The sequence below is a fragment of the Macaca nemestrina genome, chromosome 19 (genome assembly GCF_043159975.1).
Source record: "Macaca nemestrina isolate mMacNem1 chromosome 19, mMacNem.hap1, whole genome shotgun sequence".
In the NCBI taxonomy this organism is placed as follows: domain Eukaryota; kingdom Metazoa; phylum Chordata; class Mammalia; order Primates; family Cercopithecidae; genus Macaca; species Macaca nemestrina.
This window is the reverse complement of record NC_092143.1, coordinates 47889178-47961266: the sequence shown is the minus strand read 5'-3', so window position 1 is coordinate 47961266 and position 72089 is coordinate 47889178. Positions and strand designations below refer to the sequence as shown.

General features: G+C 36.1%; 1 long non-coding RNA gene across 1 annotated transcript; it reads right to left on the bottom strand.

Annotated features, from left to right (window-relative positions):
- Positions 1 to 14389: 14389 nt before the first annotated feature.
- Positions 14390 to 36671, bottom strand: LOC105499436 (uncharacterized). The gene is made up of 4 exons (XR_011617327.1): positions 36439 to 36671; positions 30294 to 30391; positions 20734 to 20765; positions 14390 to 14495 (listed from the first exon to the last, which is right to left on the bottom strand). It is a non-coding gene; the product is annotated as an uncharacterized lncRNA (long non-coding RNA).
- Between the last annotated feature and the right edge of the window lie 35418 nt (positions 36672 to 72089).

Here is a 72089-nt window from a genome sequence, read left to right as displayed (position 1 = left end):
ACATATTTGTCAAAATCAATGAAATTGTATTCTTAAAACTTGGTGACTTTTTCTTGTGTATAAATTATCCTACCATTTTAAGATCATACCTTCTTAGTTACATGAAAACTTCTAAGTTTTACACGGAAGAACTTCAAAGGCTCTGTCATTCCATTTATATCTACCTTCTACATAATAAAACCTAGTCAAACTAGATGGTGAAGCTCTTCCCTAGACATGCATTTAATACCTTCATGAATTTGCACATGATATTCACACATCTTTTGTTTTACAGCTGGACATTAGAAATCTTATAGGCATATTTTAGAAGTAATAAATATTTCTCAGATAGAAAAAGTGACTGTGTAATGTCCCAAATCTAGTTATTTGCAGATCTAAACTGAAATTTTGGTTTCCTGATTCCAAAGCAAATGCTTGCTACCATTGTGGATCTTCCTTCATACCCTTGGAATCAAACACCCCATATTTCTACCTGTCAAACTGAGTTTCATGTAAAATATTATCTAGTAAGCATATGCAACATTTCCCTATTTTTAAACTGACCCACTGATTTTACTCAGATCATTTTTTCATCATTATTTTACCTCACTTTATACTAACATATGTGTCTCTCTAATCTCTCCATTAATCTATGAGTATGAAGGCAGTGACATGTGTTGCTTTATTCCTGGAAATGCATTGAAAAATTGTTTCATTCCTTTCATGAAAGGATGTTGGGGGGAATGAATCAGATTAATTCATCAGAGGAAGTATTTCTACTTAAAAAATAAGGGGACTGGCTCTGTCTGATTACCTGAATCATATGGATCAGGATATATCCTGAAAAGTATTTGAACCCTACCTAATATTTTAATGGTTTTGATGCAAAGAAAAAAAACTTTTCCACCATAAAAATTTAAATATATTTGTCTGATGAGTCACAGATATTTAAAAACCTTATATTCAAAAAATTAAACTAAATGGCAAAGCAGTGGACCCTGGTGAGCTGTATTCCTGTAGCAAAACTGGCTAGGAGAAACGGTTGGCTTGCATCCTTAGTCGTTTTTCCATGTAATGAATATTTCAGTTGTTTTATGCATACAATATTATGTTGGCAAATGCTTCTTTAATGGACTGAAGCTAATGAAAATCGAAGCCATGAATGTGTCAACTCTGATCTTTTAGTTCTTACATTACCTGCATTTCCCCAAATGCTTGAAACAGACTTTTCCAGGGGTCTGTTAAATCAGGTTAAGATAGTCTATTTGTGAAATGGATGAAAGCTGGAAGAATGTCCAAAAGCAGAAGGTTATATCACTTACATCTAGTAATCTGTTCTTCAGTAATCATGTACACTTGGATATACATCTGCTTTTGAAAATGTCAAACTCATTTCGGTCACAACATCATATTTTTTTCCACACATTTTGCATTTACTGAGATAATCTGAAAATTAGGCTTCCAAATCAACACAAGTAGTCTTTATGTAGTTGTGGAGAATGTGATATGATTAAAAAAAAAACTGGAGAGAGAAAATTGTTTGAAATTCCATGAATTACATATTTGTGAACTAAAAGGGATTGTTCAAAAGTATGTAGGAAAAGTAGCAGTGATTGTTGGGAGCTGGCATGGATTTATGAAAGTACAACATATCAGACTCATTTGATTGTTCACTTTGACCATGTTATTAGACTTATTTTTGTCACAAAAAGTATCTCAGAATTTTTCAGTGTGCAGTTTTACAACTTTTATTTAAAAGGAGAGGTTCTATGCACTCTCTGCAGTTGTAGATTAATAACTGAATAACCATGCTTAAAGAGTATTTGTTACTAGATTACTGTCAGCCTCAAGGATAGCCTTTGACAGTGACAGCAATGTTTTTTTCATAATCTGTATGACAATAAAGAAGATATATAATCAGGAAATCAGTGTGTTCTGATGTTGAAAAGGAGAGAGACATGTTAAATGACAAAATAAAAATCTAAAAAGATGATGTCAAGTCTGAGCAACAAACTGAATCTAATGGCATGAGTTTAACAGAGATGAATGAACTTTAAGAGAGCAAGTGAATTTTAAAAATCAGCTCTTCAAGTTAAAGTGAGACAGCGATGTGTAAAAGCATAATCACGTTAATAAACAATAAGTCCAATTTGAATCCACTTTGCCATGTGGCTACAAAAAGGAGGCTAAAATATATTTAGTTTATGTTAGAGTAAGCATGCAGATAACTAGAATAAAAAGTGTGAAAGTGATACTCTTCTCTGTGTAAGGGAAGGGATTTAAATGTAATGTATATTTAATTACATTTAATTATTGGTGCTGTGCTTTATAGGACAAAAAGCTAATTGAGAATGACCAAGATGTTAGAAAGATTGGAAACCATGCTCTCTGAGAAACGATTAAATGAATTAAAGAGGCTAGCCTTAGAAAGATGAGAGTCTGGCAGAAACATGATAGCAGCTTTAAAATAAAGAATTTTTGTGTGAAAACTTGCAGTGGAGAATTTTAAGTTGTAAGAAATAATGTTGGACAGTACAGGCTTGTAAGCGTAAAGTGTGAGGTTATCTTTGTACTTAAATTTAAGAACAGTGCCTAGTAACTAGTCAAGTTTCAATAAATTGCTGTTGAATATTTTTTTTAATGAAGAAGAAAAATAATCAAAGGAAATGAGTCCCCAATTTTGTCATGATCCTAGGAGGAGACTACAAGCTGAGTAAAAGATGTCACAAAGACAAACTGTTGATCTTTAAAAAAAAAATCTACATGGGCATGGGCAAGGACTTCATGTCTAAAACAGCAAAAGCAATGGCAACAAAAGACAAAATTGACAAATGGGGTGTAATTAAACTAAAGAGCTTCTGCACAGCAAAAGAAACTACCATCAGAGTGAACAGGCAACCTACAGAATGGGAGAAAATTTTTGCAATCTACTCACCTGACAAAGGGCTAATACTCAGAACCTACAAAGAGCTCAAACAAATTTACAAGAAAAAACAAACAACCTCATCAAAAAGTGGGCAAAGTATATGAACAGACATTTCTCAAAAGAAGACATTCATACAGCCAACAGACACATGAAAAAATGCTCATCATCACTGGCCATCAGAGAAATGCAAATCAAAACCACAATGAGATACCATCTCACACCAGTTAGAATGGCAATCATTAAAAAATCAGGAAACAACAGGTGCTGGAGAGGATGTGGAGAAATAGGAACACTTTTACAATGTTGGTGGGACTGTAAACTAGTTCAACCATTATGGAAAACAGTATGGCGATTCCTCAAGGATCTAGAACTAGAAATACCATATGACCCAGCCATCCCATTACTGGGTATATACTCAAAAGATTATAAATCATGCTGCTATAAAGACAAATGCACACGTATGTTTATTGTGGCACTATTCACAATAGCAAAGACTTGGAATCAACCCAAATGTCCATCAGTGACAGACTGGATTAAGAAAATGTGGCACATATACACCATGGAATACTATGCAGCCATAAAAAAGGATGAGTTTGTATACTTTGTAGGGATATGGATGCAGCTGGAAACCATCATTCTCAGCAAACTATCACAAGAAAAGAAAACCAAATACTGCATGTTCTCACTCACAGGTGGGAATTGACCAATGAGATCACTTGGACTCGGGAAGGGGAACATCACACACCGGGGCCTATTATGGGGAGGGGGGAGGAGGGAGAGATGGCATTGGGAGTTACACCTGATGTAAATGACAAGTTGATGGGTGCTGACGAGTTGATGGGTACAACACACCAACATGGCACAAGTATTCATATGTAACAAACCTGCATGTTATGCACATGTACCCTTGAACTTAAAGTATAATAAAAAATAAATAAATAAATAAATTTTTTTAAAAAAAAGAAAATGTGGCACATACACACCAGGGAATACTATGCAGCCATAAAAAAGGATGAGTTCGTGTCCTTTGTAGGGACATGGATGAAGGTGGAAACCATCATTCTCAACAAACTATCACAAGAACAGAAAACCAAACACCGCATGTTCTCACTCATAGGTGAGAATTGAACAATGAGATCACTTGGACACAGGAAGGGGCCCATCACACACCGGGGCCTATTGTGGGGAGGGGGCAAAGGGGAGGGGGGAGGGATAGCATTAGGAGACATACCTAATGTAAATGACGAGTTAATGGGTGCAGCACACCAACATGGCACATGTATACATATGTAACAAACCTGAACGATGTGCACATGTACTCTAGAACTTAAAGTATAATTTAAAAAAACAACAATCTACAGTGATCAGTCCAAATGAATTAAACCAATCACAGTAACCCCAATTTTCTTGCCAATGTTTAATTCGTTTAGGAATGGGCAGCCTAAACCAACCTAGAAAGGACATTAAGTAAAAACTAAAGACATTCATTAGTTAACAACATATTGGTTCATTAATTATAACAAGTGTTCCACTCTAATGCAGGATACTAATAGTAGAAGAACATGGTTGAGGAGCATATTGGAAACTGTACTATCTTCACAATTTTTGTGTAAATCTAAAACTGTTCTAAAATAAAAATGTATATAAAAATGAAAAAAAAAGTAGAGGTGAGATATAAACCAAATTAAATGATGAAATTGTAATAAAGCTGGGAATTTTTTAAAGATGAGATTCTATGAATTTTCAAAATTATTTTGACTTCTCAGTTCAGATGCTTTTAGAGTGAGCATTAGGTGGCAAGCAGCATAAGCATCAGAGAATCTGGAATGATTTTCGAGGACAGTCACAATATCCAAAAGAGCCAAGCTTCCCCAAGCTTCCTAAGTATGACCTTTAAGTCTGCTTCTTTGTTTCCATCAACCTGCTTCCAATCAAACCAATGATAACTTCATACAGAAAGCTGGCTGTGAAGATCATCACACAGCCAGGTTGCTGGGGAAGTTCATCTAGCTTGACTTCATTCAGCACATCCTCTTTGGGTGGATGTAAGAGTTTTGGGGCAGAAATTTGTTTTGAATGGGAAGCTGGAACATAACTTTAAAGTTCATTTAAGAGAAAAAGTCTTTATTTTTTTAAAAAATGAGTTATTTATGGGTAGAGTACTGATCAATAGAGATTATGAGGGAGCTTAAACACCCCTCAATCCATTCACTCACTGATGCCCAAACTGATCCTATAATCCCATATTCAAGACTGCCGTTAGCCTGGAATCATTTTGGAAAAGATTTTATAACTTCCACCAAAATTATAAAATAGTTTTGGGGCCTACTGTGGATGGTAGGAAATGGTTACATAATTTAGTGCTACTATGCACATTATCATTTTATGGCAACTTATATTAAATACAGTGTTTTAAACAAATGACTCTACTGATGGACTCTACTGATGGAATTTGAGGCAATGGTTTTGAGCTATAGAGAAATATTTTGGCATTGGAATTTATTTACCAATATATAACAAATTATTCCATTTTCTGTTTACTGAGAATCCTAAGGATCAGACTCACAGGATAGATTGTCTTTTTCAAAAGCATCAAAGTAAAATATCATCTTGTGAGACAACAGAATTTCTGATTTGGGAAATATCCTTAATGCTGAAACAAGACTCTATATTTATATGAAGACATAAAGTTTTCCCAAGCAGGTATTATAGTTATATATCCATCTGTGTATTTTAATTCCTCACCTGAAAAATATGTTATTACTCTGAAATAAAATTTATGACGTTTAACTACTTTAGAAATAAACATTTTTAACATGAATTCCCTTATGTTTCAGGGTACTTAAGTATGGGTGTCTTGACACCGTGTACATTCATTTTATGTGAAATAATTAAATTTTTTTCTGGTGTCTTAGAAGAACAAAGAACTGATTATTTATTTATTTATTTATTTATTTATTTATTTATTTATTTACTGTGGGAAGCAAAATAACCAAATGGCTGTGTATTCTCTAAGTATATCTTTAGTTCGCAAGAAATTCAGACCAAATGGACTACACAAGGCCATTTTTTGACATAATTGTGAAGTTGTAAAATTATTCAACGGTATCCCACATGTATTTCAGTGCTCATCTCCTTTCTATGAGTCAATTTACCCAAGAAATTTAAGAAAAACTAGGTAGCACCCTGGCCCATTTCTATTACTCCCTCAAAACAGATACACATACACACACACACACACACAGACACACACACACACACGCATGCACACACCCTTCAAATCCTATATGTGACCCAACCTCTAGATTTCTCTTGCCTTAAACTTCTAACTATATCCTCCTTAATTATTACTTAGAAGAACGGTAAATTAATAATAGTTAAATAGAGATTACTACATGTGTATCTTCAAAATTTACTATGTAAATCTATTAGGCCAAAGGATTTATAATTTAAGGAGGAAATGAGATGATGATAATTTAAGTTGTAGGGAGAATAAGCTGTGCAGGGTTTCAGAGAATACCTCAGTGTTCTTAAAATCTCATTTGAGCAGTCTCCTGTGTGTCAGAGCTGGAACACACAATGAGACTTGAAAAGGCCATAGGTTTTTCTCTAAGAGAAGCTAAAAGCTGTTTTTTTCTGAATTGCTTTCATTGTCTGGCCACCGAGTTTTAGATCACTCTCACCATGTAGTTGTTTTGTTCCCTTCCATGCTATTAGTGTGGAGTAATGGAGCCCACCTCATTGCTCTTGTTCCCTAGCATTAGTAAAGGGATCTATTCAAGTCCAACCTCACCCATAAGTAGAATAGACAATATTTAGGAGCATCAGGAAAACTGATGTTTCCCCAAATGCCCTTTCTAATCCACTTCAACCATATTTTCAGAAAAAAAATTCTACTGTAGAACCAGAATTTAGACATAACAAGTTAAATTATTTGAAATGTCCATGAAGTAGTAACACGATCCCAATTTCACAATGATGGAAAACTAACAAAATGATTAGTGCAATGCCGTAGGGATAGGTGAGAGATAACAGAAATTGATTAAATATCTCAAGTTTCATTTTATCCAGACTTCCAACGTGCAAATGAGGCCAATACTGGATTTATACTCGTGTAGTCACTGGACATAAGCTGTATCCATTTACACGTTTTGACTAACATGACTGGACAAATGATTTCTTTTCTATTGCAGATGAAGTAAGAAAAATGGCCATTTCATGTAAGAATATTTTTATTCTTGAGAAGAGTAATAATACAGAAGAAAGTAATACATGTTTACAAATCAGTCCTTATGTACTCTGTCATGTATTGTAATAAGTAACATTAGTCAATCATTCATTATTTCTGACTTCATGATTTCCAAAGAATAGAATCACCCCAATGAAATGAATGCATTTTCTTCTCTACAGAATAGCTAAAAACCTAGAAATAGAAATCCTTTGTTCTCTTGTCAGCAGATAATAAAATACCATTTCAGACTGCTTAAAAACAATATTTATGTCTTCAAATGTGCATACTGTGCTTTATGAAGAAAGTCTAGTTGTTGTTTATCACAGCATAAAGCACTATTGCTAGGGAAGTGTATATGGTTCTTAGGAACAAGTACAAAGCTCGGAGGAAAACAACAATGTGCTACCCTTGATTTAGATTTTTTACTACACATAGTGGTGACTCAATTGTACCGGTATTTGCCAGTGAGTAAATGTATAAATGGCTAAATATAAAAACAAATATTAATCAATAAAAATGGAAATAATGACTCAGCTATGAAGCCAAATAATTAGTTACATCTCTCCAAGTAGGCTACAATGTGGCCAGATCATAATCGCATTTTATTACCTGGTTTCTAATAATTAGAAATTAAAGGACCACATGCCCCACATATTTTCTTGTGAAAATCAGTTCTCTCTTTTTATGGAGCTAAACATGATCTCATGGGGAAACTGGACAGGAGAATTACACATTACAAATTTCTCATCCAATACTCTTAGCCCCCGTGAACAAGCCACCCTTGAAGATCCTGTACTCCACATTCTATGATATGCCCTTCACTCTCTGACTCTTCAAGGCTTTAGAGTTTAGAAAGTGTTTTCATTGGGTCATTTTGGTTCTACATAATACCTGCTAACTCCACATCCTTTTAGCAAGAAATGAGGAGATATAGTATGAGAAAAAGTCATATCATTAAAAAAAGGAGAAGTATATCTAGGCCTCAGACAGGACTTGGAATCAAAAACTGAAAAGGCATCAGCAATCCAGGTCACTTCTCTTTGATCATTTGCTGCCTGCATAGAGGCTTTTATTAACTGTGCCCCACAAAAAGAATGTCTCATCATCCCATATGTGAGAAATGTACATATACTACATTGAGAGGTGTGGGAATTAGAATCTGAAGACCAAATATAACAATTCCAAGGAAAGAGATTACAATTGAATATCTTTTTTCTGGGTTCTAATTGTGACACCAGGTTTAGCTGACACGTGAAGCGAATAAGTTTTAACACTTCCCTCTTCTTACATACACAATTATTTATAGTAGTAATAATAAAAAAGAGACACATTATATACAATGGAATCTAAGTAAGTATATCAGTAGGTTTCTCAGGAGAAATCTTGCAGGCCAGAAATGAATGACGTAATATATTTAAATGCTGAAAGAATAAAACTGCCAACCAAGTATAATTTACCTGGAAAATCTGTCTTAGAGAAATGAAGGAAAGATGAAGATTTTTCCAAACAGAGGTTGAGGTAGTTCACCACAATACATCTGGCCTACAAGAAATGCTAAAGATAATTTTTTATTTATTATTATTATACTTTAAGTTGTAGGGTACATATGCACAACGTGCAGGTTTGTTACATATGTATACATGTGCCGTGTTGGTGTGCTGCACCCATTAACTCGTCATTTACATTAGGTATATCTCCTAAAGCTATCCCTACCCCTCCTCCCCACAATAGGACCTGGTGTGTGATGATCCCCTTCCTGTGTCCAAGTGATCTCACTGTTCAGTTCCCACCTATGAGTGAGAACATGCAGTATTTGGTTTTCTGTTCTTGCGATAGTTTGCTGAGAATGATGGTTTCCAGCTGTATCCATGTCCCTACAAAGGACACAAACTCATCCTTTTTTATGGCTGCATAGTATTCCGTGGTACATATGTGACACATTTTCTTAATCCAGTCTGTCACTGATGGACATTTGGGTTGATTCCAAGTCTTTGCTATTGTGAATAGTGCTGCAATAAACATACGTGTGCATGTGTCTTTATGGCAGCATGACTTATAATCCTTTGGGTATATCCCCAGTAATAGGATGGCTTGGTCAAGTGGTGTTTCTAGTTCTAGATCCTTGAGGAATTGCCACACCATTTTTCACAATGGTTGAACTAGTTTACAGTCTCAACAACAGTGTAAAAGTGTTCCTATTTCTCCACATCCTCTCCAGCACCTGTTGTTTCCTGATTTTTTAATGATTGCCATTCTAACTGGTGTGAGATGGTATCTCATTGTGGTTTTGATTTGCATTTCTCTGATGGCGAGTGACAATGAGCATTTTTTCATGTGTCTGTAGGCTGTGTGGATGTCTTCTTTTGAGAAGTGTCTGTTCATATCCTTTGCCCACTTTTTTATGTGGTTGTTTGCAATCCCCATTAAGCTACCAATGACTTTCTTCACAGAATTGGAAAAAACTGCTTTAAAGTTCATATGGAACCAAAAAAGACCCCACATTGCCAAGACAATCCTAAGCCAAAAGAACAAAGCTGGATGTATCACGCTACCTGACTTCAAACCATACTACAAGGCTACAGTAACCAAAACAGCATGGTACTGGTACCAAAACAGAGATATAGACCGATGGAACAGAACAGAGTCCTCAGAAATAATACCACACATCTACAGCCATCTGATCTTTGACAACCCTCACAAAAACAAGAAATGGGGAAAGGATTCCCTATTTAATAAATGGTGCTGGGAAAATTGGCTAGCCATAAGTAGAAAGCTGAAACTGGATCCTTTCCTTACTCCTTATACGAAAATTAATTCAAGATGCATTAGAGACAAAAATGTTAGACCTAAAACCTAAAAAACCCTAGAAGAAAACCTAGGTAATACCATTCAGGACATAGGCATGGGCAAGGACTTCATGTCTAAAACACCAAAAGCAACGGCAACAAAAGCCAAAATTGACAAATGGGATCTAATTAAACTAAAGAGCTTCTGCACAGCAAAAGAAACTACCATCAGAGTGAACAGGCAACCTACAGAATGGGAGAAAATTTTTGCAATCTACTCATCTGACAAAGGGCTAATATCCAGAACCTATAAAGAACTCAATCAAATTTACAAGAAAAAGATAATTCTTTAAGCTAAAATGAAAAGACCCTAACAAAATGAAAACATGTAAAAGTGTAAAAGTCACTGGTAGAGGTAAACATAAAGGCAAATTTAGAATATTTTAATAATGTAATGGGGTGTATAATTTAAAACTCTAATATAAAGGTAAAAAATTTTTAAAAATATGGCTCTAATATTTTATTAATGAATAAAATTACAAAATTATAAATTATGATCTCAAAAACACAAAATATGAAAAGGGAAAAATATGCAGTGTTTTTGTATGTCATCAACTTTAAGTTGTCAGCTTAAAATAGATTATTACAACTTTAATATGTTTTATGTAAACCACATAGTAACCACAAAGTAACAATGCATAGTTGATACACAAACGATAAAGAGAATGGAATCAAAGCATAAACCATCAGGAAGTCATCAAATCACAAAGGAAGACAGCATAAGAGAAAGCAAGAAACAAAGGAGTTACAAACAACCAGAAAACTGTAAACACGATGGTAAGAATAAGTACTTACCTATCAACAATTACTTTAAAAGATAGTGAAATAAATTCAATTAACTGATCAAAACACATAGATGGATGAATTTAAAAATTAAAAGATTCAACTCTATACATTCTACAAAATGTTCACTTTAAATCACATAGACTAACACATAAAAATGGAGAGGTGGGAAAGATTCCATGTGACAGGCTGGGCATGGTGGCTCACGCCTGTAATGCCAGCACTTTGGGAGGCCAAGGCGGGTGGATCACAAGGTCAGGAAATTGAGACCATTCTGGCTAATATGGTGAAACCCTGTCTCTACTAAAAATACAAAAAATTAGCCAGGCATGGTGGTGTGCACCTATAGCCCCAGCTAATCGGGAGGCTGAAGCAGGAGAATGTCGTGAACCCGGAAGGTGGAGCTGGCAGTGAGCTGAGATCCCACCTCCGCACTCCAGCCTGGGTGACAGTGCAAGACCCTGTCGAAAAATAAATAAATAAATAAATAAATAAATAAATAAATAAATAATACATTTGACAGGAAAATAGGACTAGCTCTACTTATATCAGACAAGATAAACTTTAGGTCAAAAAATGTAACAAGAGATAGAGAAATCTATTGTATATATAGTAATAATAAACTGTAATAATAAAATAGCTAATTTATCAAGAAGATAATATAACGAGAGAATCCAAGAAGACAATGACACATCATGAAGATATAACCGTTGTGAACATGTTTGCATTCAACATTAGAGCACCTAAAAATGTAAAGAAAATATTAACAGATCTGAACAGATAAAGAGACAGCAACCAATAATAGTAGAGGACTTCAGCACTCTACTTTAAACAAAGGACAGATCATCCAGACAGAAAATCAACAAACAAATATTGAAATTGGACTACTATTTAGACCAAATAGACCTAACAGGTACATGTTGAATATTTCATTCACTAGAAACAGAATGCATATTCTTCTCAAGTGCACACAAAATATTCTCCAGGATAGATCATAATTTAGGCCACAAAATAAATATTAACACACTTAAAAAGATTAAAATGATATCAAGTATCTTTTCTAATCACAATTTCTACTTTTCTAGGAAGAAATGGTCAGCAACAGGAGGAAAATTCACAAATATTTGTAAACTAAACAACAAAATTCTGAAAACCAATGGATCAAAGAAGAAATAAAAAGGGAAAATTTTAAAAACGGACATATAAACACAGTATACTGAAACTTATGGGACACAGTAAAAGCAATTCTAAGAGGAAAATTTACAGCAATATATTCCTATATGAAGAAAAAAATAAAAATCTACAATTAACAACCTAGCTTCACATCTCAAGAAACTCAAAAAATAAGAACAAACTAAGCCCATTGTTAGTAAGAGGAAAGAAATAACAGTGATCAGAGCAGCAATAAATGGAACAGAGACTAGAAAAACAATAGAAAAGATAAACAAAACCAATATTTGGTTTTTGAAAAGATAAAAAAGAAACTGACAAAGTTTTAGGTAGACAGACCAAGAATAAAAGAGGGGATGCAAATCAAAAATGAAAGAGAAGATACTAAAACTGTTACCACAGAAATACAAAGGATAATTAGAGACTCCTACATGAAATTATACTCTAACAAATTGGACAACCTAGTAGAAATCAGTAAATTCCTATACACATACAACCTACCAAGATTGGATCATGAAGAAATAGAAAATCTGAACAGACCATAACAATTAAGAATGTTGAATTAGTATTCTCAAACATTCATCAAAGAAAAGCTCAGGACCACTAGGCTTCAGTGGTAGATTCTACCAAACATTTAAAAAAGAATTAATATCAATCCTTCTCAAATTCCTCCAGAAAGTTGAAGAGGAGGGAAAACTTTCAAACTCTATTACCAGGCCAGAATTACTCTGATACCAAAGCCAGACAAGAACACTATAGGAAAAAGAGTACTGCAGGCTTTATCCCTGGTAATCACAGATGCAAAAATCCTCAACGAAACACTAGCAAACCAATTCAATAACACATTAAAATGACCATACATTATAATTAAGTGGGCTTTAGCCCTGAGATACAAGGATATTTCAACATATGCAAATTAATAAACCAGATGCAACACATTAAAAGAATGAATAAAAATTATATGATCATCTCAAAAGATTCAGAAAAAGTACTTGACAACATCAACATCTGTTCATGATAAAAACTCTCAACCAAATAGGCATAACAGGAATGCACCTCAACAAAATAAAGGTTTATATCACAGACCCACAGGTAACATACTCAAAAGTGAAAAGTTGAAAGCTTTTTCTCTAAGATAAGTAACAGGATAAGGACACTCAATCTTGTAACTCCTAATAAACACTTCTATGCAAGTAGCATTTCTAGCCAGAGCAATTAGGCAAGAAAAAGAAAAGACAAGCAAATTGGAAAGGAAGAAGTAAATGTATCTCTTTTTGAAGATGGCATGAACTTACATATAGGTAACCCTAAAAACTTCAACAGCTGTTAGAAAAAATAAATTCAATGAAGTTGCATTATGCAAAAATCAAAATACAAAAATCAGTTCTCTTTCTATAAACTAACAATAAACTATCCAAAAACTTAAGAAATAATCTCATTTGCAACAATAAAAAATAATGTATTTATAAATAAATTTACCCAAGGAGTTGAAATATATGCACACTGATAATTATAAAGCAGTCACAAAAGATATTATAAATAAAAACAATTAATGGAATGATATTCATTGCTCATAGACTGGAAGAATCAAAATGTGTATACCACCCAAAGTGATCTACAGATTCAATATATTTCACTTTTTTAAAATTTCAATAATTTTTTACAGAAATTAAAAAATAAAACTAAAAAATTAAATTTATATGGAACCAGCAAATACTCTCAATGGCTAAAGCAATCTTGAGGAAAAATAATAAAGCTGGAGTCATCACACTTTCTTTTTCAAATTATGTTAAAGATCTATAGTAATCAAAAAATGACACAAAAACAGACATACACTAATGGAACAGAATAGAAAGCCTAGAAATAAACCCATACCTATACAGTCAGCTAATCTTCAAGAAGGGTGCCAACAATATACAATAAGAAAAGGAGAATCTTTTCCATTAATAATATTAAAAATACTGGATATCCACACACAAAAAAGTGAAATTGGATCTTTATTTTACACCATACACAAAAATCAACTCACAAAAAATTAAAGACTGAAGCAAAAAAAAAAAAAAGAAAAGAAAAATAAATAAATAAACAAGTGTGATTGCATCAAACTAAAATGTTTCTGCATGGCAAAGGAAACAATCAACAAAATGAGGAGGCAATCTATAACCACCCAATAGGTTCTCTTTGCCTGCTGCCTAGACAGATATGATTTATAAAGATGGTAATCGCGATGGCAAAAGATTAATTCATGTAGAGCTGGCCATTCCGGAGACAGGAGTTTTATTACTACTCAAATCAGTCTCCCTGAGCATTTGCGGATAGGAGTTTTTAAGGATAATTTGGCGGGTATTGTCTCAGAAAGTGGGGAGTGCTGATTGGTCGGGTTGAAGATGAAATCATAGTGGGTGAAAATGAGGTTTTCTTGCTGTCTTCTGTTCCTGGGTGGGATGGCAGAACTAGTTGAGCCAGATTACCGGTCTGGGTGGTGTCAGCTGATCCACTAAGTGCAGGGTCTGCAAAATATCTCAAGCACTGATCTTAGGATTTACAATAATGATGTTATCTGCAGGAGCAATTTGGGAAGGTTCAGACTCTTGCATCCAGAGGCTACATGACCCATAAATTGTAATTTCTAATCTTGTAGCTAATTTGTTAGTCCTGAAAAGGCAGACTGGACCCCAGTCAAGAAGGGGGTCTTTTCCGGATAGGCTGTTACCGATTTTGTTTCAGAGTCAAACCACGAACTCGATTCTTTCCCAAAGTTAGTTTGGCCTATGCCCAGGATTAAACAAGGACAGCTTAAGGGTTAGAGGCAAGATAGAGTCAGTTAGGCCTGATTTCTTTCACTGTCTTAATTTCCTCAGTTATAATCTTGCAGAGGCAGTTTCAAATCTATGCAATGAGAGAAAATGTTTATGAATTTTATATCTGATAAGGTGCTAATATCCAAAATACATATAAAATTCATACAACTCCATAGCAGGAAAACAAATAATCTGATTTTAAAATGGTCAAAAGATCTGAATAGACATTTCTTAATGACATACAAATGGCCAACAGATAAATGAAAGAGTGATCTACATCACTAATCATCAGGGTAATGCAAATCAAAATCACAATGATGTTAATTCACACATATTATGATGGCTATTATCAAAAAGACAACAACTGTTGATGAGAATGTGGCATAAAAGGAACCCTTGTACCCTACTGATGGGAATGTAAATTGGTACAGACATTATCAAAACAGTGTGAAGGTTTTGGAGGTTCCTCAAAACCTGAAAAATAGATCTATCATATAATCTACCAATTTCAATTCTGGGTATTTGTGTTAAAAACAAACAAACAAACAAACAAAAAACTATCAGTATTCCAAAGAGATACCTGCACTCTCATGTCTATTGCAGTATTCTTCATAATAGCTAAAACATGGAAACAACCTAAGTGCCCATCAATAGATGAATGGATAAAGAAAAGGATAAATAAAAACGTAAAAGACAGGTGGCGTATTTCAGCATCTTTTTAGTAGTGATCCTGGCTATTAAAATAGTCATTGAGTCTGGTTCTCCAGCCTTGCCAACTATTACGTGAATTATCTTTAAAACAAACAAACACCTCAAACTCTTTTGCAGCATAATTAGCTGAATCCGCTGGCTTTCCAGGGGTAACGATGATATATATTTATCCTCAATGTCCCTATCAACTCTAATAATCCCCAAAAATAATTGATCAATAAACATCTGGTGTTCTACACTAACAGAGCTACCTCCACAAGACATCTGTCTTTTAGGTAGTAGTAGACGTACACTATTACTTGCATGGCAGTGGTAGAGCAGTGTGAGGAAGAAGAGGGAAACGGAAGAGAGGAAGGGGTAGAGTACCAACCAACCGGAAATAGCCTTTAATAAGGTCATGAACAAAGTCTTCAGCATCCCAATTGTTTTGATGATGATTGCCATATTCACGTTGACCTATGGTTATGTTAATTTTACCTTATGAACCTCATTATTCTTTGGTTGAAAAAATCAAAATATCACACACAACACTCGTTTCCTAGAGATTGAGCATAAGAGTCTTCTGTCTTCATTAACGTGTTAATGAGCTAGGTCAGATGTTTATAGATTTTCATCACATTAATCAGACAAAGAACCCTGTAGTCAACTTGATTCCTTTCTCCAAAGTTCATTAAAATATAATCTTTGACAATTAAATTGAGCATTGCTTATCTGTTGCTGGGATACCATTACCTCCTCTAGTCAAGAGGTACTTAGGATGGAGAGAAAGAAAAATAATGTTTGGCCATATGCCCATTTGGAAGGTATTCATCATTATTGTAATACTAGCTTTCATAAGCTACTATAGCATGCTAGAGCCAGAAGAAAAAAAATAGTATACAGAATTTATTTTACAACTGTCGAAAATTTGTCCTAATGACAAGCATTCAAATACTTAAGTTCATAAAAATTTAGTGGTAAAATCTGGACCACTACTATATATGCATCAATTTTGTTCTTATTCCTAATTAAAGGTTTTACTCTATCTAAACAATTTCTACTGTCCTCAGCATAAGATGATTTATTTCTAACTTTCTACTCTTTCGTATTGGAAACCTATCTTAAATTCCCTCTTTCAAAATTAAATTTATCATCAAGAGTCCTAGACTGAGCCTAAATAGGAACTTAGGACTATAAAATATTATGTCTGGCAAACAGTAGTCCAGGAAACTAGAGGCCTATTGAAAACAAAATCATGTACCACTATACGCAACTTGAACACTGAAGACAGAAATTACCTGCCCCCTACCCAGATTACCGACCATATTAACATGACTTTACTACCCCATTGTCTTCATCAGCATAACATTACTATTTTATGACTTTTGCCCAGGCAAATAGCTTGATTGCTCCTTAGAGGCACTTTGCATCAACATTTCCATAAAATCCGTACCTGTTGCTTTAATCAGTTCTACCATTATATCATAATTCTGATCTAATTCCAGTCAAGTTCTCACTTAGAGAACTGGTTCTGTGAGGAGCTCCTGTAGTTCCAGCCACCAAAGAGACTGGAAAGTTACTTGAGCCTGGGAGTGAACAACGATCATGCCTGTGAATAGCCACTGCACTCCAACCTGGGCAACATATCAAGACATCATCTCTTAAAAAAATGTGCGTGTGTATATGTGTGTGTGTGTGTGTGTGTATATATATGTGTGTGTATGTATATGTATGTATGTATATATGTATGTGCATGTGTGTATATATATGTATATATCTCAGTTTGATAGATCTGACTGACCCAAACTTTAACTTCTTAACAAGTTTCTTTTCCTTTCCCCATGACACTATCAGAGGTCTGTCAAGCAGAATTCTCCTTCACTGTAGTAAAGAAAAAACTCAGCTTTGTTTTACCAAGTTTTTGGGTTGGTGATATCTAGGGAGAAGGTATTTGATACTACACAAAGACTAAAGAGTTGTGTGGGGAAAAAAGATGTGTTCATGAAGGCAGGAGTCATAAGCTTGATAATGCAAACAAATGTGAGTCATCAAGATGGCAATTCCCCATGTAGCAAGGTCTTTTTCATGTGATTTGTCTTCTGAGCTGGGCTCACATCAGAATTATGACCAATTTTTTTTTTTTTTTTTTTTTTTTTTTTTTTTTTTTTGAGACGGAGTCTTGCTCTGCAGGCTGGAGTGTAGTGGCATAATCTTGGCTCACTGCAACCTCTGCCTCCCAGGTTCAAGCCATTCTTCTGTCTGCCTCTGCCTCTTGAGTAGCTAGGACTACAGGTGCGTGCCACCATGCCCGGCTAATTTTTGTATTTTTAGTGGAGACGAGGTTTCACTATGTTGGCTAGGCTGATCTGGAACTCCTGACCTCGCGATCCGCCCGCCTTAGCCTCCCAATGTGCTGGGATTAGAGGCATGAGCCACCATACCTGGCTGACCAAATATTAATGACAACTAAAAACTCTATATGGTAATGAAGGAAAAGACTGTTTGGATATTCTTGTTAGTTAAGGTTATTGGGAATTAAGTAACAGAATAACTATCGCTAACACAATGGGTCAAAGTAAAGATGTTACCAAAACGCTACAGGTTCTGTCTAGTTCCTGCTGATCAGCTGACAGAATGCCAATCACTGAGACAATGAGTATTGCCAGAGCAAAAGCCTTTAATCAGGTGTTGCAACTTAGGAAAACTGGAGATAAATCATCAAATCCATCTCACTGACTAAAATTGGGAGGTTTATATAGTGGGGAAAGTAGAGAGGAGAACAGGAATTAGGGAGGGGTAAGGAAGTGATCATGATGGATGAGGGATTCTGGCATCTAACTGTCTGCACGTGGTGGTTCCAAGAGTTTCAGTTCCTTGCCTGAGGGTTGGTTTCCTGAGGAAGGAACTCAGAGGAGACCAATGTAAGTTTCAAGGTTTAAGACCAGGGAGAGTCAATTTCTGTTTATTCATAAGCCTGTAAATATTATTTCTTTTAAACAATTGGGCCAATTGTAAAGGTTACTGGAAATTTTCACTGAATAAAAAAATAAAAATAATCTCAGGAAGTACAGTGAGCTATGAGGCCTCTTGGTTATAGCAACAAGCTGTCTTGGAAATTTTGTGGAGAACACATTTACTAATGAAGCTAAGATTCAATCACTCTTACCACCTGTTTCTAACTTTTTTCTAGATTCCTAAGACAGACAAACTCTCAGTTCAGGTTAGATAGCCAACCCTGGATGCTCCAACTTTGAGTGGAGGTCCATGTTATATGAATGCTGAGAGCTCCTCTTGTGTATGAAAATTAGAGAATGTACATTTGCTTAAAGAAAATGAACCCAGTACACCAAGAGATCTACTTTCACATTATAGCATTTTTCTAGGTATTTTCATTCCTGTTTTAAATAAATATATATTTCTTAAAATTTATTTAACAAAAAACATTTATATTCTTTACCATGTGATCATTTAAACTTACAAATATACTTAAAACATATTTCCGTGTGTGTGTGTGTGTGTGTGTGTGTGTGTATATATATATATATATATTTTTTTTTTTTTTTTTTTTTTTTAACGGAGTCTTGCTCTGTTGCCTAGGCTGGAGTGCGGTGGCGCGATCTCGGCTCACTGCAAGCTCTGCCTCCCAGGTTTACGCCATTCTCCTGCCTCAGCCTCCCGAGTAGCTGGGACTACAGGCGTCCGCCACCACGCCCGCCTAATTTTTTTGTACTTTTAGTAGAGACGGGGTTTCACCGTGTTAGCCAGGATGGTCCCAATCTCCTGACCTCGTGATCCACCCGCCTTAGCCTCCCAAAGTGCTGGGATTACAGGCATGAGCAACTGCGCCCAGCTGTGAACAAATATTTGACGGCATTACTTTAATGGCTAATTGGATGTACTTTCACTGAGTGGACTTACTTCTATTATTTCTAATTTATTTATAGATCTTTTTAGAGTCTCCAGTGAAAATCCTTCTACCTATATAGTGTCGTATTTGATTTTTCAAATATTTATAAATATGACTACTCCACAGAATATGCCGACTTTAAAGCTCTCAGTTTCATAGGCTCAAATTGCCTCTAGAAATAGTCAAATTCATACTCACAAAAAGAATATGTGTTATTTGCAGTTTTATTCCAACTGCAGTAACAAAATTTCATTTTAATTGTTGGCAATTAGTTTTTTTTATGTGTCTCTTACTACCATTATTAATAGAGAAGTTGAATATTTTAAATAATTACTGAAAATGTGTGGTTCTGCTTCCCTAATTTTCCCTTTTCTATCCTTTACCTATCTTCTCTAGATTCATTTATTTTTTATCTTAATGCCTAGAATAAGCTTTCTTTCATTACAGATATAAATCTTTTGTCAGGCATATGTGGAACAAATATTTTCCCTATTTGATGTTTTGTCTTTTAATTTTTCATAGTGTGTTTATTCTATATAAAAATATTACATGTTTGAAGCCAAATCAATATTTCTCTTTCTTTTATAATTTATTTGAGAGTCAAGTTTAAGAGTCCTTCCTAATTCTAAGACAACATAACTATTGGTTTTATGTATTCTGCAGTTATTTTGTAATTATATCTACTCTTAAAGCATTTAATTCAATTTCAAATTTTTTTGTTGTTGTTAGGCATAGATCTTCATTAACTTGTATCCCCAAATAATGTTATTTCAATAATTATTTATTGTGGGGAATTTATTATCTATATGCTTAAATTTGTTTCCAGAATGAACAATCATATGGCAATTGATTGGTTGTTCCCCAGATATAAATCCATTGTTCTTGTTTTTTTCCTTTACCAATACCTCCACACTGTTGAATTACTGAGGCACTATGTTTTAATGTTTGGTAGAAAATTATTTTCCTGACTTTTTTTTTTTGGTTCAAAGTTATGGCTCATCAAAGACTGTAATAATTTAGAAAAACTTTAAAATCGTGTGTCAACATCTCAAAATAATTCATTAGAAGCTGTAATTATCATAAATTAAACTGATGAAAAATTGTATGTGTGTATAATATAAAAGCCGTGAGACTAAAATACAAACTTCATTTGAAACTTCATTAATAGAAGATATTCAAAACAAAAAGACAAAAATCATGCCATTTTAAAGCTACATAGGTGAGGATATTTTGGTTATTAGCAACTGAAACCAATTCTGATTAAAAAAAAGCCACAAATAACTTTACTGAAAATACCTGGGTAGCTCCCAGAATCAAATAAAAACCCGAGAACCCAAGCCTCAGAGAAGAAAAGCACCAAGAGAGCTCTGGAAACCAAAGAAGCAGTCCCTTAAACTTACCATCGAAATACGTGGTTTCATCCTCTTCTGTCCTATCCATAGAGAATATGGTAAGTTACACAAGTTTTATTGTGTTTTTTTTATAGTAATACATACAAACAATGTACAAAAACTAAAACAAAAAACAAACAAAACCCCACAGAAGCCTTAATTATATTGGTTACTGCTTGCCACAAAGTGAACACTTGGATAATTATCACCCAGGTCAAGACAGATTGTTGTCACCACCTCCAAATTTCTTCTTAGGCCTTCACAATCTCTACTCCCTTTTTCTCACCAAAGGTAATCTATAGTGGCTTCTAACATCATAGTTTCAACTTGCTTGTTATTTACATTAATATCATTAGAATTATATATCATATATCCCCTTTTATCTCACTGCTTTGGCTTCCCATTATGTTTGCTAAGTGTGTCGCTGCAGTTTGTTCTTTTTCCCTACATTATAGTATTCCATTGTGTGAATAATACTGCAATTTATCCTGTTTTTTCAACTTTTGATGAACACTTGTGTTATTTTTGTTTATCTCTTATAAATCTGCTAAAAGCATTCTTGTGCATTTCAGTACTTTATGATCTACTCACATGTGATTTTTCTTTATAATTATCCTGCTTGGTTTTCAGTAGGATTCTTAAATCTATGGGTTAGAATTTTAAACCATTTTTGAAAGAAAAGCATACCCAGTTTTTTCAAATATTTACTCTGCCTAATTCTCCCTTTCTTTTTTCTGAGAAGTCAGTTACTCATATGTTATTAAAGTGCATTCCATGTTGTTTTCAAATATCTGTGTTTAGTTTCTTCACTTCTTTGTCTTTTTTCTTCCTCTCTCTATGTTTCACTTTGAGTATTTTCTACTCACTTGTTTAATCCTGTCTTCTGCTATGCCCAACCTCTCGTTAAGTCCATCTAGTAATTCTTAATTTTGGCTGGTTAATGTTTTGTTCCAGTAATAGTCACTTAGTTTTTTTGATAGATTCCCATCTGATGCTGAAATCTTTCACCTTTTTATTCTCTTCATTTTATCCTCTACACATGAATAAAGTAATCAGAGTACTCTTAAGAGTCTAATGCTGGCCGGGTGTGGTGGCTCACACCTGTAATCCCAGCACTTTGGGAGACCAAGGCAGGCAGATCACAAGGTCACGAGCTCGAGGCCAATGTGGCAAACATAGTGAAACCCCATCTCTACTAAAAATATGAAAAATTAGCTGGGCGTGGTGGTGGGCACCCGTAATCCCAGCTACTTGGGAAACTGAGGCAGGAGAATCGCTTGAACCCAGAAGGGAGAGGTTGCATTGAGCTGAGATCACACCATTGCATGCATGGCAGCCCAGGTGATAGTGCGAGACTCCATCTCAGGGAGAAAAAAAAAAAAAAAGTCTAATCTACCTCTTATGTATAAATTATCTGTAGGTCTGGATTTATTGTATTTTTTTTCTTCATTACTAGTCATATGTTTTGTTTACCTAGTAATTTATTTTATTCTGGACTCCATGTGTGTATATATACAAATATAATGACTGATGTTACAGATGATATCCTCATTCTTTAGTTAGAGTTCACCCTTTCTTCTGTTAGGCACCTGAGGTGGGATACTGATCACCTAAATCCTTCACAATCTGATCTACTCAAGAATGGATTGCATGTTTATTAAACCCTAATCTACCTCTGATTTGGCCATGAATTTACTGCATTGTCCTCAAGGTGTTTCAATTAAATATCTAATTTATCTTTGCTTCATCAGTACTGAAAAGATATATGGGTGACTCAGTTCCATAAAGTTTCCTGCTAGTGCCTGTAGTCTCCTAACATAACAACTTCAAATTCCATCTCAAATCTTGAGGATGACTATTTGGGTGTGTGTTTTTTTTCTTACATTTCAATCTGTCCCATTAAATTACTTGAACGTCAAAATCTCTACTGGTATTTTTGCCTTCAGCAGCAGTCTTACATGATGGACCAAGCCTAAATGTCTCCAGATGAAAGGTTTCTTTAGGTCATCACCTTCAATTTATATTTCTCTTTATGGCTTCATCTTTTTTTATGTTTTGATTTTAGAAGCTCTCCACTTGGTTAATCTTCTTATTCAAAGCATTGTGATACTGCAGATTTCACTCTGTCTCTGAGATGATTTTAGATTGGATTTTTGGGCTGAGGAGATATATATGATATAGATATAGATATAGAAATCTATAGTTTATATAAACTGCCCTAATCTTAAATGTACACCACATTGAACTTTTAATTTGTATATACTTTTAAATCATAGCATAGATTAATAAGTAGAATGTGTCTGGGGCTCCAGACTCTTATACTGTTTCTCACTTAATACTCTCAAGACATCCGATAGCTTAGATACTGATGTTCCTTCCCTTTTAAGAGCCTGGGAACCCCAGAACCCAGTGCCATTTCCCATTATATGGCCCAAGAGGTAACCATTATTTTAGCTTTGTATACCATATATTAATTTTGCCCTATTCTTAAAGTTTATATCTATGAAATTATATAATATCTAACATTTGTGCTATTATTTGTTCAAACTAATACACATATAATAAAATGTAATGTATATGTATATTGTGTAATGTGTATTACATTGTATGAGTCAACATCAATTTCTCTAACTCCTGTTAATAGGCATTTGATTGCTTCTAATTTTAAATTATTTTATAAAGCCGCCTTTACTATTCTTATGCATGTCTTTTTTTCCTATTTTTATGCTTGTCTTTTAGTGAGCATGTCTCTTCACTTCCCTCAGGAATATACCTAGGAGTACAATTGCTAGTTCATAATGTAAGCATATGTTTATCTGCCAAACAGTTTCTCAAATTTGTTTTTCCAATCTACATTCCCACCAGCAATTCAGATTATTTGCATCATCACCAGCACTAGCTATTTTTAACCTTTAAAACTTTTAGTCATTCTAACAGATGTGGTTGTTATGTTTTGTGATAACTTAACAACATTGAGTACCTTTCCAAATGCTTATTAGCTATTTTGGTTTTCTGTTTATTTAGTGCCGGTTTAAACATTTTGTCTGTTTTGGGCATGGTGGCTCATTCCTGTAATCCCAGCACTAGGGGAGGCCAAGGTGGGTGGATTGCTTGAGGTCAAGAGCTCGAGACCAGCCTGGCCAACTAAAAATACAAAAACAAACAAACAAACAAAAAAACCCACCACCAGGTGTGGTGATGCATGCCTGTAACCCCAGCTACTAGGGAGGCTGAGGCAGGGGAATCGCTGGAACCCAGGAGGCAGAGGCTGCAGTGAGCCAAGATTGTGCCACTGTACTCTAGTCTGGGCAACAGAGCAAGACTCTGTCTCAAAAAAAAGAATTTTGTCTGTTTTTAAAACAATTGCATTGTTTATCGGCCTGTAGATATTTGGGGTTTTAAAATATATTCTGAATATAAATTCTTTGTTTGATATCTTATTCCAGTCTGTGACTTGCCTCTTTACAGTTAAAATGATATCATTCAATGAACACAGTAGTGCTAATGCATCAATGTTTTCATCTATAGTTAATGCATTTTTTTTTTGTCCAGTGTAAGAAATGCTTGTTTAAAAATTCTTCTAAACTAGGCATGGTTGTGTACACCTGTAGTCCCATCTACTCAGGAGACTGAGGTGGGAGGACTACTTGGGCCCGGACACTGAGGCTTCCAGGAGCTGTGATTCGGTTACTGCACTCCAGCCTGGGCAACAAAGAAGTAAAATCCTGTCTCTTAAAAAAAAAAAAAAAAAAAAAAATCTAATTTTTTTGTTTTGTTTGTTTTACTTGTCATATCCTTTCCTACAGTTCATCTCATATCAGTGTAGTTCTTTTGGGTCCTGCCTAGTCTAGTTATTCTGCAATTTGTTGTTGTTGTCTTTGTTGTTTTGAGAAACTTTATTTTGTTTTTAACTTGGAGACTCACAATTCTTAAATTTTGTCACTCTAATTCTTCACAACCTCCTTTTCTCGCTTTGCTAATTTCCTCAAGCAGCAGCAGCCCTCTGCCTGGACCAAACCGTGATCCTTAGGAAATGCCCAGAACTGGAAAATTCATAAAAGGACTGGGTAATGGTCTTTGCATATTAGGAAACGTCTTTCTGGAATTTTAATTCACCTACTCCTTTTTTCCTCCACAATACTTTTTTTGTAATAATCAGTAGAAAAATTGTTGCCACAATCCACTCAATGTTACTTTGACATGGAAGCCCTTCATCGTCCCATTATTAATTCTAAGATGAACTTATATTACTTGAATAAAGTTTCTAGCTTAATATCATTTTGGTTAGAAAACCACAGTGATAAAATTTGTTGAGACCTGCTTTATTCCAACATAGGGTCAGATTTTAGGTATCCTTCTGTTTGAAAATAATGCGTATTATGCCATTTTTGGATGCAGTATTCTATAACTAGGTTATGCGTGCAAAATATGCTGTTCAAGTGTTTTAAATCCTTTTTGATTTTCCATCTGACACTGATTGTGGATATTTCTCTTTGTTCTTTTATTTCTAGTAATATTTTGTTTTTCATTTGGGAGGCTAGGTCAAATATGTACAAAATTAAAACTTTTTATTTTTAGTTATTTTATTTTATTTGCGACAGTCTCGCTCTGTCACCCAGGCTGGAGTGCAGTGGCGACATCTCAGCTCACTGCAACCTCTACTTCCAGGGTTCAAGCGATTCTCCTGCCACAGCCGCCTGAGTAGCTGGAACTACAGGTGCCTGCCACCACACCCGGCTAATGTGTGTGTGTGTGTGTGTGTTGTTTTAGTAGAGATGGAGTTTCATCATGTTGGCCAGGCTGGTCTCGAGCTCCTGATGTCAGGTGATCTACCCACATTAGCCTCCCAAAGTGCTGGCATTACAGGTGTGAGCCACTGCACCCAGCCTAAAACTTTTTTTAAATTTAACTGTTATTTTAACTAAGGGGTACCTGTGCAAGTTTGTTATATAGGTAAACTTGTGTCATGGGGGTTTGTTGTGCAGATTGTTTCATCATCCAGATATTAAGCCTAGTATCAATTATTTTTTCTAATCCTCTCCCTCCTCAAATTTGAAATTAATTTTTTTTAACCAGTACCATATGGCCCTCTTTATCTCTAATAAACCTTCTTCCACTAAGATTCTAAAATGTAGTTTTGTTTGTTTTGCCTAGTATATATTCTTCTATGCTTTTTATTTTCAAAATTTTGGAGACTTTGGTTTTAAATGTTTCTCTTAAAGTTGCATAGGTTTTTTTCCTACTATGATAATCTTTTTTTGGATATTTACTGTATTTATAATAAAATTACTATTATCTTGGGTAGAATTTACTGTATTACCATTTTGTTCTGTGATTATGCCATACATTTTATGTTTCTTTTGCTTTTATTCTTTTGTTTCATATTCTGTGGCTTTATTGTCCTTCTAGTAATTGCCCTATAGAATTCAGCATGCATGTTGACTTATCAAATAATGTTAGCTGGTACTTTCATCCTTCTCCTGATCAAAATGAAAGCCTTAAAACTCTCCAGTCACATCACATCTCGCATCCCCTTAATTTTTTCAGTGTGTGTGTGTATGTTAGCTCTCCAATGTCTCAAGTAAATTATTTCATTTTATATTTTGCCTAATGTTTCTAGTTGTTGTCAGTGAGATAATTAGTCTGAATTACCTTGCTCACAAATACAGATGTCAAGAAATTCTATTTCTATTTTTGCCTCCTGAGGATTTTACTTATATTCTTCAAGCTCAGCAATGACTTTAGATTAATAGGCATATCATAGTTTTTTCAGTGATTTAAGTGGGGAAAAAAACTTCCTCATGAATCTAGTTTAAGTAAAATAGTTTTTTTAAGTTATTTAAGTGGGGCGAAACTTTTTCATGAATCTAGTTTAAATGTTTGCTGTAAACAGAAGACACAATTTTACTTAGAATAATCTTCACTATTTTGAATTTCAACATTTAACTCATCATAATGAAATTTTTTCTCATTTTCTTCTTTCTATTGTTTTGGAAATCATTATTACTGATTTCCTAGTGGTTTCGTCAATCTATCTCCATTTCAGATTTACAAAAGCCTAAGATTATCAGTTGCTTTATCTCCGTCCTGAACTTCACAGGTCCCTTGACAGCCTTAGCTCTGATGACTTCCCATCCTCTCTAAAGAATTTTGATGTCTAGTTTTTAAATTCCAATAGTTTTAAACTTTTAATTTTGATATTATTTCAATACTACAAGAAACTTGCTGAGTAGTTCAAAGAACTCTCATATCACAATTGTCAGCATTTTAGCATATTTGACCATTCTCTCATTTTGAACAGTTTGTAAATTACAGACATACTGCCTAATTATCCCTTAAAATTTAGTCTGCATTTACTAAGAACAAGGACACTTTCCCACACATAACGACAGTACAATCATTACAAGTTTTAAATTTTATACAATAATGTCAAACAATCCTCATAATAATACTCCATTCAAATTTCAGAAATTGTTCACACAGTGTTTCTTATTTCAGTAATTAAGGATATGTTTCATTCAATAGTTTCTCCAATCCCTTCAATATAAAGCAGTTCCTCAGTCCTTTATTTTCATGACTTGATCATTTTTGAAAATAACAAGCCAGCCACCTCAGTTTCAGCCTGGTGTTTCCCTAAGATTATGCCACTAAGGCAACTTATACAACTATTACAGGAAGACTTCAGTGCATCCTATCAGTAGGTGTATGATATCACCTCCCCTATTACTGAAGATGCTAAATTTTATCACTTGGTGAAAATGGTGTCTGCCAGTTTTCTACACTGGAACTTTAATAATTATTTTATACTTATTAATTCATAAGTGATTTTTTCAGATAGCATTCCACTCTAAGGTAAAGCTCTCCCCCCACTCCATTAGTTTATGTACTCAAATAACAATATGAACTTATAGTTTTCTATTTTATTTAATCAGTTATAATTCATAATAATTATTATTTATTTTGATACTTAAATTATCCCAGATTTGGACAGTGGGAGCCCCTTAATCTGTCTTATTCTTTGAATACTTTTTTACTTATAGCCACAACAAGATGTACCATGGTTCATCTTATACCTTTCCCACTCCAGCTCTGGAATCAATCATTCCCTCAAACCTGATATCCTCTAACAGAGAATGTTATTCAGAAACCAAGATTTGGATGCCAGGTGTGTTCCTTGCTATTAGAGTATCATTTTTAGGTTTCTTTCAATAGACAAGATTAGGAAACATATCTGTATATGAACACCCTTTCACACACACATTTACTATATCTATATATTAAATGTCACAAAATTTATACCAATAACTACAGTCTTATACCACAGGATTAATTTAGTTTATCTCTTTTTCATATTTGAATCTTTCTTTTCTGACAGTGAAAATGTGAAGTCCCATTATTCTCTACATATGTACATATTTGTTCAACTACTTTGCAATTAATTTTTCTTCCAGTTGATTCCCCCAGGTGCTGTTGGCTGGGTGGGTTACCCTGTTCTAGATAGAAACCAGTCATACTGTCTACATTACATGAGCACTAGGGAGAATAAGAGGAGTAGAGGGAATCTTTTGAAAAGTGTCTGTTCAGTAGCAGAAGAAAAAAAAATCTAAATCAGAGCAAAACCAAATGAAATTGAGACCTAAAAATTCTTACAAATAATAAATGAAGCCAAAGGTGGTTCTTTGAAAGGATAAACAAGGTTAATAGACTGCTAGCTAGATTAACAAAGAACAAAAGGGAGAAGATCCAAATAGGCACAATCAGAAGCTACAAAGGTGACATCACAATCAATCCCACAGAAATACAAAAGATCTGGCCAGGTGCAGTGGCTCACACCTGTAATCCTAGCACTTTGAGAGGCTGAGGCGGGTGGATCACTTGAGGTCAGGAGTTCGAGGCCAGCCTGTCCAACATGGTGAAACCCTGTCTCTACCAAATATATATATGCATTAAAAAGTTAGCTGGGTGTGGTGGAACACACCTGTAATTCCAGCTACTTGGGAGGCTGAGGTAAGAACCCAGGAGGCAGATGTTGCGGTAAACTGAGATTGCAACACTGTACTCCAGCTTGGGTGACAAAGTGAGACTGTCAGGAAGAAAAAAAAAATTACAAAAGATCCCCAGAGACTCTTGTGAACCCCTCTATGCATACAAACTAGAAAATCTAGAGGAAATGGATAAATTCGTGGAAACACACAACCACCCAAGATTTACCCAAGAAGAAATTGAAACTCTGAATATCAAGTCCTCAAATTGAATCAGTAATAAAATCCTACCAATCAAAAGAAGCCCTAGACAAGGTGAATACACAGCCAAATTCTAACATATATACAAAGAATAGTTTGTAACAATTCTACTAAAACTATTCCCAAAAAAATGATGAGACGAGACTCCTCCCTAACTCATTCTACAAAGTCGGCATCATCCTGATATCCAAACCTACCAAAGACACGATGAAAAAAGAAAGCTACAGGTCAGTATCCCTGATTAACATCAACACAAAACTCCTTAACAAAATACTAAGAAACCAAACTAACACATCAAAAAGTTAATCCATCATGATCAATTATTGTGCTGGCTATAAATATGGTGGCATGGGATATCATTTTCATTCACAGAATGAAGTTTTCCATATTTTATAATTGAATTTAATGTTTGCTCTAAGCTTTTTCTTGGTATTCTTTTCTTGGGTCAATAAAATTTCCTCCTTTGCCTAGTTTGTTACTGTATAAGTGAGTATTGATTTTATGTATTTTTGCATCTATTCAGACAAGCAAATGTTCTTTGTTTTATGTTGATATGGTGAATTACTTCAAAAGAGTATTCTGATGTTAACTACTCTAGCATACCTAGTATTTTATTTGGCTTATATATAATCAATGATATATCATATAATAATAATTACTATCTTTCTATTGAATTGACTCTCATTAAATGTACTTCTTGATCCTTGGTGGTGTAAAGTCTTCTACTGATGTTAAAATTTATTAATATTGGGATATTAGCTTTCTTCATGGTATATTTGTAGCATTTAACTTTGTTTTTGTTTTGTCTTTTGAGACAGAGTCTTGTTCTGTCTCCCAGGCTGGAGTGTAGTGGCACGATCTCTGCTCACTGCAACCTCGACCTTTCAGGTTCCAGTGATTTTCCTGCCTCAGTCTCTGATTTTCCTGCCCCAGCTTCCTGAGTAGCTGGGACTACAGGTGCGTGCCACCATGCCTGGATAATTTTTATATTTTTAGCAGAGACGGAGTTTCACCATGTTGGCCAGCCTGGTCTCAAACTCTTGACCTCAAGTGATCCACCCACCTCAGCCTCCCAAAGTGCTCGGATTACGGGCATTAGCCACTGCACCCAGCCTGATTTAACTTCTATTTTATTTTCAAACTTTTACCTTCTCATATTTTAGAATTATAAGCCATATGTAGTGATGATTTACTTTGTATTTACTTTTACAATTTTGTCATATTTTTACGTAAAATATAACTTACTAATATATGTGCGTTAAATTCCCCATTTGAATATCTGTTTTAATCTGCCTCATTTTATTTTGTTCACTTTTATTTTCTTACCTTCAGATTTCATTGTATTCTGCCTTCACCTCCATTAATTTGCAACTTAGGTATAATACTGCTTCTTTTCCTCTTTCTCTTCATAGTTGCCTTAGATACTAAAACATACATTGTCAATTCGTTAGAGATCACTTTAAATTAATATACTTACCATATCCTAAGTCGTATCTGACTTCAGACTTTTGTCTCCCTTTATTCCTATATTTTTTCTATTATTATTAGTTTTATAAATTTAACATATATTTCAAACACCAGAAGATGTAAACATTATTGTTTTAAACAGTCAATATTTATTTAGATTAACTCATACAACTACCCTTTTACTTATTTACCATGTTTTTGAGCATTACCCTAGTTTGCTCTGGACTCTTGATTCTTCTGTCAGAAGAATTCTCTTAGATAAGGTATTTATTTTTGTAAAATCTGCATTTTTAATGTTTAATCAATCTTTATTTTGTCTTCATTGTTGAAGCTTATTTTCACTGGGTATGGCATTTTACTTGGGCCATTGTTTTCTTTCTACCCTTCCAAACTGGTGTTCCAGTGTTATTTCAGGAAAGGTTTACTTTTTCTCTGTGCAGCAGATAATGTCTGGGCACAGCTTTATTCTAGTTTGCCATTATTACTAGTTCATGTTTTTTCCCAAAGTTACACTCTTGTATTGTTTCATGGAAAAAAAAAATCTATTTAGCCTTTTAGCTCTTTAAAAGTTACCTTCTTTTTTCCCCCCTTTTGTGTATGTGATCTGACCACAGACATGTGCAACACAGAGTCAGCAAGTAGCTGATGGGGGAGTTGTATGTAGAATATTAAGTTCAATTCAGAATTTACTATTTCTAGAATCTTAGTTGCTTGAGTACTAAATCTTCTGTTGATCTTTCATGCTTTCATATAGTTATTTATTGCCTTCATCTCCAATTCTTGAGGAGGGTTAATGTAATTCCAGTATTTTCTTCATCATGAAAAGAGGATATAAATATATTTAAATTAACAAAATCTGCTGTAGTCTTCCAGAATGGCTACAACTCTTTACTCTTGCCAGAGGTTTATTACTTTTAGTGTATTCTCACTTATCTGCTAACATTTTTCAATTTAACTGATGTTCAGTGATATCTAATTTTTAAACTTTTTCATTGTTTACTTACTGGTGAGTTTAAACATATTTTTATCTTTTTAATAACTTTGTTTTTTTTTCTCTTATATAAATTTCCTACTTAAAAATAACATATATACTTTGTCTTCAATTTCCATTAAAACTCTCTTCATTAGTCAAACATTTCAATTGGAGCTGTAATCTTAATTGCCATAGATTTTTTTGAGTGATGCTGTCTCTTTTTTTTAAATCTAAGTGGAACTTTTTGTTTACTTTGGAAGACCCAGGACCAATATTATCTCTTGTAGGAAGCATTCTTTGCCATTCAGGCAGGATAAGTTTGATGGAAAGAAGATTAGTAGAACATACAGTGATGTACAGTTTGTGATGGAATGTATCACGTGATAATAAAATTGCCACTGCAGTGGGGAAAAAAAAAAAATAACAAAACTGCTCCTCCTCAAATTTTCCAAGAAAAATGCCCACAGTTTCTATTAAGACCTTTAATTTATGTAGTACCAGGCTCAAATTCCCAGTTTTACATAAAGGCAAATGCTATGCTATTATTATTATCCCCAGTACTGGGATAGAGAACTACCTCTCTCAAAAGAGCTACAACCCTTTACTATAGTTAAGAAATTCTTTGGCTTAGACCCCAGTTATTTTGATACTATCCCTGGTAATAGCTGCATAACAAACGTAATTCACTGAAGCCCACTTAAGAGAATTACTGGTAAAAGAATAAAACATTTATTGAAATCAATTCTCTCTGTCCCAAACCTCTCAATTATAACTGTAGCTGTTAAAGAAATCGCTGCTGCTGAATGAATAAAACAGGTTTTAAATATAGATTTCTGAAAAGCCTTCAATTCCAGTCACATTCCGATTACTGGAAAGACTCCACACTACCCTTGCTTCTTGGCACTTGAATTCCATGTAAAGTTTGAATGTGAACTGAGCAGAGTGAAAGGTAGGAAATATCAAAACTCACAAGGGTGTGTGCTGTTTAACGGATTACTATTTTCTTCCTAAAGAAAACCCAGAACTGCCCTGGTAATAAGAATAGAAGAACATCTTCTAAATATTTTTGTGTACATAGACAGATAATCAGTTAGGTGCCTAGTAAATAATTTATGATGACAGTCTTACAGAACTATTTTAATATATTTACCGGGAACCTTTCTTGAATACAGATCTATACAAAGCACTCAGGATAGTCTCTGTCTTAACTGCAATTTAAACTAACTGAAAATATATACCTGAACATATAATGTGCAATCTTAAGTACTAAGAAATCTACAAAAATTCATATGTAAAAAAGGGCTGTTCATTATCTACCTGATCAGGAGTTTTCATGGTGAAAGTGGGACCTACAATGATGGACATCTTACTACTCATCTCATTTTTACAAATCTATGCTCCAGCATTCCTATGAAATATTGGCTAATTGGAGAAGTAGTTTTGGTCTTCTAGGTACTTCATCTGAATGCTTCAAATTGCCCATCAGACTCACATGTGCTCTGTCAAGTTTATTGTGTACTTTTCAAGGGCAAAGATGGAATCTCTCTGGAGAATGTAGACTCTTGATTCAGTCTTCAATGCCAGTCCTATCTCTAACATGACTTAGTATCATCAGACTTAATATTTGACACAATTTGCACTGTTACTTCATTTGGCAACTTGGAATCACAATATAAAAACTTACCTTGTAAGTTTGCTGTGAGTATTGAATTAAATAATTTATCTAATTTACATCCTGACTTAAGAAATTACTAAATGCTATCCAACTTGATTATCTTTTTCATGTAATGTTGTATCTCAACATCTACAATAGTACTCAGAAAATAGAAAAGGCTCAATGAAAGTATCATAAATGAATTAATATGTGAAGTGACAAAGGCTCAGAAGCAGATAAAGAAGTCACCCTGAGGACAATAGGGGATATAAACCGGTGCATTAACCTCACTGTATAAATTTCTGGAAGGAAAACACTGCATCTTATTTACCTTAATTTTCTTCACTTAACATATTAAGATAACATATTTAGATAAGTACATAACTTAAACTACAAGGCAAATCATTAGCTAAAACTTAGTGATTAGTTGTAATTACTAACTTTTTAAACATTTTAGTTAATACTTAATCAGTGTGCTATTAATGATAAAATTAGCTTCTGTTGATTAAGTACTTGTTATGAGCCTTGTACTTCTTAGAGTTCTTTATACATATATCCTTACTGCAACTTTTTGAAGAAACTGTAGTAAATAAATAATTGTGAAACCATGAGCCACTTAAACCTCTTCTCTTTATACGTTAGTCATTCTCAGGTGGTTCTTTATAGCAGTGTGAGAACAGAATAATACAGAGCTTTTGTATTCTCTCTAGTTAGACCAAATAGAAAGTGCAAATCTCATTCTTTTCATTTAGTTGATCCCCCCAAATTTTTAACTCATTTCAGCATTAACTCGAAAACCTAAGCCCAGAGTTCCATCTGAGACAAGTCCCTTCCACCTATGAGCCTATAAAATCAAAAACAAGTTAGTTACTTTCACAATACACTAGGGATACAGGCATTGAGTAAATATTCCCTTTCCAAAAGGGAGAAATAGGCCAAAACAGCGGGGTGACAGGTCCCATGCAAGTCAAAAACCCAGCAGAGCAATCATTAGATCTGAAAGCTCCAAAATAATCTCTTTTGAGTCCATGTCTCACATCGAGATCACACTGACGCAAGAATGGTCTCCCAAGGCCTTGGGCAGCACTGCCCCTATGGCTCTGCAGGACTCAGCTCCCTTGCCTGCTTTCAAGGGCTGGCATTGAGTGCCTGTGGCTCTTCTAGGTACACAGTGCAAGCTATAGGTGAATCTACAATTCTGGGGTCTGGAAGACAACAGCCCTCTTCTCATAGCTCATAGCTCCACTATGCAATGTCCCAGTGAGAGCTCTGTGTGGGGCTCCAATCCCACATTTTCCCTCACTATCCTAGTAGAGGTTCCTCATGAGGGTTACACCCCTGCAGCAGACTTATGCTTGTGCCTGTAGTGTTTCCTTACATCCTCTTAAATCTAGGCAATGTCTCCCAAGCTTCAACTCTTGTCCTCTGTGCACCTGCAGACCCAACACCACATGGATGCTGCCAAGGCTTGGGGGCTTACACCCCCTGAAGCAATGACCTAAGCTGTACCCTTGGCCCCTTTTAGCCAAAGCTGGAACTGAAGCACATTGATTAATTATTAACTAAAATGTTTTAAAAGTTAATGATCATAATTATTAAGTTTTAGCTAATGATTTGCCTAGTACTTTAAGATTATGTGCTTATCTAAATGTGTTGTCTTAATATGTTGAGATAAGTGAAGAAAATTGAAGTAAATAAGATTCAGTGTTTGCATTCCAGAAACTTATACAGTGAGGTTAATGCTCACTAAATGCTTACTTAGTGGTTTATATCCTTATTGTTCTCAAGGTGACTTCTTTATCTGCTTTTGAATTTTTATCTGTGACATGGGATGAAGGGCACCATGTCCCAAGGCTGTGCAGAGCAGTGGGGTCCTGGGCCTGGCCCAAGAAACCATTTTGCCCTCCTAGGCCTCTGGGCCAGAAATGGGAGGGGCTGCTATGAAGGCCTCTGAAATGTCTTAGAGGCAATTTTTCTATTGTCTTGGCTATTAGCTCCTCTGTATTTACGCAAATTTCTGTGGCCTTCTTGAATTCCTCCCCAGTAAATGGGTTTTTATTTTCTACTGCATGCCTGGGCTGCATACTTTCCAAGCTTTTATGCCCTGCTTCCCTTTTAAATATAAGTTCCAGTTTCAGGTTATTTCTTTGTTTATGCAAATAAGCATAGATTGTTAGAAGAAGCCAGGTCACATCTTGAACACTTTGCTGTTTAAAAATTTCTTCCACCAGATAACTTAAATCATCTCTCTCAAGTTCAAATTTCCACAGATCTCTAAAGTAGGGGTACAATGCCTCCAGTCTCTTTGCTAAAGCATAGAAAAAATCACCTTTGTTCCAGTTTCCAATAAGTTTCTCACCTCCATCTGAGACCTCATCAGTCTGGCCATCTCTGTTTATATCACTATTAGCATTTTGGTCAAAGCCATTCAACAAATCTCTAGGAAGTTCCAAGCCTTTCTTCATCTTCCTGTCTTCTTCTGAGACCTCCAAACTGTTCCAACCTCTGCCCATCACTCCATTCCAAAGCTGCTTCCACATTTTCAGGTGTTTTTATAGCATAGTCCCACTTTTCTAGGACCAGTTTTCTGTATTAGTCTGTTTTCATACTTCTGTAAAGATCTGGGACTGGGTCATTTATAAAGAAAAGAGGTTTAATTGACTCGCAGTTATGCGTGGTTGTGGAGGCCTCAGGAAACTTACATTCATGGTAGAAGGTGAAGGGAAAGCCCACACATCCTACATATCTGGAGCAGGAGGAAGAGAGAAAAGCAGGAGCTGCTACACACTTTCAAATGATCAGATCTCATCAGAACTCACAAGAAAGCACTAGGGGAACAGTGCTAAACCATTAGAAACTACCTCTATGATCTAATCACCTCCCACCAGGCCCTACTATCAACATTGAGGATTACAATTCAGCTTGAGATTTTAGTGGGGATACAGAGGCAAACCATATCGGCCCTATGAAATAGGTTAAGGTCGCAGAGATAAGGACCAAGAAGTTATTTATAGGACATATAAAATAACCCAATTATAATTTCAGCACTTCAGTCCTTGTTAATTCTCAACGTAGAATTATGTTACTAAATTATGTAATCAAAATTTATGTAACCTCAATGAAGAATTATGTTATCAAAGTTGATAAGTGAAGCCACTGACTCTAATATTTAATTTTTATGTAACAAATTTTATTATTAAAAGACCTCTGATATCATCTTTACCAATGATCTTTCACCATTGATCTTTCTCAAAATTCTCAATAAGATTGACTATGGAAAAAAAAACAAAATATACACTAAACAACCTAAAACAAGGAAAAAAACAAGTAAAACAAAACACCCTATTGAGCATCTGACAGAAAGCCCAAGTACTTACCTCAATACCTCTACTAATTAGCTCTGTGAGCAAGCTTCATTAGCTCTGTGGCCTTCTGTTTTCTCATGTGTTGTAGCTAGTCCTTGTATAATATTTAGAATACAAAATGCACCCTAGCAGCCTTTGCCACCAAGGACCCCAACAGCCCTAGCAACGCCCATTGACATAGACTTCTGCAGCCTTCATTGATATCAATCTCGGCTTGTTTTTAAAAATGATAGGTAATAATTCCCAAATTTGGGGAGAAATGTGTATATTCAGATTCATGAAGCTCAAAAGTCTTCAAAACATTCAACCCAAAGAAGACTACACTGAGACACATTATAATCAAATTGTTAAAACTCAAGGAAAAGAGAATTTTGAAAGCAGCAAGAAGTAACTCATCACATACAAGGGAACCTCTATCAATTATTAGTGGATTTCTCAGCAGAAATTCTATAGGCCAAAAAGTGAGAGGATGCCCTCAAAATGTGAAAAGAAAAAACTGGTTACCACAAATACTTTTTGTAACAATGTTGTTGAGTCAGATTAAGGAAAGATAAACACTTTCCTTGACAAACAAATGTTGAGGTAGTTCATCTCCATTAGATTTGTCTTTTAAGAAATGCTAATGGAAATACTTCAAGCTGACACAAAAAGGTGCCAATAAATAACACAAAAGCATATAAAAGTATGAAATTTACCAGTAAAAGTAAACATGTAATCAAATAATATTTTAATATATATAATGGTGATATATATATATATCATTTTAAACTCTAGTATAAAGATTAAAAAACAACTATTAACAATAACCACAGCTATTATATTTTTTAATGAATTCATGATCTAAAAATATATAAATTGTGAAATCAAAAACATGAACTGTGAGTAGAAAAATAAAATTGTAATGTTTTTGTATCAGATTTGAAGGTAAGTTATCACTGAAAATAGCCTATTATAATATGTTTTATTTAAGGCATGGTAACTACAAAGCAAAAGCCTAGAGTAGATATACAAAAGATAAAGAAAAAAATTAATGAAAGCACAATACTACAAAAAACCATAAATTCACAAAGGAAGGTAGCAAGAGTAGAGGAAAGGAAAAAGAACTATACAATAGCCAGAAAATAATTAATAAAATGTCAATAATACTCCTTACCTATTATTTACTTTAAATATAAATTAAGTGATCCAATCAGAAGGCATAAAGTCATGGAATGGATTTCTTTTAAAAATGACTAGCAGAGGTATTTATACTTATATCAGACAAAATAGACTTTAAATCAGAAGATGTAACAATAAAAAGTTATTATATAATAATAAAGGGATCAATTCACCACGGATATACAATTATACATGCACATAACATTAGGTCACCTAAATATGTTAAGTAAATATTAACAGATGTGAAGAGAGAGACAGCAACATAATAGAGGACTTTAACACCCCAGTTTGAACAATAGACAGATCATCCAGACAGAAAATCAATGAAGAAACATTGAACTTGAAGTACACTTTAGACCACATGGACTTAATGGATATATACAGAACATTCCATCCCATGGCAACAGAATACATATTCTTCTCAAGCATACAAACATTCTTCAGTATATATGGTATGCTGGGCCATAAAACATGTCTTAACAAATGTAAGAACACTTAAATCATCTTAAGTATGACCCCAATGGTATGAAACGGAAATAATGAGAAAAACTGGAAAATTCACAAATATGTGGAAATTAAACAACACACTACTGACAACCAGTGGGTCAAAGAAAAAAATCAAAAGGAAAACAAAATATATGTTAAGACAAATGCAGATGAAAACAAATCATAGCAAAACTTAATGTTACACAGCAGAAGCAGTTTCAAGGGAGGTGTGTATAACGATAGATGCCTACATTGAAAATTACTTTAAAAAGTTTCAATCAACCTAATTTTATACCTTAAAAAACTAGAAAAAGAGGCCGGGCACAGTGGCTCACACCTGTAATCCCAGCACTTTGGGAGGCCGAGGTGGGTGGATTATGAGGTCAGGAGTTCGAGACCAGCCTGTCCAACATGGTGAACCCTGTCTCTACTAAAAATACAAAAAAAAATAAAAAAATAAAAATAAAGCTGGGTGTGGTGGCACATGCCTGTAATCCCAGCTACTCAGGAGGTTGAGGCAGGAGAACTGCTTGAACCCAGGAGGTGGAGGTTTCAGTGAGCCGAGATCATGCCACTGCACTCCAGCCTGGGCAACAGAGTGAGAGACTCCATTTCAAAACAAACAAACAAACAAACAAACATACTAGAATATTCTAAGTCAAAAATTAACAGAAGGAAGGAAATAATGAAGATAGGAGTCAAAATCAATAAAGGCTGAAAAGACAATAGAAGAGATAATTAAAACTAATCTGACTTTTGGAAAAATAAAATTGGCAAATTTTAGCTAAACTCAGCAAGACAACAAAAGAGAGGTGATTCAAATCATAAATGAATCAGGCAATATTGAAACTGATAAAGTCAAAATATAAAGAATCAGAAATTACTATGTGTAGTAATACGCCAACAAATTCTTCTAGTTTGGTTAACCTAAAAGAAATTAATTCCTAGAAACATACAACCTGCCAAGATTGAGTCATGAATGAATAGAAAAACTTCAAAGACCATAATGATTAATGAAGTTGAATCAGTAACCAAAAGTCTCATATGATAGAAAAGAACAGAACCACCTGGCTTCGGTGTTGAATTCTACCAAATATTTAAATAATGAGTTCCTTCAAAAAACTGAAGAGGAGGAAATACTTCCCAATTTATTTTATGAGGTCAGCACTACCCTGATACCAAAGTTAGAAAAGGGCACTACAAAAATATTACAGGCCAATATCCTTGGTATGCATAGATGCAAAAATCCTCAACAAAATACTACCAAACTTTATTCAAAAGCACATTAAAGGAATCGTACATCATGATCAAGTGAAAGGTATCCCTGAAATGTCAATTGTTTCAACATATTCACATTAGTAAAGGAAATACACCACATGAACAGAATAAAGTATAAAAACTGTATGATCTTCTTAGTAGATGCAGAAAAAAAGCATTTGATAAACTTTAACATCCTTTCATGATTAAAAACTCTCAAAAAATTAGCTATAGAAAAATGACCCTCCACACAGTAAGAGTTTACATTATAGGCCCATAGGTAATATATTAAATGGTGAAAAGTTGAAAGTCTTTCCTTTAAGATCAGAAACAAATAAAAGATACTCAGTATTCTAACTTCTGTTCCACATGGCACTGGAAATCCTAGCCAGAGCAGTTAGACAAGAAAAAAAAAAAAAAAAGACATCCATATTGGAAAGGAAAAACTAAAATTATCTTCATTTGCAGGCAACATAATCTCATATGTAGAAAAACCTAAAGATTCTATCAAAAAACTATTAGAACAAATAAAGGAGTTCAGTAAAGTTGCATATACAGAATCAATATACAAAAGTCAGTGGTTCTATATACTAATAACAAACTACTACAAAAAAAGAAAACAATCTCATTTACAGTAGCTTCAAAAAGAATAAAACATTTCTGTACACTAAAGATCTGTACACTAAAAACTATAAAACATTGGTGAAAGAAGTTGACACGAATAAGTAGAAAGATATCATTGTTTGGAAGATTTATTATTAAAATGGCAATACTATGCAAGCAATTTAAAGATTCAAGGCAAACCCTATCAGAGTTAAATTGTCATTTTTTAAAATTTTACTTTAAGTTCCAGGGTATGCAGAGCATGCAAGTTTGTTACATAGGTATACATGTTCCAAGGTTAACCCATCCTCTAAGTTCCTTTCTCTCACTCTAAACCCCCCAACAGGCTCTGGTATGTGTTGTTCCCCTCTCTGTGCCCATGTGTTCTCATTGTTCAGTTCCACTTATGAGTAAGAACATGCAGTGTTTGGTTTTCTGTTCATGTGGTAGTTTGCTGAGGATGATGGCTTCCAACTTCATCCATGTCCCTGCAAAGGACAGGATCTCATTCCTTTTATGGCTGTATAGTATTCCATGGTATATATGTATCACATTTTCTTTATCCAGTCTATCATTAATGGGCATTTGGTTTGATTCCATAACTTTGTTTTTGTAAATAGTGCTGAAATAAACATACATGTTCATGCGTCTTTATAATAGAATAATTTACATTCCTTTATGTATATAATGGTAGCCAAATGGTATTTCTGGTTCTAGCTCATTGAGGAATCAACATACTGTCTTCCCCAATGGTTGAAATAATTTATGTTCCCACCAAATAGCATTCCTGTTTCTCCACAGCCTCTATCTATTGTTTCTTGACTTTTTAATAATCACCATTCTGATTGATGTGAGATGGTATCTCATTGTGATTTTGATTTGCATTTCTCTAATGAATAGTGATGTTGAGCTTTTTTTTTTTAATATGTTTGTTGGCTTCATAAATGTCTTCTTTTGAGAAGTGTCTGCTCACATACTTTGCCATTTTTTGATGGGGTTGTTTTTTCTTGTAAATTTGTTTCAGTTCCTTGTGAATTCTGTATATTAGACCTTCATCTGATGGGTAGATTGCAAAAATCTTTGCCCATTCTGTAGGTTGCCTGTTACCTCTGATGATAGTTTCTTTTGATGTGCAGAAGCTTGTTAGTTTAATTAGATGCCATTTGTTAATTTTGGCTTTTATTGCAGTTGTTTTTAACATATCGTGGTGAAGTCTTTGCCCATGCATATGTCCTGAATAATACAGCCTAGGTTTTCTTCTAGAGATTTTATAGTTTTTGGGTTTTACATTTAAGTCTTTAATCCATCTTTAGCTAATTTTTATATAAGGTATAAGGAAGGGGTCCAGTTTCAGTTTTCTGCATATGGCTAGCCAGTTTTCCCGGGACCATTTATGGAATAGGAGATCCATTCCCCATTGCTTGTTTCTGTCAGGTTTGTCAAAGATCAGATGGCTGTAGATGTGTGGTGTTATTTCTGAGGTCTCTGTTCTGTTCCAGTGGTCTCCATGTCTGTTTTGGTACCAGTACCATGCTGGTTTGGTTAATGTAGCCTTGTTGTGAGTTTGAAGTCAGGTAGCATGATGGCTCCAGCTTCATTCTTTTTGCTTAGGATTGTCTTGGCTATACAGGATCTTCTTTGATTCCATATGAAATTTAAAGTATATTTTTTTTCTGATTCTGTGAAGTATGTCAATGGTAGTTTGATGGAAATAGCATTAAATCTATAAATTGCTTTGGGAAGTATGGCCATTTTCATGACATTGATTCTTCCTATCCATGAGGATAAAATTTTTTTTCATTTCTTTGTGTCCTCTCTCATTTCCTTGAGCAGTGGTTTGTAGTTCTCTTTGAAAAGTCCTTTACATCCCTTGTTAGCTGTATTTCTAGGTCCTTTATTCTCTTTGTAGCAATTGCAAATAGTTCATTCATGAATGATTTGGCTCTCTGCTTGTCTATTGTTGATGTAAAGGAATGATTGTGATTTTTGCACATTGATTTTATATCCTGAGACTTTGCTGAAGTTGTTTATCAGTTTAAGGAGTTTGGGGACTGAGATGATGGAATTTTCTAAATATAAAATCATGTTGTCTGCAAACAGAGACAATTTGACTTCCTCTCTTTCTATTTGAATATGATGTATCTCTTTCTCTTGCCTGATTGCCCTGACCAGAACTTCCCATACTATGTTGAATAGGAATAGTGAGAGAGGGCATCCTTGTCTTTTACTAGTTTTCAAAGGAAATGCTTCCAGCTTTTGCCCATTCAATATGTTATTGGCTGTGGGTTTGTCATAAATAGCTCTTATTATTTTGAGGTATGTTCCATCAATATCTAGTTTATTGAGAGTTTTGAACATGAAGGGATGTTGAATTTTATCAAAGGCCTTTTCTGCAACTGTTGAGATAATCATGTGTTTTTTTGTCTTTGGTTCCTTTTATTCGATGAATTACAATTATTAATTTGCATATGTTGAACCAGCCTTGCATCACAGAGATGAAGCTGACTTGATTATGGTAGGTAAGTTTTTTGATGTGCTACTGGATTTGGTTTGCTGGTATTTTATTGAGGATTTTCACATTGATGTTCATGAGGGGTATTGGCCTGAAGTTTTCTTTTTTTGTTGTGTCTCTTCCCAGTTTTGGTTTCAGGAATATGCTGGTTTCATAAAATTAGTTAGGGAGGAGTCCCTCCTTTTCAATTGTTTGGAACAGTTTCAGAAGGAATGATATCAGCTCTTCTCTGTACCTCTGGTGGAATTCTGCTGTGCATCCATCTGGTCCTGGGTGTTTTGGGTTGGTAGGCTATTAATTGTCTCAATTTCATAACTATGGGTCTATTCAGGGATTCGACTTCTTCCTGGTTTAGTCTTGGGAGGTTGTATGTGTTCAATAATTTATCCATTCTTCTAGATTTTCTAGATTATTTGCATAGAGTTGTTAATACTATTTTCTAATGGTAGTTTGTATTTCTGTGGGGTCAATGGTGGTATCTTCTTTATCTTTTTTTTTTTTTTGTCTATTTGATTCTTCTTTGTTCTTTATTAGTCTCGCAGTCTATCTATTTTGTTAATTTGAAAAGAAAGCTCCTGGATTCATTGATTTTTTTTTTTTGGAGGGTTTTTTGTGTCTCTATCTCCTTCAGTTCTGCTCTGATCTTAGTTATTTCTTGTCTTCTGCTAGCTGTTGAATTAGTTTGCTCTTGCCTCTTTAGCTTTTTTAATTGTGATATTAGGGTGTTGATTTGAGATCTTTCTAGCTTTCTGATGTGGCCATTTAGTGCTACAAGTTTCCCTCTTAACACTGCTTTAGCTGTGTCCCAGAGATACTGGTACATTTTCTCTTTCTTCTCATTGGTTTCAAAGAACTTCTTGATTTCTGCCTTAATTTCATTATTTATCCAGAAGTGATTCAGGAGCAGGTTGTTCAATTTCCATATAATTGTATGGTTTTGAGTGAGTTTCTTAATCCTGAGTTCTAATTTGATTGCACTGTGTTCTAAGAGACTGTTTGTTATGATTTCAGTTTTTTGCATTTGCTGAGGAGTGTTTTACTTCCAATTATGTAGTCGGTTTTACAATTAGTGCCATATGGCACTGAGAAGAACGTATATTCTGTTGATTTGGGGTGGAGAGTTCTGTATATGTCTATTAGGTCCACCTAATCCAGAGCTGAGTTCAAGTCCTGAATATACTTGCTAATTTTCTGTCTCATTGATCTAATATTGACAATGGGGTGTTAAAGTCTCCCACTATTATTGCGTGGAAGTCTAAGTCTCTTTGTAGGTCTCTAAGAGCTTGTTTTATGAATCTAGGTGATCCTGCATTGGGTGCATATATATTTAGAATAGTTAGCTCTTCTTGTTGAACTGTTCCCTTTACCATTATGTAATGCCCTTCTTTGTATTTTTTTATTTTTGTTGGTTCAAAGTTTGTTTTTTCAGAGACTAAGATTGCAACCCCTGCTTTTTTGCTTTCCATTTGCTTGGTAAATTTTTCTCCATCCCTTTATTTGGAGCCTATGTGTGTCTTTGCACTTGAGATGGGTCTCCTGAATACAGAAACCAATAGGTCTTGACTCTTTATCCAATTTGCCAGTCTGTGACTTAATTGGGGCATTTAGCCCTTTTACATTTAAGGTTAGTATTGTTATGTGTGAATTTGATCCTGTCATCATGATGCTATCTGGCTATTTTGCACACTAGTTGATGCAGTTTCTTCATAGTGTCATTGGTCTTTATGTTTTGGTATGTTTTTGCAGTGGCTGGTACAGTTTTTTTCTTTCCATATTTAGTGCTTCTTTCAGGAGCTCTTGCAAGATAGGCCTGGTGGTAACAAAATCTCTCAAGATGTGCTTGTCTGAAAAGGATTTTATTTCTCTTTCACTTATGAAGCTTCATTTGCCTGGATATGAAATTCTGGGTTGAAACTTCTTTAAGAATGTTGAATATTGGCCCCCAATATTTTCTGGTTTGTAGAGTTTCTGCTGAAAGGTCCACTGTTAGTGTGATGCGCTTCCTTTTGTAGGTGACCTAGCCTTTCTCCCTGACTGCCATTAACATTTTTTCATTCATTTTGACCTTGGAGAATAAGATTATGTGTCTTGTGGTTGATCTTTTCATATCTTAGTGGTGTTCTCTGTATTTCCTGAATTTGCATGTTGGCCTGTCTTGCTACGTTGGGGAAGTTCTCCTGGATAATATCCTAAGGTGTGTTTTCCAGCTTGTTTCCATTCTCCCCGTCTCCTTCAAGTACTCCAATCAATTGTAGGTTCGGTCTTTTCACGAAGTCCCGTATTCCTTGGAGGCTTTGTTCATTCCTTTTTATTATTTTTTTCACTAGTCTTATCTGCATGCCTTATTTCAGCAAGGTGGTCTTCAAACTCTGATATCATTTCTTCCACTTGGTCAATTCTGCTATTGATACTTGTGTATGCTTCATGAAGTTCACATGCTATGTTTTTCAGCTTCTTCAGGTCATTTATGTTCCTCCCTAAACTGGTTATTCTAGTTCGCAGCTCCTCTGACCTTTTATCAAGGTTTTTAACTTCTTTACATTGGGTTAGAACATGCTCCTTTAGCTCAATGGAATTTTTTATTACTCATCTTCTGAAACCTACTTTTGTTAATTTGTCCATCTCATCCTCCATCCAGTTCTGTGCCCTTGATGGAGAGACATTGCAATCATTTGGAGAAGAGGCAGTCTGGCTTTTTGGGTTTTCAACATTTTGTTGTTGTTGTTGATTCTTTCTCATCTTCATGAGTTTATCTACTTTCAATCTTTGAAGCTGCTGACCCTTGGATGAGTTTTTATCAGGGGCTTTTTTGTTGTTGTTGTTGTTGATGCTGTTGTTGTTGCTTTCTGTTTGTTTTTCTCTCAATGGTCAGGTCCCTCTTCTGTTGGGCTGCTGCAGTTTGCTGGGGTTTCACTTCAGGCCCTATTCATCTGGTTCACTCCTGCTCCTAGAGATGTCACTCATGGAGGCTGGAGGACAGCACAGATAGGTACCTGTTCCTTCTTCTAGGATCTCTGACCTTAAGGGGCACCTAATGCCAGTAGGATCGCTTCTATGTAGGATATCTTAGAACCCCTGTTGGAGGGTCTCGCCCAGTTGGGTAGCATAGGTTACAGGACCCTTTTAATGAAACACTTTGTCTGTTCCTTGGCAGAAGGGGTGTGCTTCACTGAAGGGAAACCCACTGATCTGGGCTGCCCGGATTCCTTAGAACTACCAGGAGGAAAGGCAAAGTCTGCTGGTCCACAGAGACTGGGGCCACCCTTCCCACTAGAGGTTCAGGCCCAGGGACATCTGGGTTCTGTCCCTGAGCCTCTGGCTGGAGTTATTGGAGTTCCTGCAGGGAAGCCCTGCCCAGTGAGGTCAGGCCTGAAGAGGCACTCTGGTTACAGTTTGCCACAGCCAGTGTGTTGGGCTGTGGTGGCCACATCTTGGGACCAAGCCATATATCACTCGTTTGCCGGTCAACTGGGGCTGTCAACCAGACAGTCAGCACAGCCAGTTCAGCCTGTGACCCTTTCAGGCAGAGAAGAAAAGGTCTGACTTATTGGGAAGCCCCACTCCGATGCGAGTTGCTTTCCTGTGTCTCGCATTCAGAGTGCTTTCCTCTGCCTGTCTCTCCTGATAATTGTATCATTGAGATGAATAAATAGTGATGGCAAGGCTGTCACTTCCATAATCGCATATTCTGACCTCTGGATGGGGAGGCAATGATTGCAGATGGATTCCCCAAACACATACCAAGCCTTTCCTCTACCTTCCTCCCACAATATTGTCTTCCATGGTTATATAGATTAGCCATCTTCCCCCCCCCCAACATTACATAAGATTCAACTGAAAATTTGAATGACTTATTCTACAACTCTTATTTTCACACAAGAAACCAATAGCTCTGTCCCCAGTGCCATCGGATGATAGATTCAAATACAAGCAAGTAATAACATTTGTTGAGAGTTCTGACCTATCCTGGCAGCAGATGAAACAAAGCAAAAGATGTAATATATACTTGTCTGCAATTAACATGTATGAAACTTAAATGAGATATAAGAAAAAATGATAGAAATGGAGTAGAATATCATAAAATATTAAACTAAAGATGACGATCCAAAAGCTATAATAAGCACTAATGGTAATATTATAATGATAGTATTTGAAATAAATTATAAAGCCTAGGAATATAAAGGCCATTTTATTTAAGACTTTTTTCACTAAAGCTTCTGAAGGTGAATAGGGCAAAACTTAACTATTTTTGGACTAAATTAAAATGAACTTATTCTTAGAGAGATAAATACTTTTGTACAGTTTTATATGTCCATAACATGTCAGACTTTGGGCAAGAACTTTAGTCTCTTGACTTCTAATAATGTACAACAGAGGGAATTATATTATTATTGGCTTCAGTTATTGCAATCTATCGTATCAATGTTGGGAGTTGAGAAATTAAAGTCAATGAGCAAATATTTACAGAACACTTTTATTCTGGGTCCATTTATATACTAAATGTAATGCAAGACAGAATGAGAACATCTTGAGAATTTCCTTTGGACTTCACTGAGGTAAGGCCCCACACAGAGCCCCACACTATTCACCATAACTTCCAGATAGGCCAAATCACAAAGCTATTCCTTGACAATTTCCTAAGCTTCTGGTGCAATATTTTGAAGGTAGAAAAAATTTAATTTCCAAGAATTCTAATGAGCCTCTAACTAAATCCCATGACATAACTAGAAAGGAAAAAATAGAGAAATCATACTCTATTCTTACATATTAGGCTTATAGTCATGAACTTGAGGCTATAGATATCCAGATAATCCATTGTTTTGTATTCAATAAATATTTCTTAGATGTGACATTGGCTGGGTACAGGGGCTCACGCCTCTAATCCCAGCTCTTTGGGAGGCTGAGGCAGGGGGATCACGAGGTCAGGAGACTGAGATCAAGACCATCCTGGCTAACATGGTGAAACCCCGTCTCTACTAAAAATACAAAAACAAAACAAAACAAAACAAAACAAAAAAAACAAAAAACTTAGCCAAGCATAGTGGTGGGTGCCTGTAGTCCCAGCTGCTCAGAAGGCTGAGGCAAGAGAATGGTGTGAACCCGGCAGGCGGACCTTGCAGTGAGCTGAGATCGCACCACTGCACCCCAGCCTGGGCGACAGAGCAACACTCCATCTCAAAAAAAAAAAAAAGAGATGTGACATTGATTAGAAAGCATATTTAGACAAGTAGGAAATAAAAAGTATTTCAAAAGAGGAAGCTGTGTTCAGTGAGAGGTGTTTAGTACCTAACACGTGTCCAATGTAACTCTCTGCGGGTTTGGGAGACTATGTGGATGAGAGAATTTTAGAGAAAGGTATCTGCTGAGATATAGGTTCATCAATTCTCTCTACTAATTTCAGAAACCTAAGTTTTTCTTCTTTTAAAATATTCTATAGGAAGTCTGAGGAATGGTCAAAGGATATCTTTGTGAACAGGTACTTAAGACCAATAATCAATTTGCTGCCTCTAGAATGACCCTAGGGAAGATATGTCCTGTCTGTGTGGGGAATTATAGCAGTAAAGGCCAATGGAGAGAGCAACAATCAATACCAGGAGTATTCCTCTCTCTTACTTTCATATTTCTGTACATGATTTTTTTTTCCAAAATAAAGGGCAGAGAAAAAAAGTGGCAAAGATAGAAAGCTACCCCCATTGTGTAATACTAGAAATAAGCATTCTGAAATGATTGTTTCACAAGAAAAATTGTAGGCATGTTTCTTTTAATAGCATTCCACTTGCACTGGACACTCCTACCCCACCACAGACTAAAATGCCTCAAGTGTTTTCACAGGGCTCCTTCCCAATTGCAGGAGGCACAATTTCCCAATCTCCCCTTATACCCAATAAACACATACATGCTCTCAAACAATTATCATCTTATGAAAAATCATAAATAAATTCTTGTCTAAGTGGTTGCACTGGGTCATGTAAAAAGCTCTGGAGTGAAAATCCAACAGGCGTGGGACCCAATATTGCTAGCTGTGTATAAGATTTTAGGCAAACTAAGATCCCTTTGGATTTTAGTATATGTGAGCATTGGAGAGATGATCTCTGAGGAATTTCCAGCTTTGAATCTTTATAACATTATAGGAGAGATGTATGTTCCAAATGAATGAGTAAATATAAAAGTTCTTTGAATATTAATATGTATTTGATAAATGAATGTTATGAAAATCATCCCATGAAGTGCACTCACAATATGCTGAAAGCAAACTGGATTCTAGAAGAAGATTGAATAGAAATTTTACTGCTTGCTGGCATCATATGCTTTTTGGACTCTGGCCTTTGAACTGCCCTGATATATCTATAGTCTGTTTTGCCACTTCCATCTTCCAAACAAGGGGGATTAATCTCAACATTCAGGCCTCATGTGGCCACCGGGCTCTATCTCCAAAGACACTAAAGCAGGAGTTTGAAAAATCACCTCTAGCCAGAGAGATTATGAAGCCATTCTCGCATCAATCTGCTTTTTCAACAGAAAAAAATTGAAATTCAAACATCACATTATCAGGACTATGTCTGCATCCACTCCCTACTCCCCCGCCCCCCAACCCCACCAAGGAGCTATCTAACCCCGTGCCACTCCCCCATCCTGCTTTCTGTCTCTGTTATTTCCATCATAATGGAGCAAGACTAATAATGAGGGCACGGTGCCAGCTCCCATTGCTGCCTGATGCTCTGATGGGCTTTGGATGTGAGCACATGTTGAGGGGACATTTAAATGATGTTTGTGTGCTGCACAGTCAGGAAAACAACATTTCTGCACTGGCTCCTTTGATCTCCTAAAAGCCAACTGTCATAATACGAGATGTTTAAATGAGTATAAATAAATCCAAGTGGCTCCAGCCTACATCACAGAGCCTATGTGGCTCCATTGGCTCCTTTAGGTTTGCCTTTCCCCACATCTTGGATTCAATTAGTACATTTCAAGTACACCTGGGTTCCAACAATATCCTAGAATTGAAAGAAGTGAGAGAAAAACTAGAATCCTTTCTACTAAGAAGTCACTTTCTCCCATTAGAAAAGTCTGGGAGACCTTTCTGTCACAGATTAGTAGCAGCTCTGGGGCAAAACAAAAGATAGGCTTCACTTTAGTTTGCACCTGGTGCAAGTATCAAAAACAGCAACAAGTTGTGATTACTTTGCACGTTGGCAAATTTATTTGAAGTAAATTGGAGCCAGGAATAATCCTGGAAGAAATAAGAATCAGAAGACTATACAAACAAAATTGCATGACCAGGAAAGAAATTGCATGACCAGGAAAGAGAAAAAAAAAAAAAAAAAAAACATTTTAGCAGAGACATCTGCATGAGAAAAGGAAAGGGAACAAAAGCATGATATGTTCATATGACCTAAAAGTGGTGAAAAAAGAAAAAAGAACATGCCAGGGCATATATTTGAAGGGATGGCCAGGAAAGTGGTAAAATAAACTTGTTTGGGATGTTTGGGGTCAGACTGAGAGATGATGAGAGCCTTAAATAAAAATGCCAGTGAGGTTGTAGATGAGAGAAGAGTGAAGGATTAGGCATCTGTGGGAGGGGTGGGATCAGCAGAAATTGAGTGCTGGTAAAGAACTATGAAACCTTTAGTTGGGACTACTGAATGAAACATGGAGGTAAAAACAGAGAAAAATAAAGTGATTTGGTGAAAAGTTTCTTTTGTATTGTGTCAGATATACCCATGGAACACAGCCATGGAAAATTGACAGCAGCTGGAAATACAGGTCTGAGTGTAAGGAAAGAGAAAAGGGCTGAAAATTTGATGACAAGCAAAGCAAGAAAACTGAAACTTAATTTTTGCATGGTTTAAAAGGAATTGGGAAGTTCCAGGGATAGACAGATGAATAGAATGCTCAGTGTGATAGAAAATGATCAGTCTGAAATAAAGAAGACAGAAGGGTGTTGGGCATAAAAATCAGGACAGAAGAGCATTTTACGGAGTGTGTACTCAACATTGCAAATGTCACAATCTCAATAGTATGAGAAATAAAGTGGCTTGTTGGATTTGGCAATTTGAGGATTACCAGTACAATGAACAGTTTAATTTTAGGAGAGAGAGGAAAAACAAAATCCAGAGGACCAGTGGATGAGAGATAATGAACCAGAGATTTAGGTGGTGACTAATCTTGAAAGTAAGTTTCATAGTAAAGAGAAGAGCAATAGTTTGATAACTTTGCAGTTGAGGAAAGAAGAATATAAGTGAGGTGAAGTAGCAAGTGGCAGAAAAAAACTGAAGTATATCACGTCAGTTACTAGCAAACCTCTATCACCCCTTGGTAGAAATTTTGGAAGGCAAAATGTCTTACGTACTCTGGGTTATCCTCTTGGTTCTCATTTCTCAAATTGGTCCATTAACTGTTAGAAATCCCCTAGAATCCTTGACCACAGTTCCCATTGATATGATGCTGTAACCTGACCTAGGCCTTAGGAGAGGGGGCATAGTGTATTTGTACTACCTGCCCAGAGACCAAATGAATGACTCAGTGTCTATTAAGATGTGGAGTAGCTAAAGGAAATTGGAAGGGAAATCAGAAGCTTAGCTGATGGAAACAAGCAAACATGACTATTAAACAAACTTGATGTTATATCTGAGTTGTCCTGTGCTGACCACAAACAGAACAGAAGAAAGAAGAGAATATATACCAAGGATGTCAGGCTGAACATAAAATTAGGATCCTGGAGTCCGACAGAAAATCAGGAATCATGATGTCTGGCAAAAGAGAGAGAGAGAGAGACAAGACTGGAACAATAAAGTAGGTTATTAGGAGATGATATAAAATCTCAAATAAGAGTACTAGATCAAGTGAAGAGGCAAGTAGCAATTCCGGTTTTCAGTAATTACCCTCTGTAGAACTGTGATTGGTCAGGATACCAGGAAATTATTTAAAAATGAAATTATGGAATCTCTGGTTATATCTCCAGTCAAATTTACCCAAAGTTAATTAGGGAGAAGTAGTAATGCAGACAAATGCAGATAAAATGGAAATTTAGACAAGAGGAATGATCAGTGAGAAGAAAACCTCCAGACTTGTGCACAGTGGTGGCACAGATATGACCAGTGGCAGGACCTTTCTAGTAATATCATTAATTTGTACATGTTTTATTTAATTGTGATTTTCTTTCATATCATCTACATAGTATCAGTGTTAACAAAAGCAAGGGGAGAAATAATCATCATCATTTGCAGGTGAGAAGAGGATGAACCAGCATACTGAATTATCTCAGGACTGAAAGAGCCTGCAAACCACCTACAAGAGTTGATAGTATCAATCCTGTTACTGGAAATGGACTGTGTAGCAGATATTTTAAAGATTGGTGACTTTTCCGATGGTTTCAAATATTCCCTAGAATATGTAAGAGATGTACTATTAACATAAGGTTTAACTTTCCCCGCAATCTTATCTGTATGAAATCCCATTGTGAAATCAGGAGACCGTAAATCTCTAGGACTACCGACTTTTGCATAGCTTCCTGTTGTGTTATGACTCTCAGAACCATCATAAAAACAGAAGAAAGTAGACAAAATGTGAAGCTATACCAAAGTCAAATTTAGGCAAATGATCTCATGGAGTTAAACTTTCTCAGAAGCAATGAAAAATGATTGTATCAACTACCAAAGAAAACAATTCAGAAATTATTTACATGGAAACAGTTTTAATAACCACCCCTTCAAAAGCCCCAAAACCAGTACATGTATGGACATTTACATAAATGTATGGGCAAAACAGTCTGTTACTGGCCATAGTTCAGGCGATCATGTCAAGTTTGTTTTAAAGAAATTAAAAATTCTCAGGCTCCAAAAAGTTGTGAGATGCTCTACCCACAGTGCCCCAGGAACAGAAAGCAGCCACATTTCAGATTCATCATCTCTAGACAGTCCGAATCCTTGGCTATCTTCTTCAGTGACTACTCTTTCCAAGGTAGCCCCGGTCACTTTCACATATACTGTAGAAGAACTACAAGGAAGCAACTTTATTTGAAGTTGAGGAAAAAAAAACCTTGGCTCTGATCCAAACTGAGGAGGATACATGATTTACTGGTTTTCTATGGGACATTTGACAACCCTGAGGAGTTTGTCAGAGTTGAAAGGATACCACAGGCACTGCTGGCAGTACCTATGTGGAATAAGCATGGATGTTTGTTCACTGTGGGGTTGAGATACATTTTTCAAATTATGATTGTGAGTATAAAGAAAAGCTGAGGAAAAGAGTTCTTATAAATTTGGTAACATCATATTAAATAGAATAAGAAAGGTTCTAATTTCCTTTCCTAATGCTTCAAAAGGTTCTAGTTTAAGCATACAGTATTTGTTTGATTAAAAAGAAATTCCTCAGAATTGTGATTTTAGTAATTTTTTATGTAAAAACGTGTAAGAAGAAAAACTGACTAGGTTAAGACTAAAATGGATTGTTTCTTCTGAATAATCTAACAAACACTGAATAATCTAACAAATGTATGAGTAACTGAATTGTAAGATAGAACTATGTATAAAAAATAACTTTTTGTTTTAGACTTTAAAAGATCTTGCCAAATATTTGTTGTCACTATGCTTTATAACATGACACTAAAGAGTTTAAGAGCATTGGTCATTAATCTAACCTATTAATGGCCAGAATTTTGTGTTTGCCACATGGCTGTATTGACATTCTTGTTGTTTTCCACAGGCTATGAGTGTGCTGTAGGTCTGAAGATTGACCTGTTCAAACGGCATATTTCATTTTAGATAGCACATTCTCCATTTTGCATTAAGCAATGGAGTACAGTGGAAAGGGAATAAGAACACTAATTATTCTAGACAGTTTAGCTCAAGATAATAGTTTATTTGTAAGATTTAGAGTCATTGTAGGCTTTGATTTTGTTTTCATTGGGACGGAGGAATTTACAATAGCCTAATTGTGAGAAAATTAGTTTCTGAAAGTGTTAAAAATTTCTAAAATAAATGTTTAAGTATAAACCTAAGAATTAAATAGTTTGGAAAAGTGTCCTCATTAACTCACGTCTGTAATCCCAGCACTTCGGGAGGCCGAGGCAGGTGGATCACGAGGTCAGGAATTCGAGACCATCCTGGCTAGCACAGTGAAACCCCGTCTCTACTAAAAACACAAAAAATTAGGCGGGTGTGGTGGCGGGCGCCTGTAGTCCCAGTTACTCGGGAGGCTCAGGCAGGAGAATGGCGTGAACCTGGGAGGCGGAGCTTGCAGTGAGCCAAGATCGTGCCTCTGCACTCCAGCCTGGCTGACAGAGAGAGATTCCGTCTCAAAAAAAAAAAAAAAAAAAAAAAAAAAAAAATTCTCATTACCTTCACAATATTGTATATTCAGAAGTTCTGAGCCTATGTAGTACATCTAGAAACAGAAATTAATTTCTTTATGGTATACTATTTGGGGTTTTTTTGAGTGTTTAAATCTTTTAAAAAAGGTTACATTTGTGCTCTAGTACCTAGGTAAATTGGGAGGGTTAACGTTCTAGTTTCTGGAAGATATACCTAGAGGAACACACAGCAATTCACGGCTATAATTTAGCTGGAAAAAATGACTTTAAAGAACTCAATATTTCAGGTTTAACTCTACCCATGTTTAGCAGACATCTGTAAGCAAATGTGTTATAAAAATAATTTTGATCCATTTCAAAAATTTATAACAGCATCCTGAAATCATTAGTCATCAAAACTGGAGTGTTGGTGAAATGAATTTGATTCTCGTACTCTTTTTTGGTCTCTTACTTCCTCATAAATTCCAATGCGTTTTTTATTTTAGATTAAAGCAGAATGGTTTTGAGCCTGATATGAAAAATACAAATATTTCATTTTCTTTTCTCTTGCGTCCTTTTCTCTCACATTAAAGTTATGATAGGCTTAAAATTCTATATTCCAAAGTGAAAAGCAATTTATTTGCTTCTGCCATCAAACTTCTTAATGAAAGGCTAATGGGATCCAGAAGGATTTCAAAAACTGAAACAAATCTCATGAGAGCCAGATTGACCTCCTTCTCCCTGAGTGTTCTCTCCTTGATCTGCACACACCACACAAGCCAGCAGCGAAGTCACATGTCCCTCTCCTTCCCCATCACCCCCTTGCCCAACCTCACCTCCTCTTCCTTTTCTTCCCAGATCTTTCCTTATTTAGGAAATTAGACTTAAAAAAGAGACATTCCATGTGAATCGTTTTGCAAATGGAACTAGTCCTTCAGAGCGACAGTCCTTCATCTTTGTGGGGGAAATGAAGTGAGCTGGGATGGGGCTTGAGGAGATAATAAAAATGACCAGCTAAATCTCAGATTTTTTTTAATTATCAAAAAGAAAAGAAAGATGAACTGTTCTCTGAATGGAAGAGCCTTCCAGAAGACCAAATAAGTCTTCTATAAACTGATTTCCCTTCCTGACTGTGATTTACCGGACTGACACCTAATTTGTTCTGAGCACAGTTGATGCCTCAGACACAATGGTGGATGACAGCCCACATAACCTCTCTTTCAGCTTTCATCTCATATATTCCATTTGAAGTTGAGTTCCGACAAGAGAGAGGCACAGAATTAATATTACCTTGGATAGGCTTAGTCTCCAGAGGGAGCAGCAAAAGCTTTTCTGGAAACAATAAACCCTTTAAACATGACAGGGGGAATGGGACCTCAGGAGGTCTCTGAAAGTATCCATTATTAAAGAAAGAGAGAGGAAAACCCTCCTGGGTGACTTTGATTTTTTTTTTTTCCTCAGCAGAAGCAATGATGAACTAGTGCCAGTTTTACATACAAATTTAAAGATCTGGGATGGTTTGTGTTAAAAAATCGCTCTTTCCCCTGCTCCTTAGCATGTTAAGTAGAGAAAAAGAAATCTTCATGAACTATATTTGTCATGACATTAATATTTCCTTTCTGTTTAATCTGTACTAAACAAAAGTAAAATAAAAATGGAAAATTTTAACAGAAGCCAGAGAGGAAAAACATATTATATGCAATCACATATACATAAGGTCAAATTTAATGATCCAAATATATGTGTGAGTCTCAAGGATCAGATAATATTTTAATTGACACTTAGCAGTGTGAATTTCCACAAAATTCAAACAAGAAAAAGTACAAATACAAATATGCCTATATAGAGAATGTATATTAATAGCAACATCTTATATTAGTACAATAATTTTTAAAAACAGGTATATTGACTCACTTGACACTTAGAACAGATAATCTGATATCTTTTAAATCTTTTTGTCAAATAACTTGTAATAGCTCCTCTACTATAAAAGAATAACTTTAAGAAAATAATGCAGAGGCAGCTTCAAGATAATACACTGTGTGTTGAACCTGGAGTTAAAAATTACGTTCTTAAGATGGCCGAATAGGAACACCTCCAGGCTACAGCTCCCAGTGCGAGCGAAGCAGAAGATGGGTGATTTATGCATTTCCAACTGAGGTACCGGGTTCATCTCACTGGGGCATGTTGGACAATAGGTGCAGCCCACCTAGTGAGAGCTGAAGCAGGGCGAGGCATCACCTCACCCGGGAAGTACAAGGGGTAAGAGAATTCCTTTTCCTAGCCAAGGGAAACCGTGATACACAGCACTCGGAAAATCGAATCCCTCCCACCCTGATACTGCACTTTTCCAAGGGTCTTAGCAAATGGAACACCAGGAGATTACATCCCGTGCCTGGCTTGGAGGGTCCCACACCCACGGGGCCTCCCTCATTGCTAGCACAGCAGCCTGAGATCTAACTGCAAGGCTGCAGCGAGGCTGGGGAAGGGGCGCCTGCCTGCCATTGCTCAGCCTTGAATAGGTAAACAAAGCGTCCAGGAAGCTCCAACTGGGTGGAGCCCACTGCAGCTCAAGGAGGCCTGCCTGCTTCTGTAGACTCCACCTCTGGGGACAGGGCATAGTCAAATAAAAGGCAGCAGAAACCTCTGCAGATTTAAATGTCCCTGTCTGACAGCTTTGAAGAGAGTAGTGGTTCTCCCAGCTCAGAGTTTAAGATCTGAGAATGGACAGACTGCCTGCTCAAGTGGGTCCCTGACCCATGAGTAGCATAACTGGGAGGCACCCACTGGTAGAGGCAGACTGACACCTCACACATTTGGGTACCCCTCTGAGACGAAGCTTCCAGAGGAATGATCAGGCAGCAAAAATTGCTGTTCAGCAATATTCACTCTTCTGCAGCCTCTGCTGCTGATACCCAGGCAAACAGGGTCTAGACTGGACCTCCAGCAAACTCTTAACAGACCTGCAATGGAAGGTCCTGACTGTTAGAAGGAAAACTAACAAGCAGAAAAGATATCCATACCAAAACCCCATCTGTACATCACCATCATCGAAGACCAAAGGTAGATAAAACCACAAAGATGGGGAAAAAACAGCAGAAAAGCTGAAAACTCTAAAAATCAGAGCGCCTCCCCAGCTCTAAAGGAACACAGCTCCTTACCAGCCATGGAACAAAGCTGGACGGAGAATGACTTTGGTGGGCTGAGAGAAGAAGGCTTCAGACAATCAAACTTCTCTGAGCTAAAGGAGGAAGTTTGAACCCATCACAAAGAAGCTAAAAACCTTGAAAAAAGATTAGACAAATGACTAACTAGAATAACAAATGTAGAGAAGTCCTTAAATGACCCGATGGAGCTGAAAACAATGGCACAAGAACTACATGACAAATGCACAAGCTTCAGTAACCGATTCAATCAACTGGAAGAAAGGGTATCAGTGATTGAAAATCAAATGAATGAAATGAAGTGAGAAGAGAAGTTTAGAGAAAAAAGAGTAAAAAGAAATGAACAAAGCCTCCAAGAAATATGGGACTATGTGAAACGATCAAATCTATGTCTCATTGGTGTACCTGAAAGTGACAGGGAGAATGGAACCAATTGGAAAACACTCTGCAGGATATTATCCAGGAGAACTTCCCCAGCCTAGCAAGGCAGGCCAACATTCAAATTCAGGAAATACAGAGAATGCCACAAAGACACTCCTCAAGAAGAGCAACTCCAAGACACATAATTGTCAGATTCACCAAAGTTGAAATGAAGGAAAAAATGTTATGGGCAGCTGGAGAGAAAGGACACGTTACCCACAAAGGGAAGCCCATGAGACTGACAGCAGATCTCTCAGCAGAAACTCTACAAGCCAGGAGAGAGTGGGGGCCAATATTCAACATTCTTAAAGAATTTTCAACACAGAATTTCATATGCAGCCAAAGTAAGTTTCAAAAGTGAAGGGGAAATAAAATCCTTTACAGACAAGCAAATGCTGAGAGATTTTGTCACCACCAGGCCGGCCCTACAAGAGCTCCTGAAGGAAGCACTAAACATGGAAAAGAACAACCAATACCAGCCACTGCAAAAACATGCCAAAATATAAAGACCATCGATGCTAGGAAGAAACTGCATCAACTAACGAGCAAAATAACCAGCTAGTATCATAATGACAGGATCAAGTTCACACATAACAATATTAACCTTAAATATAAATGGACTAAATGGTCCAATTAAAAGACACAGACTGGCAAATTGGATAAAAAGTGAAGACCCATCAGTTTGCTCTATTCAGGAGACCCATCTCCCATGCAGAGACACACATAGGCTCAAAATAAAGGGATGGAGGAAGATCTACCAAGCAAATGGAAAACAACAAAAAAGCAGGGGTTGCAAACCTAGTCTCTGATAAAACAGACTTTAAACCATCAAAGATCAAAAGAGACAAAGAAGGCTATTACATAATAGTAAAGGGATCAATTCATCAGGAAGAGCTAACTATCCTAAATATATATGCACCCAATACAGGAGCACCCAGATTCATAAAGCAAGTCCTTAGAGACCTACAAAGAGACTTAGACTCCCACACAATAATAATGGAAGACTTTAACACCCCACTGTCAACATTAGACAGATCAACGAGACAGAAAGTTAACAAGGATATCCAGGAATTGAACTCATCTCTGCACCAAGCGGACCTAATGGACATCTACAGAACTCTCCACCCCAAATCAACAATATGCATTCTTCTCAGCACCACATTGCACTTATTCCAAAATTGACCACATAGTTGCAAGTGAAGCACTCCTCAGCAAATGTAAAAGAACAGAAATTATAGCAAACTGTCTCTCAGACCACAGTGCAATCAAACTAGAACTCAGGACTAAGAACTCAATCAAAACCACTCAACTACATGGAAACTGAACAACCTGCTCCTGAATGACTACTGGGTACACAACGAAATGAAGGCAGAAATAAAGATGTTCTATGAAACGAATGAGAACAAAGATAAAACATACCAGAATCTCTGGGACACATTTAAAGCAGTGTGTAAAGGGAAATTTATAGCACTAAATGCCCACAAGTGAAAGCAGGAAAGATCTAAAATTGACACCCTAACATCACAATGAAAAGAACTAGAGAAGCAAGAGCAAACAAATTCAAAAGCTAGCAGAAGGCAAGAAATAACTAAGATCAGAGCAAAACTGAAAGAGATAGAGACACAAAAAGCCCTCCAAAAAAATCAGTGAATCCAGGAGCTGGTTTTTTGAAAAGATCAACAAAACTGATAGACCACTAGCAAGACTAATAAAGAAGAAAAGAGGGAAGAATCAAATAGACACAATAAAAAATGATAAAGGAGATATCACCAACAAACCTACAGAAATACAAACCACCATCAGAGAATACTATAAACACCTCTATGCAAATAAACTAGAAAACCTAGAAGAAATGGGTAATTTCCTGGACACTTACACTCTCCCAAGACAAAACCAAGAAGAAGTTGAATCCCTGAATAGACCAATAACAGGCTCTGAAATTGAGGCAATAATTAAGAGCCTACCAACCAAAAAAAGTCCAGGACCAGATGGATTCACAGCCAAATTCTACCAGAGGTACAAGGAGGAGTTGGTACCATTCCTTCTGAAACTATTCCAATCAATAGAAAAAGAGGGAATCCTCCCTAACTCATTTTATGAGGCCAACATCATCCTGATACCAAAGCCTGGCAGAGACACAACAACAAAAGAGAATTTCAGAGCAATATCCCTGATGAACATTGATGCAGAAATCCTCAATAAAATACTGGCAAACCGAATCCAGCAGCACATCAAAAAGCTGATCCACCATGATGAAGTGGGCTTCATCCCTGGGATGCAAGGCTGGTTCAACATATGCAAGTCAATAAACGAAACCCAGCGTATAAACAGAACCACAGACAAAAACCACATGGTTATCTCAATAGATGCAGAAAAGGCCTTTGACAAAATTCAACAGCCCTTCATGCTAAAAACTCTCAATAAATTCGGTATTGATGGAACGTATCTCAAAATAAGAGCTATTTATGACAAACCCACAGCCAATATCATACTGAATGGGCAAAAACTGGAAGCATTGCCTTTGAAAACTGGCACAAGACAGGGATGCCCTCTCTCACCACTCCTATTCAACATAGTGTTGGAAGTTCTGGCTAGGGCAATCAGGCAAGAGAAAGAAATCAAGGGTATTCAGTTAGGAAAAGAAGAAGTCAAATTGTCCCTGTTTGCAGATGACATGATTGTATATTTAGAAAACCCCATCGCCTCAGCCTCCCAGGATACAAAATCGATGTGCAAAAATCACAAGCATTCTTATACACCAATAACAGACAGAGAGCCATCTCACACCAGTTAGAATGGCAATCATTAAAAAGTCAGGAAACAACAGGTGCTGGAGAGGATGTGGAGAAATAGGAACACTTTTACACTGTTGGTGGGACTGTAAACTAGTTTAACCATTGTGAAGACAGTGTGGTGATTCCTCAAGGATCTAGAACTGGAAATACCAGTTGACCCAGCCATCCCACTACAGGGTGTATACCCAAAGGATTATAAATCATGTTGTTATAAAGATACATGCACACGTATGTTTATTGTGGCACTATTCACAATAGCAAAGACTTGGAACCAACCCAGATGTCCATCAGTGACAGACTGGATTAAGAAAATGTGGCACATATGCAACATGGAATACTATGCAGCCATAAAAAAGGATGAGTTCGTGTCCTTTGTAGGGACATGGATGCAACTGGAAACCATCATTCTGAGCCAACTTTCGCAAGGACAGAAAACCAAACACCACATGTTCTTACTCATAGGTGGGAATTGAATAATGAGATCACTTGAATACAGGAAGGGGCACATCACCCACCAGGGCCTGTTGTGGGGTGGGGGTGGGGGGGAGGGATATCATTAGGAGATATACCTAATGTAAATGACAAGTTAATGGGTGCAGCACTCCAACGTGGCACATGCATACATATGTAACAAACCTGCATGTTGTGCACATGTACCCTAGAACTTAAAGTATAATTTTAAACAAAGAAAAAAAATTATGTTCTTTTGTCTTAAACTTTCTACTTGTACAAACTGAGTATTCTTTCTGAGCCTCAATATCCTTGTCTGTAAGATAGGTAGAATAGTAAATATTTCACAACATTCTTGAGAATCAAATGGAATCATTTATATTAGTTATAAATAACTGAACATCCCTGCTGGGGGCACTCAGGAGCATTGTGGCTCGGGCTTAGGATGACAAGAACATTGGGCTGAGAGTGGGATTGGGTAGGCTGATGCATAGAGCAAAAAGGTCTTAAAGTCCCCATTCTGGTGGTACTAGATCAGAGTTGTAAGAAGGGTGACAACTGGCATCCCACTGGAATTGGGGAAACTGATATTTTAATCACCTGTTGCAGTAGAGCAATAGCATTACCTCAAGATTTTCTGGCTTCTCACGAGAGATGTTTATTGTCTCATAATTTTTGTGTGTCAGAAATGCCGTCAAAGCATAGCTGAAAGCCTCTGTCTCAGTCACTCACAGGCTATAATCAAGTTATTGACCAGGGTTGCACCCATCTCAAGGCTGGCCTGGGAAGGATACACTTTCAAGTTCAGTTGCTTGACTAGTGGCAGCTTCAGAAGATCCTCTTCTGAGCTGATTCAGGTACTTGTTGACACACTTGGGATTTTTCATTAGGTAAAGGCAACTGTGGCAGAGATGCTTTCAACATCTTACTATGTTGTTGACCCCATGGGATAGGTCCTTCAATATAAAGAGCCTCTATAAAAAGAGGGTTGCAATTCACCTTCACTTACCAGTTTCAAAGAAATTACAAGGAACTGGCACAAACCAAACTCAATTAAGTACCCGACTTCTCCACTCCCCAGCATTCTCCTTTAAAGAGAAAGTGGACCATTAGAGTAGAGTGAGCTGATATTAGCAGTTTCTCTCTAAAGGCAATTCCCTGGTATGTCCTGGGGTCAGGACACACTAACTTGAATTTCCTACACACTGTTAATTGATTTCCCTGAGGGATCACAAACTTATTTATTCAAGAAAGATTCCATGATATTCACCAAGTAAGAATTAATGAGGCAAGAACATAGAACCACACACTTAAGAAAATGTTCTGTAGTCAAATGGGATTAAAAGTAATTTAGGATCTGGGTATAGATCCCTGTTTCCAAGAAGAAAAATAATGTAAAATAACCAGAGATTACCAAAAAGCATGACCTATATGGGAAGAGCTGATCTCTTAATAATTTAGTTTCTTCAGGTTGAAAGTAATAGCATTAAGGATTTAAAATTTAGTTAAATTAAATTACCTACAGTACTTTCTTAAGCCATGCCTTCCATTTTACAAAGCATTTTTACACATATTATCTGTAATTAATTTCAATGGTAGGCATTTCCCCATTGCAGAAGGACATTAAAACTTCCCTAAGTGAAAAAGTTTTGCCTAGATTTTCATTCTCACTACCATACTACCTAACCATTCTTCCCATCACACACATACACGCACAAATGCATACATGCATCCCCACACTTCACCTGACCTACTAATACCTCAGCTCTCAGCTTAACCCTCACTTTGTTTGTGGGGGCTCTCATCTCAGGCTGAAACTTACAATTAACTGGAAAGGCCACGCTCAATCCAATTACATTAGTACCACCTGGGAAAAGGTGAGGCATTTATATATTGTTAAAGCTTCTCACCTGATTCCTGTGTACAGCTGGCATTGAAAACCCTACTCTAGATCCATGAATATGATTAATAAACCAGAGTAGAAAGGTTTTGGTATGGGACCAGTGCTGGGTTTATTCAGAGCCAAGAAAGCTAAGGCATAAATATACTCTACCTGGTGAGAAGTTCTCAGTTTCATTTATCTGGACTATGAGTTTCCAGAGGATTATATGCCTTTTTGTTTTTAATATCCCCAGAGCATGTAGTTTCACCTTAACTGTGTAATAAGCATTAGTAGACTTGAACAAAACTAGCTCTATTTCAGAATCTCTTCAGTAGGTTATAAAATGTAGAAATATTTAGATCTGACTCCATATCAATAGAATCAAAGTTTGGGGATTTACATAATTCTGATACTGTTGCTTGAGGAAACATCTGTCTAAAGATGAGTCAGTGTGAAGGGACCTTTGTGTTCAATTAACTTGAAAATTTACCTAGAGAAGGATTCACATGCAGTATAACCTGAGAGATGGTTGAACATTTCTAAAAACATGGTGTTCACCATTTCTCCTTCAAGCCTGCATCACTGTTAGACCACTGTGATTGTTCACCATTCTTGCCTATATTGTTTGAAAGAGTTTTTCAACATAACTAATACTTACTCATTGCTGTCATCTTCCAAGTATTTTTAATTAGTGGATGGGTTACAGTAGTAAGCATGGTATGTTTGCTGCATACAAGAAGCCAAGGGGGTGTAAACAAGTAAAAGGGAAACTAAGATAGTGTGATAAATGCTATTCAAGAGGTTCAAAACAAGATGATATCACCCGTTTCTAGAAAAAGCACGTAATTCCATCTTGGAGGTGTGCAGAAGGCTTCTTATAGTAAGTAAGCATGCGGATGAGGCCTGGAAGGTTAGTAATGGTCTTCTAGGTGAAATGTGTATAGCTGCAACAGGAGGGGACTTGGCAGGAAATAAGGGAATTACAGAGCAGTATTCTAGGCAGTTTCTTCTGGTATTAAGGTGACAAACCATCCTGGTTTGCCAGAGTTTTCCTGTTTTTAGCACTCACTGAGTATCCCCTTAGTCTGGTAACCCCTTAGTCTCAGGTTGTTCATCCTAGATGGTCAAAATAATTTCACCAAAAAGAAGGTTGTTAATAAACCTCCCCACTGGTGCTCAGCCTCCGTCCTCGTGCATCTTTATCTTGTGCACATTCAGGAAGGGCTCCAGAAAGTGGGAATGGCATGATTTAAAGGGATGCTAGAATGATGATGAAGTCAAACTTGGTCAGTTTTACAATCCTGCTCATGTCTTCAAAATCTGTCTTTTGTTTGTTTGTTTGTTTGAGATGGAGTCTCACTCTGTGGTCCATGCCGTAGTGCAGTGGTATAATCTCAGCTTGCTGCAGCCTCCACCTCCCAGGCTCAAGTAGTTCTCTCACCTCAGCTTCCCGAGTAGCTGGGAACATAAGCATGCACCACCACACCTGGCTAATTTATTTTAATTTTTTTTTTGTATTTTTAGTAGAGACAAGATTTGCCATGTTGCACAGGCTGGTCTTGAACTCATGAGCTCAGGTGATCCACCGGCCTTGGACTCCCAAAGTGCTGGGATTACACATGTGAGCACTGTGCCCGGCCTCTGTATGCCATCTTTAATGCAAATGCCATAGATAGGGAGCTGATTCCTATGCAATTCCTATGCTAGAAAGGTGTGCTGAATCTAATCTTGGGAAAGACCTCAGATAAATATTCGGAATAGGGAACTCATCAAACCCAACAATGGTTTCACCAATCTCAGCTGCTGTTAAGAAAAGAGCTTGTGTAATTGGTTGGTCAGTTCCAAGGTTTAAGAGGGAATATTATCTCAGAGACAAGACAGATGTGATGTTATGCCTTAGAATTTCTTGGAACAGAGTTTAATGAAAAGCTCTCTTTTAAGTGGCTATGCTCGTGAGATTTTTAAAGTTGATTAGTTGATAAGACTACTTAGCATATTAGAACACTGGATACTACAAAGTTAAAGATTAAAAAGAATATTTTCTCCTACTGTCTCTCACTTAATTGCTTTCTGCAGCTTGCTTGAAACAGCTGTCTCCTTATCCTATCCTAATAGGCTCAACCGCTGGCATGGAATATTCAATGCCATTTTTCAAATGTGATTCATAGAAAAATAAGATTTCCATTTTATACAACTTTCCTGGTAGATGTGGAATTTGGAGACACATGCTGAAGGGGAAACACTGGGAATTCACCACTACCTAAGCTCCATGCCCTAAGATAAAATGAGAATCTTCCATGTACCGCCTTGCATTAAAGTGGTAATGACTTATTCTGTTATTATTTTAATGGATATTTTAATTTTAAATGAGACTTTCAGGAGAAGGACAATGTTTAAAGAAATCATTTTCTTAATTATTTTCATACTGAAGCAAGCTGAAAGTGTTCAATGACCTATTTTCATTCACAGGGGAATATTATGGCATAAAAATACGGCTGGCTCCCAGGAGAGGTAATCCTAGAACCCATTGTTTTGATGATCTTTATAATTACTATTTCTTCAAACCAGTGTTCACTCAGCATTGTAAATAAACTAAACACTATTCAAGACGCTGAGGATACAACAGGAATGTAACAAGTCCATGTACTCATGGAGCTTTCAGTCTAACAGAAAGATAAATATCAAATGGACAAACCAACACACAAACAAGAAAAATACCAGTTGATGGTAGGTAGGTGTTAATGATGGAGAGGAACTGGAATACTAATCTTTTATTTTTTTCTCATTATTTGGTTGTGATAATTATGATTTTTTTTAGGATTCCTGAGAGCAGATAAACTGGTAATAAGGAAATTATTCATCTAAATATTCAGTAAATATTGGTCGGGTACAGTGACTCACACTTGTAATCCCAGCACTTTGGGAGGCCGAGGTGAGCAGATCACTTAAGGTCAGGAGTTCGAGATCAGCCTGGCCAACATGGTGAAACCCCATCTCTACTAAAAATATAAAAATTAGCTGGACATGCTGGCACATGCCTGTAATTCCAGCTGTTTGGGATGTTGAGGCAGGAGAATTGCTTGAACTCAGGAGGCAGAGGTTGCAGTGAGCTGGGATTGTGCCACTGCACTCTAGCCTGGGTGATAAAGCGAGACTCTGGCTCCAAATGGAAAAAAAAAAAAGTATTTAATTGAACCTTTATTATCTGTCACGTACTGTCCTAGGTGCTGGAATTGACAATTTCTATTGACGTATGCTTATGTGATTCAGGTTTGATCCTTTGACTTCTTTACTGACGTCTTTGATGCCTCTTAACCTTTAATTTCTCACAAGGATTCTATTCTTTCCCGTAGTTAGAAGGAACATCTTGATTAAAAATAGGCTTCTAATCTCATGTTTCATGTTTCATGTGACCTCAAGCTGACCGACTGCACTGAGTTGTCAGAATGGTCAGTGTTCGGCTTCAGTGACAGCTCTTTCCATACTTCAGTTTGAAAAACGTATTTTCTAGTGGGAAAGGCTGGTGGAGATGCCCTCAACCATATTGGGTTTTTTCCTTGGCCATACAATTTTGTGAAAAAAATCATAAAGAATTTATTCATGGGGAATTATTTCTTTGCTAGATATTTGTAGGGTGCTGACCTACATGCTAGAAATGGATCAAAGCACACTGGGGATATAGCAATAAAAAAAACCTAACCAAACCAAGTCCCTGATCTCATGTAGTTTACTGGTTTGCGGTGAAATTTGTGAGGCATGAAAGCTTTTTCTTAGATTTAAAAGTGTTCATGAATGTATTTGCTTGTTTACTTGCTTGCAATTTACTTCTTTTTATGATTTCCAGAGAATACAGAGAACATTGTATAAAAAATAAGTTGGTCAAAACTTATTTATTATTTTAAAGCTAAAAGAAGAAAATTGTGATCTTTATAATAATATGACAAAGGTTCATTCGGTCCTTGTTTCAAACGGCGGTGTCCCAAAAAACAGAGATTTCTTGCTTATGCATTTGACTGTCTACTCATGTTTCTATTAATGTGTCTCTGTGTGTGCATATACAGATATGCATACGGTTTTGCTTAGACTTAATCCTTTTATGCGTATGGCTATTTCCTTCTGAAAACTGAAAGGGAACTCTCAAATTTACATAATTGTCACCTAAACTCAGTTAATATAATCTTAGGACAAGGGTTCTATGAATATTGTTTGTATTTCTGCTTTAACATGTGGGTTTGACTATATTTTAAATAATTACTTTTCAACTTATATTTATTCTATATTTCAAAGATTCTTATTCAGCCATGTAGCCAAAATGACTACTATGGCATTAAAAAGCAAAAATACTTTGTCCCCATTCCTGGCACAGAGCTCATGAAATCTTTGGAATCTCCTGAGTAATGAGTGTCTTCGTTATACTAATGAGATGACTATTGGATGAGGACTTTGTAGATGGCTTCACAATGGGGGCTGGTCTCCAGACAGATCAAACCAAGATGAGAATGTAGGGACTTTTAGCCACTTTCTCCCAAACTCTGAGGAGAGGAAAGAGATTGGAAATTGAGTTCAATCACTAGTGGCCAATGATTTAATCAATTGTACTTATGTAATAAAACCTTCATAAAACACCCTAAACTACTGGGCTTAGAGTTTCCACGTTGGTGAACACATCCACATGCTAGTGTGTGGTATACCTCACTTCCACAAAGATAGGCATTCCTGCATTTGGGATACGTTTGGCCCTCATCCTATGTACCTCTTCATTGGATTGTTCATTTATGTTCTTTATGATAAACTGGTAAACGTAAGTAAAGTGACTTCCTGAGATCCATGAGTTGTTCTGTTTGAAAAAACCTGAGAAGGTAATGGGAACCCCTGATTTATAGCTAGTCAGTTGGAAGCACAGGTGGCCTGGGACTTGGAATTGACATCTAAAGTTTAAACAGTTTTGTCTGACTGAGCCCTTTAACTTACGGGAGCTGATGCAAACTACAGGTTACATCTTCCTTGATGTGGTTCTATACAGCAGCAAATCTTGAGTTTTAGGGTCTATGCATTTTAGTGAGAAATAAAGTAGGCATGGTTGTGGAGCTTTTATTTTTAATTGGATTGTTGATCCCAGTGTTTGTTTGTTTTTTTTTTTTCCTCTTCCATAATACTATTAAATATCTACAATCCTATGGTCCCATGGAGGTTAGAGTACATTGAACTTGAGCTTGGCTATCAAAATCGCTTATTCCTATGAGGTGTTAGCAAGTGACTCAAACAGACGTTTGACAATGTAATTCCAGGTTGATGATGGTCTTTTACACTCCTTCCTTGCACTATGAGAAAAACATTCCTTAGGTAACTGCTAGTTCATGGATCATGGAGCTTTTGTGTAATCTGAAGCTAAACCAGCATTACCGAAATTCACTGAACCTCAGTCAACACATCATATAAATGCAAGAAATAAATGCTTACCAATATAAGTCACTCTTGTACAGTTGACCAGTACAGATGTTCAGGCAATTGGCCTGAAGCCATCTCTAGTTCTCCAGACCCAAATGTTTCCCCACAACCAAAATAGATTAATGTAGGTAGCAGCTAAATATACCTCCCAGTGGAATAAAACTTATATTAGGAAAACAATGTATGTAAGCTTTTTTGTGAACTGAGAAATATATAGTCTACCAACAAGATAAGTGCAGATTAGAGTTAGGGAAGTAATAGTTAGGGAAGTAACTGGGCAGAAATGAGAAGGGAATTGAACATAGACAAAAAAAAAAAATAAAGATGCAATAAGAAAGACATTAAATTATAAAACAGCCTTTAAAACTACTTGGGTTCCTGATAGTTTTATGATTATATTTTTGAATCTTTTAATATTTATTGTGGCAGTAAAGTTCCCATTGCTTAAGTGAACTTACTGGTTCTCTCTTGCCTGCAGAAAAAAAAGAAAGTTTGTATTTAAACACCTGAAAATTCAAAATAATACTAAAAACAATAACTTTGTTTATATTTCTATATCCAGATTATATCCAACAAGTTTGACTCTAAAATAAACATGACAACATGTTAGAGTTCTGCAGTGTGTGGCTAAGGGAGGTTTCTTTCCTCATTATAAGTGGCACCGATGAATTCCAAGGGCCTCTCTTCTTGAGTGGGTTTGTGTGAGTGTCTTCACTTTCCAATCTAACTCAGAATTACAGTAACTTTATTTGAGATTCTTCCCAGGACTGTAAGCCATTTCTACGAGAAATGATGAACCCATTTCTAGGGGAAACAGCACTTAGAAAATTCTCCTTAATCCAATTTGTGTTTTCCCACTCAGCAGGCTGGAAGGGGTACACCTCCATTTGCTGTTACCCTTCACTCCTTAATTACTGGAGAACTAATTGCCACTGCTCTGTGATATACAGGTTTCTACTCCTCTCAAAGCTGCAGCAAAGCTAGGTCAGCATGAGAAATTTGACCCTGTAACTGAACAGCTCTTTTAATTAGGGATGGAGTAAGAAGGAGGGGGAAAAAAAACAGAGAGATTGTACAGACTGCCTATGGAGTGTAAGCAAGCCCTGTGGAGACATTTACATATCTAAATTTAGCCAACTTCAGGCTTCTAACAAGCACTGTTTCTTCCTTTAACTCAGCACTTTAAAGGGATTTGCAGAGAGGTTCCCTGAAGTGAAACTGAACATGAGAATAAACATTATATGTGCTTATATTTTCTCTCTAGAATATTCTTAGACATATTTTAGCTTATACTTTTAACTTACCTACTACTCTTAATGATTTTTTAGTACTTCTATGAATTGTTACAAAAATTTAGAATTTAATACTGATATTGGCCTTACAGAAACAGTAGTAAGATATGTATCACTGGTATACAGGGTGCAACCGTGGTAACTATAATGCAGAAGAATCGTGCCTTCATTTATTAAGTTAATATTTCAGTCAAAAATGGCCTGGATGGAGAAGTACAAGTGTAGTTTTTGAGTTATGTCCTCCCATCTGACCATTATAAGTAGTATGTATAAATGTATTTTTATTGTTGCTTATCTCTTCAGTTTGAGAGGGTGGACTGTTTGAGTGGGTGGGCTGCTCATTTCAACCTCATGAATAGTCTGATCCCTAGAAGGAAAAGGCCAACCCAGAAAGGGCTTGCATGTGGGAATTCTTTTAATTATTACTCTATCACTATTATTCATTTAACAAAGGGAAATGGTGACTATAATGAATTGGTACAGAATATTCATTCTGTCATCATCCTAGCTGTGCCATTTAAAATTCAGAAATTATTAAGTCTATAAACGAATTTCCCAGACTTCTTTGTGACTTAGGTTCTATATTTGATTTGAATTCAATAATCAGATGCACTTACTTAGTTTTGGAAGGGGGAGTATGGTGAAGACTTTTCTGATGTCAAGCATATCCATGGATGTATTGGGTTTCTCTATAATAGCAATAATATAACTTTTAGTGTTCTATCACTAGCTTTACACATATCAAAAGACAGAAAGTAGGGCATATATTATCTGCAAGTGAAGATATAGCAGATATAATATAATTCTAGAGGCAACAGTTGTATGTGGCAGCTTCCTGATCCCAGTCAATATGACATGATCTTGAAGCCAATAATCCAAGTCTGCCACTCAATCTTTCTGATTATGGAAGATGTAGCAGCTCTGCTCTGCTGGCAAGTCAATGCTACTGTTTTCTGTAACTTATTTTGGATACCCAATGTACAGTTTTCACTTCTCCATTATTTGGAGTAATTTGTAAATACCTCATTCATTTCCACATAAAATAGTTATAATATTTTATGTTAAGTATATTTTTTAACATTAATATTAACTTTCTTTTTTTTTTGAGATAGAGTCTGGCTCTGTTACCCCGGTTGTAATACAGTGGTGCAGTCTTTGCTCACTGCAACCTCCGCCTACCAGGGTTCAAGCAATTCTCCTGCCTCAGCCTCCTGAGTAGCTGATTACAGGTGCCCGCCACCAGCCCTGGCTAACTTTTGTATTTTTGGTAGAGACGGGGTTTCACTATGTTGTCCAGACTGGTCTCAAACTCCTAACCTCAGGTGATCCACCAGTCTCGTCCTTCCAAAGTGTTGGGATTACAAGGGTGAGCCACCACACCCAGCCAACTTGTATATTATTAACTCAAAATGTAGCTTCAGGTAAACAGGCAAACAACTAGTCAAAACTTCAGATTGGGCTTCTGCAATTATTTATAAGAATTGAAAGCAGTGAAAATTAAATTACTATTTTAAAAAAGAATACTAGTGGTATGTAGTCATAAAACAGGTACTTAAATTATCCCTTGTAATGTGGCATCAAGTACCTACTGAAGAACAGCTTTGACAGACAAGGGTGGTAATGGAGGTGATGGTAATGGGATATATCACTGTATGATGTTCACAAAAAATGGGGAAAGTAGCTAAGTCTAATTGCACTGGAGAGATTAACATGCAAAAAGACAAGCTGGGGGTTTTGAATTCTCAATCTCATCAATATATGCTTTATTGAAGATAAAAATCCATTTTGCAGCCTCAGCATTGACATATCCAAAAACTAGACTTAGACTAAACCTGTGTATTGTTGCATTCAAGTCTAACTTGTGTTCACTAGCCTTACTAATGAAAGCTGCAATCTTGGTTCAGATTGAGACCTATAGAATTTAAATTGGAAACTGTGGAAGGATTTGTACAATTACAAGTACCCAAACACCAAAACCGATATCCTTTGCTAGAAGCAACCCTTCACTTATCTGAGAAGCATAGTCAATCCTTGCTTGAAGGAACGGAAACAATCTTTCTTGAGCCACTTTATCATAGTCCTTATATTCCATCATCCTTAGTTACCTCCATATAGATAATCATACTCAGATTGCAGTAGGACTCAGGGGCTAATTAAATGTTAAATATGGAAAATAAAGACATACAATAAAACTATTATATAATTTTTAATTTATAATAATGGCATTGGCAAATAATAAAAAATATGTGTAGGAGAGGGCTAGATAAAAGTGGAAACATAATTTTATATTACATTGCATTCATTGACTTGAGTAAATTACTATTTTGGATTCTGTAAGTGGGATTTAAAAGGTAGAAATAGTTCTAATTGTTTGGACCAATGGTTAACTAAAACCAAGGTAAAAATAAAATAAAATAAAATAAAAACACACCTTCACTGAATAAAGTGGAAAAGCCAGAAATCCTTTGATATAATGAAAAGAAAGAGTCCCAATATTTGGTAATATGGAGAGACTGGGAGGGATTTTCTGCAGGTTATTGGCTTCCCACCCCATGTCTCCATCCTTTGAGAGCATCTAGAAGAATTCTATCTGCAAAATCATGAGAAGTGAACTGCCAATATAGAGTCCTAGTATCCTTGAAAAGTGCCTTATATTTTTTCTGAAGGATAATTGTAGGGGAGATGGTAGAATATCTGGAACATAGAAGGCAGCAGCACTTAGCTACCAGAAGTAAGAAAGGGATGGAAATCAGCATGTTTGGACATACAGAGAACTTTGATGGTCTCTTATTGATAATGAGGTCCCTAGAAATAAAATCCTACTTAATCTGATTTGAGTCCCAGGTCTTCAACCAATTCCCCTCCATCAATATCTATATCTGAAACAGTAAAGACTAGTTTCTCTT